The 60,948-nt window shown below is 32.0% G+C and overlaps 5 protein-coding genes and 2 non-coding genes across 7 annotated transcripts in view; 5 read left to right on the forward strand and 2 right to left on the reverse strand.

Moving 5' to 3' along the window:
* The window catches only part of LOC133308314 (protein HIGH CHLOROPHYLL FLUORESCENCE PHENOTYPE 173, chloroplastic), a 6,817-nt gene extending 6,610 nt beyond the window's left edge, over nucleotides 1-207 (reverse strand). The window contains exon 1 of the mRNA XM_061508924.1: nucleotides 83-207. Within this exon, the coding sequence (XP_061364908.1) occupies nucleotides 83-142 (60 nt within the window). The 5' untranslated portion in view covers nucleotides 143-207. The remainder of the gene's footprint in view (nucleotides 1-82) is intronic.
* A 23,290-nt stretch (nucleotides 208-23,497) lies between these two features.
* Nucleotides 23,498-24,898, reverse strand: LOC133308304 (protein GRAVITROPIC IN THE LIGHT 1). The gene has a single exon (XM_061508915.1). The coding sequence runs from the start codon at nucleotides 24,896-24,898 to the stop codon at nucleotides 23,498-23,500; it is 1,401 nt and encodes a 466-aa protein (XP_061364899.1).
* A 16,611-nt stretch (nucleotides 24,899-41,509) lies between these two features.
* LOC133308318 (glutathione transferase GST 23-like) lies at nucleotides 41,510-43,801 on the forward strand. Its single transcript, XM_061508929.1, has 3 exons — nucleotides 41,510-41,867; nucleotides 42,606-42,971; nucleotides 43,692-43,801. The coding sequence occupies exons 1-3, from the start codon at nucleotides 41,553-41,555 to the stop codon at nucleotides 43,695-43,697; spliced, it is 687 nt and encodes a 228-aa protein (XP_061364913.1). The 5' UTR covers nucleotides 41,510-41,552; the 3' UTR covers nucleotides 43,698-43,801.
* Nucleotides 42,050-42,121, forward strand: TRNAM-CAU (transfer RNA methionine (anticodon CAU)). Its single transcript has one exon. It is a non-coding gene; the product is annotated as a tRNA-Met (tRNA).
* Nucleotides 43,802-48,561: 4,760 nt separating the features above from the next.
* LOC133308305 (probable glutathione S-transferase) lies at nucleotides 48,562-55,776 on the forward strand. The gene is made up of 2 exons (XM_061508916.1): nucleotides 48,562-48,898; nucleotides 55,405-55,776. The coding sequence occupies exons 1-2, from the start codon at nucleotides 48,584-48,586 to the stop codon at nucleotides 55,774-55,776; spliced, it is 687 nt and encodes a 228-aa protein (XP_061364900.1). The 5' UTR covers nucleotides 48,562-48,583.
* TRNAM-CAU (transfer RNA methionine (anticodon CAU)) lies at nucleotides 55,242-55,313 on the forward strand. The gene has a single exon. It is a non-coding gene; the product is annotated as a tRNA-Met (tRNA).
* Nucleotides 55,777-58,879: 3,103 nt separating the features above from the next.
* Nucleotides 58,880-60,005, forward strand: LOC133308316 (glutathione transferase GST 23-like). Its single transcript, XM_061508927.1, has 2 exons — nucleotides 58,880-59,223; nucleotides 59,360-60,005. The coding sequence occupies exons 1-2, from the start codon at nucleotides 58,909-58,911 to the stop codon at nucleotides 59,729-59,731; spliced, it is 687 nt and encodes a 228-aa protein (XP_061364911.1). The 5' UTR covers nucleotides 58,880-58,908; the 3' UTR covers nucleotides 59,732-60,005.
* The last annotated feature ends 943 nt before the right edge of the window (nucleotides 60,006-60,948 follow it).

The following is a 60,948-nucleotide window of genomic DNA, read 5'->3' on the forward strand; positions in this document are numbered from 1 at the left end:
GTAGAAAAGTGATCAAAGTTTCAATAACAAGCTTCTATATTTTTATTTTTATTTTTATTTTGCAAAGACTTAAGAATGATACCTGAAAATTGAGAATAGAAGTGGAAGCAGGGGAAGAGAGAGTTGTGAAGCACAGTTCCATTTCGAAAGAAGCTGTAGACGTAAGCTCTCTAGTTATGGTTATGGTGATATTTGCGGTGTTAGGCTTCATATGAACCACAAACGCAACAACTGTTCATTTTAGGTGGCGTATCCTTTCTACTAATGTCAAAAGAATAAAAATAATTAATAAAATAATAAAAATTTAGTTTTTAATTCTTATTATTTTGTTATCCTTGTTTTACTTTCTTTTTTTTTTATTCATGACACATATATTCTTAAGTGCCTAGTTTATATAATTTTAAAAAAAAAATTATTCGCTAAATAATATTTCTATAACAGTATAATAAGTAAATTATAATTGAATAACTATGGTTTACCTGATAATAACCATTAATAAAATATAGATTTTATCTCTTATCAATTTATTATTTTATTAAAAATTTGTTTCAAATGTCAAAATAATAATAAAAATTATATTACTTCTTCTTTTTATTATTTTGTTGTCCTTGTTTTACCTTTTTTTCATGACATATTTTTGGTAAATATGACACATCTTTTTAAATGCCTAGTTAATATTATTTTATTTTATTTGCTAAACAGGATATTTATAAAAAAAATGTAATCACCGAAAAATAATTGAATAAGTATTGTTTACCTCAATATAACCATAAATGAAAGATAGTTATTATCCCATGAATTTGTTATGATAGTAAAAGGTAGTTCAGATCGCAACTGAGTTCTCAAGAGTTTGTCTGAGGCAGCAGAAAGGTAGCGAAGCTCAATGCAACAAGGGGCTAGTCTACAAGGTCATACTTTGAGGGCAAGGTGACCAGAAGAGGTTGAATGGGGACACATCCAGATTATACCAAAAAATAAAAATTATTTCAGATTTGAACAATTCTTGAGGTCTATTGCTTGGAAGGGAATTATCCTGACCGTTGGACTACAAATGGACGTTTGGTACACGTTTTTTTTTCGGATTTTCGGAAAACTGAATTTTTTTAAATTTTAAATTTTCGGATATTATTGTAAACTGCATATAAAATTATATTTTTAAAATTTGAGATTCTCAGATAAAAAAAATTTTCTCCTCTACCAAACGTCATCTTATATGCTACCAAAAATAATAAGGCAGCATATTTAAGAAAACTAGTGAGCTCGTACATCAACGACTTAGCTGAATACACATTTCTCCACTAGTCATCATCGTCATATGTTTTTATCTTATAATTGAGATTTTCTTAATCACTTTTCACCTCTTAACATTTAACAAAAAGTTAACAGTTCATTAACAATATTCTTGTTGTTTTCTCAACAAATTAACATATAGGCTTTTGATAGAACGGAACTTAATACTCCTTAATGGTTGGTACTGCTGGATAAAAGTTATGAATTTTATCTTGGAATTCATATTATAAACTTGCAACTCTTGCTACTGATGCCTCTCCAGGGGAAGCATTCATGGACCACCTCTATTTTTCCTGTACCGTTGTTGCTGTTATTCTTAAAAGCCATTTTGCAGATTTCATCTTGGAAGCACACTAAAAGACACTTCTTGAATGTGAGGGTAAAAACTAAAAAGGGTAGCTAGAAATTAAATCACACAGACACACACAAATAAGGAAAAAAGAAGTATCATTTAAAAGGACATAAGTTGTGTCTTTTTAGATTTTACACAAAGTATGACTTAGATTTTACACACCGGTCATATTTTGTGTAAATCTGAAAAGTTACTTTTTTTTTCTTTCTCCTCAATCACATCGCTGACATGTAAAGTGAAAAAAAAATCTTTTCAGAATTACACAGAGTATGACCGGTCATATTCTGTGTAAGTCACTAAAAGGACACAAGTTGTGTCGTTTTAAATGACACACATTAAACCCAAAGAATAATATACTTAAACGTTTCGGCTTATTTTAAAAATAATCTATATTAGTATGATATCATCTGAAAAAATAATTTAGGACATGTTTGGTGTTATGTATAAGACCTGATAGTATGAGCTTATATTATATGTTATGATATTTTTAGTTGTTTGGTGTGATCATCGTATAGTATACGCTTATACAGCAAAACTCTTTAATATATCAAAATAATATTAAGGGGTTGATGTATTAATATTGCTGATCAGTGCAACTCTCAAGAATTAATATTAATATATTAAAATAAAAATTAATTTTTTAATATAATTTTTAAAATATTGAAAATTTTTATTTTTATAAAAATTAATATATTTTTTGGACATACTGATTAATAAATTTTTATAAAAAATAATATCATATGACATATTTGGAAGAATTATATAAATTTTTTATTAAAAGGGTATTTTCATTAAAAACAATTATTTTTATCCTATCTAATAGTATATAGTGCACTATCAAACATTAGATAATATTATCTTATACAATAACATGTCAAACGCTAGATAATATTAAAATTTAATCAGGTCTTATACAATCAAGCCTTATATTATCAAATCTGTGGACTTCATTGGTATTCCTAAAACAGGGGTTATTGGGTAGTTTTTAAATCCATTTATGTTTTGCTCTCCTTCATGTCGTTTTATGTTTGTTAATTAAACGCTGCAGTTTTGCTTATTCATATATACAAAATGATATCCTTTATTTTGATACAACTCGCATTCTACCCGATTGATATATCTCTCTCTTCGTCTTTCTCTCTCGTTCAAAAGCGCTCTGAAACCCTATCATAGGGTTTGCTGATTTCATCAAGAAATCACCCCTTCGGTTTGGTTAATCTTGTGATTACCTATGTGCTTCTTCTTCTCCTTGTGTGCACCTCTGTTTTCTCGTTCTCTTTTGCAGGATTGATTGAAGATCAAGATCAGGAGCGACTGGGTTGTTCGCTCGAGACTTGGTGACTTTAATCCAAGATTGTAGAAGCTCACTGGTTCAGCTGGTGCATGGGTATCTGATACTTTGTGTGATATTACATGCCAGTGTGTGTTTTCTTTTCGTTCTTGTAATCTGATGCATGTTTAGATCTCTTAGGTGTTCTTTAGAGTGTTGCTTTTGATTCTGAGTTATAGATGCTTTATGTCTTTGCACATTGTATTGGGGTTCTGATTTAATGCAAGCTGATAAAGGGGATTTTAGCCCTTGCCATTTGTCCTTGATGTAGGAAACTTGCTAATAACAAGTTTCTGAACAAGTAAAAATCATTGTGCCTCCTGTAAATTTTCTTCTGTTAACTTGTATCTCCACGATTAAATTTACAACAAAATCTTATACCAATATTACTTATCTTATACTGTACACCAAACATGCTCTTAATTCAAAAATTTAAATTATTAAATGAGCCTATCTTAATAATTTTTATATTTTTCTAACATTCTTCGTTGACAAGACTCACCTACAATTTAATTTCAACACACACAAATCCCATCAAAACACACGTCTTTCTCTTGACTTGGCCCGATCTACAAAGCATTCTCTTTCTCTTTCTGCTTCCTCTCCATTCACTCATTTGCCCATTTTATATATATATAGTTACAAACTTACAATTACTTGCCCTCAGAAATTCATTCCCCCTATCTCATTAATTCCCCACTCACATGGCACGATCCTGCACTTTGATGATCCTATTCTTCGTTCTCTTTGCTTCGCTTTGTTCATGTTTAGAAGGCAGAAAGCTTCTACTGGGAGAAGAGAAGCCGTGGAAGAAGGTGAAGGCATCTTCAAGGGACAGTTTGTTTCTCAGTGCACTTCCTAAGGGCACTGTGCCATCTTCATCTCCAAGCAAAAAAGGGAATGACATGGTGGTTGATGAGAAGCTCATAAGCATGGATAGAGTTCTTCTGCTATCTGTCCCCAGCCCGGGTGCTGGGCATAGGGCTGTTCAAAAAAAATCTGGTTCACTTGCCCTACCCTTTATTCGACCTTGACCCGACCCATAAATACCCATATTTTTTGAACTGGTTTAAATACTGACCCACTTTTATTTAGGTCAGTTTTAGACCTGACTCGTTTTAATATTGACCCACTGACCCAAAACTTGACCCATACCCATTACGTGAAAAAGAAAATCACAATTACATTAAAAGAGAAGTTTTAAAGTAAAACAATTACGTCAAAATTTTTTAAGGAAAATATTTTCATAAAAATTTTACAGATTTCAAATTTCTGCAAAAGTTTCCAACGGAAATATTTTCGTCCTCAAAAAATTTTGACGGCAAAAAATTTCATCAAAATTCTTTACAGATTTCAAATTTTGGCGAAAGTTTTCGACGGAAACATTTTCGTCATCAAAAAATTTTGACGGCAAAAAATATCGACGGCAAAAAATCTCATCAAAATTCTTTACAGATTTCAAATTTCGGCGAAAGTTTTCGACGGAAATATTTTCGTCATCAAAAAATTTTGACGGCAAAAAATTTCATCAAAATTCTTTACATATTTCAAATTTTGGCGAAAGTTTTCGACGGAAACATTTTCGTCATCAAAAAAATTTAACGGCAAAAAATATCGACGGCAAAAAATTTCATCAAAATTCTTTACAGATTTCAAATTTCGGCGAAAGTTTTCGACAGAAATATTTTCGTCATCAAAAAAATTTGACGGCAAAAAATTTCATCAAAATTCTTTACAAATTTCAAATTTTGGCGAAAGTTTTCGACGGAAACATTTTCGTCATCAAAAAATTTTAACAGCAAAAAATATCGACGGCAAAAAATTTCATCAAAATTCTTTACAGATTTCAAATTTCGGCGAAAGTTTTCGACAGAAATATTTTCGTCATCAAAAAAATTTGACGGCAAAAAATTTCATCAAAATTCTTTACAGATTTCTAATTTTGGCGAAAGTTTTCGACGGAAACATTTTCGTCGGCAAAAAATTTTGACGGCAAAAAATTTCGACGGCAAAAATATTCATCAAAATTCTTTATAGATTTCAAATTTCGGCGAAAGTTTTCGACGAAAAAATTTCGTTAAATTTTTTGACAAAAAAAAAATTTCGGCGAAATTTTTAGCGAAACACATTTCCATCGAAAATTTTCAACGAAACATATTTCTATAAAAAAATTCCGTAAATTTTTTTGACAAAAAAAACATTTTGACGAAAAAAGTATTCTGTCAAAATTCTTTAGAGAATCTAAATTTCGTCGAAAGTTTCAAATGAAACATTTCCCTCGAAATAATTTTCGTTAGAACACATTCCCATCGAAATTTTGAACGAAAAACATTCTGTTAAATTTTTTGACAAAATTATTTTTTCGTTTAAAACATTTGATGGAAGAAATCATTTTCGTCAAAACTGTTGACGGAAACTAAATTTCAATAGAAAATTTTTTTTTTGTACAAATTTCGACGAAAAAATAATTTTGTGACGAAATTTTCGTCTTTTGCAACGTCAAAATTTCGACAAAATTTTGTGAGAAAACCAAGTCAAAAACGGGTCAGGTCAGATTTGACCCAGTTCAGAAACCAAGTCAGACCCACTTCAGAAACCAAGTCAGGTCAGATCCAAACTGGTCATGAACTAGTTCAATAAAATCCAATCCAAGTCAGACCTGACTTGGATCAAATTAAAGCGGGGCGGATCAAAATACCTGACCTATAAAAACCAAGTTGGATCGAGTCGGACAAAAATCTGACCCGACCTGACCCATGCACAGCCCTAGCTGGCCATTAATTATTAGCTTCTGTCTTTGTTCTTCTCTTTGTTGACATGAGACCACAATTCATTTATTTTTGGGTAAGTGAGAGAGTGTTAGACCACAATTTTTTATTGGTTCAGTTTTGCCATGTTATCATATTCTTTGTCTGGTAGAGTTTAGGATTGTAATTAATCAATCGTCGGGAATAGTTGAATTGTGTAAAAGTAGAATATATACATATGTCTATGCTTTCCTCTGTTCTTTGAGTATCTGCAATTCCTTTACGATTATACCGAAGGACAACAACACAATACCCCATTTCAAATTTATACTAACAAATATTTTTATCATAAAAAAATAAAAAATACCATTCCAAACAATTAAAGTATTTGTAAGCTTCTCTTCGACTCACTATTGTGACTTGATCATAGTGTCATTAGGCCACATCAACCGCAAGATTAGTAAATATAATTCCAAACTAATTATAATTAAGTTATTTTTTGGTACAATATTAAGAAGTAATTTCAATGACCTCAACACGTGACATTATATTCAAATATTTATAATTTTTTTTGTTTACAAACTTTTACAAATTACATTATGTTTGAGTAGAGTATTACCGGTCAGACATAATGTAGTTTGTAAAAAAAAAATGTCAATATAATTCTACTCTATCTATATATCCCAATTTACTTTGAGTTACCGGTTACGCTTAAATAGATAATATTTTCTGTTTGATTGGTAGCGGAAACATCTCCGAAGTTGAATGGGAGTTGATATATGATATCTTTACATGGATAGAACCCGAGTGAATTATTAAATATTTAATGATCACTGATTTTAAAATAAATGTTTGAAAATACGTATAAAATACTGTCAATGACCATAGGTTTTCAAAATATTTTATTTTAAGATAAAATGGTAAAAGTATGCATGATATAAAAGTTTTTAAACATTAATTAAACCAATAACAGCAAGAGGTAAAGTTCTTTTCTGAATTGCACTTATTCAGTGCAAACTATGCAAATTCCTAACCACTAGCTGACTATTAATGACCAGTTCACTAGTTAAATATTAGCTATGTGAATTCCAATTCAGTTCCACATGGGAGAAAATTTAAATAAAGTTTCTTAAGTATTTACAGCAGAGTTTCCTGATAAAAATATAATATGTATAATATATTTTGCACAACATAGGGCTTATCTAGTATTATGTTGCATGAGAGAATGAATCTTATCTCACAGACACATAGTGGTAGAGTTTACCACTTAAAAAAAAAAAGTTGCACGATTATCAAAGGATGTGTAGGAAAAAAAACTTATCTCACGTAACATAAGAATAGTTTTTCCCATAAAAAATAATACTCATTATCTTTTTATTGATTAACAACAAGCATAACATGTGTGTAACTTTATTTTGGTATTGTCCTTTACCATTACATGTCAAATAAGGTATGATTTATGGAAAATAAAATTGAACCAATCTCATTATATGTATCATATTTCTGGTCAATCTCATACTAGCTAGGGTACTTGGAAGAAAAACTTGTACCACCTGTAATCCTTTGAAATTCTTTCCGTGCGAAATTTTTAATATACTACCATAATACTTATATTTGCCTAATAAAAACATAACACCTGTATTTATATATTTTCTAAGGAGAGAAAAAAATTATCTATATATTTCCTAAAATACATGATCTGTAATTTTATTTTAAACGGGATTCATAACTACCATTTAGTGTGCCAAAAATGTTCTCATTTCCGGGATGCAAATAATCTGAGTAAAAGGTCCTTATATTAGATGCCAGATATACTCCCTTTCAGAAAGGATGGTAGTTGAGATCTTCAATTGCAAAGTATAAAGGTGGGGAAAAAAGGATTTATATGGTCCAAACATACAGGTTCTGGTCTGCCACTTGTGTTGCATTTTGGAGGAACAATAGCGCCAGAAAAGACTGAAAACGCGTCCAAGAACCAACACGCTTATCCCTAACCATTGTTTAGAATGGGATCACCGTCAGTGGCCCTTGTTTTTGTTTTACCATATGCACTTTTTTTAGAGTAATTAAATTAACATTTTTGCAACTTGGCCAATGATAATGTTATTCGCTCGCAATTTTATCTTTAATATTAATTATATCAAGACGATTCAAATTCCAATTTTTTCAAACATATTTTACGTTACTCCTTTTGTTATCTCTGACAAGAATTAAAATAAAATAAAGTTTGAATAGTTTAAGGGTTGAATTATACACATGATTTGACAAAGAATTAAAATTTGAGTATGATACATTTTTTTGAATACAATGATAGCACATAAGTTTGAACTATGATTTCACGTAAATTACTCCGACCCTTTATTACTAGATCAATCCTAATGACGTAATATAGTACATTTTTAAGAATCAAAATATCGCTCAAGTTGGCTTTATGTAACTACGACACCCAATTTAAAATTGAGTGAGCAATTAATATGTACCAGAGGGAAGAAAGAAAAAAACAAAATATAATGCAATAAATATAAATATATTGGGTAGCGTGGGGATATATTGGATATCCAATATTGGTATCCTATCCTGTTGAATCCTAACTCAGCTTCCCCCATAGGATAAGAAATCATGTATTGGATAAGATAAAATGAGATAATAGGATAAGTTAATCATATCTTATTGACCCACCAAACAAGAGATAAAAGTAGGATATGATAAATTATCATATCCTATCTTCTTTATCATGTGATCCAATCAGGCCTTAACGTTTCTCCAAGCAAATAATTTGAAAGGTGGGGAGTGAGGAAGTTTCATGCTTTCTACCAATTTGTCGTTCTCTTCCATGTCGTGGGTTTTCGAAGATGATCTAATTAAGATTTGTAGAATCAAAGATGGAATTGAATCCTTATCTAGTATTCTTCTTGTCTACCAGAATAAATATTTAAAACACTAAACACTTAGCACACGATTCTCGTAAATGCCCACTAAATTTTGATAAAATTGAAAAAAAAATTCCCCCAAATCTAACCAGAGATATATAACCCTAGTTGTTCACTTAATTTTGTAGGACTACAAAATTAATAGTAGGATTTTGATAGAAAACCTCATGACACTAGTATTTTAAAACTCGGATAGACCCGATCGGGTCGACCCGAGTCTTAGTGACCCGAAGAGGGCACCAGTTCGAGTGGTTATTTAGATCGGCCATGCACTTGACTCGATTTAGATTGTTAACCCGGCCGAGTCTTGATGACTTGATGATGGGTTAAACGAAACCCGATTGACTTTCTTTTTTGAAAATTGGCCCATTTTTTTTTAAGTTTGTTTCTTATTCAAACAAAAGAAAGGGAAAAAGTCTTAAGCAAGCTGGACCTGCATCATGAGTTGGAAACTGAAGAAAAATCTTATAAACAATTTGATTTTTCAACTTAAAAAAATAAAAATAAAAAAACAAAGCTCTTGGGACTATGTATAATAGCCAATTTTTTATCCCTCCCCATATGTGCATTTAGGGGTGTAAATGGGCTAGGCCAGCCTACAAGGGCCTATGGCCTTGTCTATATTAGGTCAAACTTGGCCTATTATAAATAGTCAAATAGGCTTAGGCTTTTAAAAAACCTATTTAGAAAGCAGGCCATAGGCTTTTTTGTACATATCGGGCTATAAGCCTACAAGTCGGCCTATATCATATTATTAATTTTAAATAAAATAAATAAATTATTATTTTAATAATTTAAAATAATAAAGTAATATTATTTTAGTTACTTTTTTAATTATTGAATGTTTAATAGGCTTAAACAGGTTAAAAGGCCTAGGCCAAGACTTTTATTTTTTAAATATAGATTAGGCCAGACTTGTACTTTGGGCCTACACAGGCTAATAGGCCAGGCCAACCCTAATATTTTTTACACCGGCTTGGCCTATTTAAGGCAAAATATAGCCTAGCCTAGCGTAGCCTATTTACACCCCTATGTGCATTCATTCTTTTCTTTCTATTAATATATCCTGTCATTGAAAAAAAACTTATATTTTATGAAAGCATTTATATAATCGATATTGTCATTGTTTCCTCGGTTATGTTTTTATACTTATAAAGAAATATCCATATTGTAGCAATTTTTTATTTGACATTTGTTTTGTATCGTCTCAAAGTGCATAAGATCTTGAAGATGATGATCTCATTGTGTCTCACTTTTTTACTAGCTTGTTATGGTTGTTGATTCTTGTAATGGTCAAATTTCAAAAAAAAAATTAAAATTAAAATTTTGTTATGCTCCTAGCGCCAAGGCAGCGCTCTTTGCGCCCAAAATTAAGGCGTTGAGCATTGAATAAGCACAATTAGCTTGGATATGTATATACATATAATAATTATTAAATAATAAAATATAAATGAATAATAAATATAAAAGCAATATAGCAAAAAAATAAAATAACATAGTAATAAATAAATATTAAAATATATATATATATATATATATATATATATATATATATATATATAGATAAGTATATATATGCAGAACAAAAAAAAATGAAAATAAATGGCAGAAACTAAAAACGCTACGTGGTGACGCCCCACATTTCCAGCACAACGAAAGTATAGGATTCTTTTAGCAAATTAATCATTAGATGAGATAGATATTATCTAGGAAAAGAAGAGATTACGTAATTTAAGTTTACGTAATCTGTACACGTAATACATTTCTCTCTATGTAAATACATCCCTGCATAAAACGTAAGGAAGAAAAATCAAAGACAGAGAATAAGAAAGAACAGAAGGAAATCTTAAGAGAGAGAAACAAGAGAAATCGGGAGGAGAAAAGGAAACATAATCAAAAGAAGGTAATATTGGGTGATGAAAAATGTGTTGGGAGTTGTTCCTCCTTCAATGCTTGGCTCAAGTCCCAAGAGGTTGGAACTCTCCATTTTTGGTGCAAGGCTCAAGGGTTATAACCTTTTAGTGGTTCAATGTCTCTCCATAAATGAGGTGCAAGGCTCAAGGGACACATCCTTTGAGTGGTTCAATGTCTAGAATCATCTCCCTCACCTATATAAGCTTGTAGGGTGTGAGGTTTAGAGATATGAGAAAAAGAATTTGAATACCTCTAGAGAGAAGTTTGAGTGAGACCTCTTTAGGGAGTTTGATATTACCAAAATTGTAGGTGACGTTTGATTGTACCTCTAGTGAAAGACTAGGGATGTTTGATTGTTGTAACCCATTATTCTTATAGTGAAAGTTTGATTCTGGACTAGTGTCCCGTGGGTTTTTACTTCTTCACATTGGAGAAGGTTTTTCCACGTTAAATAAATTGCTTGTGTTCTTCTCCATCTCTCTCCTCTTGCATTTTGTTGTTTCGCTTCCGCAATCGACTTGGGGGTCCGACTTGACCCAACAAAACGTTCTCTCATTTTTTTTTTAAAACGAAGATTTATTTACAAGCCTCTATCGTTCTGCCAAACTCTTCTCTTTATTTATTCTTTAGTTCAAGTTTATTTCGTTACAGTAGTTTGATTTTGTTCAGTGATTTCATTTCTTACAGTATCTTTAGTTTCTTTTAAATTTTATTTCTTTTCACATACTGATTATCTAGTGGAGTAATTAATTGGTACCAAATAATTACAAAGAGAATGTGTACATTTAACTGATGAAGACTGCTATAAACTAACCCACAGAGTTTGGGTTCAGACGATTATAGGGTAAGGGACACCTTATTGTGGTTTGAGCTCTTCCACAATAACTCTTTCATATGCAGAGAACCACAAAATTGAAAAATTATTTAGCTTCAGTTAAATATTGCACAATGCATTATTTATTATATTACTTTATTTTATGAAATTATCTGAAAGAATGGAATTTTCCGTTATTATGGCTGAAAATGGTTATAGTTAGAAAATCTCAATATTACTGAGAATTTTCTCACGTTTGTTTATTTTTATGCTAACCTTTCCAGAGAATCATAATGTCTAGCCTAAGCTTGTCAGGTGAGGGATGGAGTATCAATGTTTATGCTTACGATGATCGCATGGAATTCTATATTATAGTAGGAAATCAAGGAGATGCTACAATATTCTATGCTGAAAGTGTGGAGAGCTACACCTATAGATTAGATTAGGATAGGACTTTTGTATTGTATAATTATGTAATGCCAGAATATAAAATATAAGTTAAAGTGATGTAATATATAGTAGAATGTAGGACCATAATTTTCGTATGTACCTGACTTAATGTATTGTATAAAGTAACATTGATAGATGTTTATATAGTTCTTTTTAATTGTTCTTATCATTAATAGTAAATTTAAAGAAATCATGTAATATTCCTTGTAAGAGTTAATTTTAAAGGATGTTACAATTCCCGAGATCCACTTTTGACATTGATTCACAAATTTTTTATACCTTCCTGAAAGGGTTAGACTTAGGAGAGACGATGGAATGCGCCAATTATACATAATTTAGTTAATATTATTCTTTTACTTTTGTGCATTTAGTTAATAACTTAATATTTTTCTTTTATTTTTATGCATTACAGTTACCTTTATGAGGATTAGATTAAAAAAGTACAAATCATGCAAACTATTGAGACAAAAAATATACTGCTACCACTTTATGTTAGGTATAAAGATAACATTCTTCTTTCACTTAAAATATTATTATCATTCACTTTCTTCATATTATTATAAGTAATATATTTATAATTTTTAATATGGAACAATATATCTAATTAAATCCAGTTGAATTAATGATCCAGTGACTCAGTATTTCGATCGAGTCGATAACCGATTCGAGTTTTAAAATACTGTCATCAACAACGCAGATTTGTGCTTCATTGATACTAATTTGGCAGCAGAGCAGCTTAATTATTGATGATTAACAAATTGTCCAAAATTTAAAAAATCAATACATAGACAGCACAATCGGGAAATTAATGATACTCCTTATTTGTAAAATATGGAGAAACAATGTCAAGAATTACTGGAGAATGTTCTTCATGAAGAAGAACTTGTTTGGTACCAAAAATCAAGGCAAAAGTGGATTATTGATGGAGATAGAAAAACAAAATTCTATCATCTCTGTACTGTTGTGAGGAGAAATGCTAATAAAATTTTTCGATTGAAGAGTGAGGGGGATGCTTGGATTACAAATGCTGCTGAGCTTAAGGATCTAGCTGTTAATTTTTTTCAAAGGTCTGTTTACTGAAGAGATCACAGATAGAAGATGGGTCTCCTCAGCTAATTTGTGGCCTAATCTTTCTGAGAGTGATATGGAGGGTCTTGACAGGTATCCTGTTGAGATTGAAATTAAGCAGGCTCTTTTCAATATTGGTGCGTTCAAAGCACCAGGATCAGATGGTTATCCAGCTTTATTCTTTCAGAAAAACTGGCATTCTTTGAAAGATCAAATTTGCTCCATGGTCCTTCAGATGTGGAATAATCCTGATCTGTTGGCCTCAATTAACTCTACAATGCTAGTACTCATTCCTAAGGCTCAGCATCCGACTCACATCAGTCAATTTAGGCCGATCTCTTTATGCCCTGTGGTGTACAAAATTGTCAGTAAGCTGATGGTTACTAGACTTAAATTAATAATGGAAAAAGTGGTATCTCCTGCTCAGTCCAGTTTTGTCCCTCATCGGCACATTCAGGACAATATTATTGTTGTTCAAGAGCTGGTGCATTCCATGAAGAAAATGAGAGGCAGGAAATGCTTTATGGCAATCAAGGTGGATCTTGAGAAAGCCTATGACCGTATTAATTGGAATTTCATTAGAAAGGTCTTACTGGAAATTCAAATTCCTGATCATCTCACAGAGCTAATTATGACTGCTGTTACCTCCCATAGCACAAGTATCTTATGGAATGGGAAAGTTTCTGAAGAATTTCAGCGTAGCAGAGGGGTGAGACAGGGGGATCCTATATCCCCTTATTTATTTGTGTTAGCTATGGAGAAGCTCTGCCACATTATTCAAACTGTTGTAGATGGTAAGGTGTGGAAGCCAATCAAAGCAGGTAAAAATGGGCCTGATATCTCTCATTTATTATTTGCGGATGACTTGATGCTATTTCTGGAAGCTAGTGAGGATCAAATACATATACTTCTTCGTTGTTTGAATCTTTTTTGTGAAATCTCTGGTCAAAAAATTAGTCAACAGAAAACGAGTGTTTTTTTCTCTAAAAATACTCCTGACCACATTGTTGATAAGGTTGTTGAAGTGAGTGGGTTCAAAAAAGTATCTAACATTGGCAGGTATCTGGGGGCTTTGATTCAGCAAGGGAGGATCTCCAAAAATTCTTTTTCAGGAGCAATTGATAGGGCTAAAGAGAGATTGAATAGTTAGCAATCTAAAACTCTTTCTCAAGCAGGTAGAATTGTGCTTTCTCAATCTGTGCTATCTGTTTTGCCTTACTATCACATGCAATATTCCTTGATTCCGAGAAGTATTTGTAATGAGTTGGAAAAGCTACAAAGGTCATTCATTTGGGGAGACTCTGTTGATAGGAAACGTATGCACCTTATTAGCTGGGATGCTTTATCTAGACCGAAAATCCAAGGAGGGTTAGGGATTAGGAAGCTTAATGTAATGAATAAAGCTTTTATTGGAAAAATTGTGTGGAATTTCCTTAATACTCATGATAAGCTTTGGGTTAAAGTTTTGAAAGCTAAATACTGTAATGCTCATAATCCTCTTGATGCTTTCTGTTGGAGATCTGGCAATTCTCATTTATGGAAAGCTATGTGTGATGTGTGGCTGAAATTGAAACCGGGATTAATTTGGGAAGTAGGTGGTGGTCGATCCATTGATTTTTGGAATGACAAGTGGCTTGATCACAACTATAATCTAGAAGAAAAGGCTTTGTTGACTATCCCGCAAGATGTGATGGGGAGAAAGGTTAGGGAGTTTGTGACAAATGAGGGTCAGTGGAATTGGGAGCTTCTCTCTAATCTGCTCCCTGCTGATATAATCTTGGAGATTAGAAGTGTGCTTCCTCCTCAAGATGAAGATGGGGCTGATATCCTCAAGTGGCATGTTAAAGGATCTTATGGGATTTCAGTGAAGACTTTGTATAGTGCTCTCAACAATCAGAATGATGAGGATGACAATAATGGAATCTGGCCTGCTATTTGGAGTCTAAAAATCCCTAATAGAATTTGTGTTCTTCTTTGGAAGCTTGCTCATAATCGGCTGCCAACAAGAAGTATGCTAGCTCGGATTAACTTGGCTAACCCGAGCTGCCCTATTTGTCAGCAAGAAGAGGAAACGATTCTTCATATGGCTAGGGATTGCAACAGAGTTAAAGGAGTCTGGATGGATTTACTTGATCCTGTTTTTCTTAATCTATTTTTTGGTGCAGATTTATTTAACTGGCTGCATATGAATTTCAAAGCAAATATTCTGATGCAGAATGATAGTCTATGGTCCACTAAGTTTGTTGTCATGATCGATTGTGCTTGGAAATGGAGGAACGCTGTGACTCATGGTGAAGTCGTGAGCTGGTTTGCTTATAACAACCAGTATGTCCGTCAGCTGGTAACTGATATCTCATATGCTTGGAGGCAAAACCAGCAGGGCATGTTATTGAGAAGGCCGAGCTGCATTCAGGTTAGATGGAACCCCCCGGAAGTTGGTTGGATTAAAATTAATACAGACAGGGAAGCCAAGTCTAATGGTGGTGTAGCAGCCTGTGGTGGGATTTTAAGGGATGAGACTGGAAGGTGGATCCAAGGTTTCTCCAAGGTTTCAGATTTAATGCGAGTTGGGTCGGACTGGGTTGGCCTGTTTTGCCAACCCTACTTCGATGGCCGGAACTAACTTGAATTGGGTTTCGTTTATGTTTGGTTATTACAACAACAACAAAAAAACCCAATTACTTGTTTCCGTTCTACTCTAAAAAAAAAAAAAAAAAAAAACAGCTGTTAGTGAACGGAAACACGAGGTGGAAGCTGGTGCATGAGCAATCGGCGTCCGAGGAAGTTGTCAACGGTCATGAACAACGAAAATACAGGGTTGGAATCATGGTTTTCCGACGATAGCAAGCGGCGGGTTGTCGCCGCCGCCGACAGCCAAAAAAACCAAGACCGCCAACGCCTTCTTCTCATTCTTCATGGCCGTCGGCAAACTCCTCGGATACGCCGCCGACTCCTACAGCAGCCTTCACCGCGCGTTCCCATTCCAGAAGAAGGCCTGCGATGTCAAACTGCTCCAACCTCAAGCGTTGTTTCTTCCCCTTTAAAAACAACAAAATTGTTAAACTTTGTGGGCGTTTATCATTGGAGGAAAAAAAAAATTTAATCGGGAATTAATTTATGATTATCAGAATATGAGGAAATTAATTTTTCAGAGAATATTATAAAAATATTTATTTACTATGTAAAAATATTTTCGAAAATATTGAATCAATTTTATTGATGTTATGTTTCTTTGATTGAAAAAATTGCTATAAATGTGTTAAATTTTCTATTTTTCCAAGAATTCAAGAATACTATTCTTTGGGTGATATTTTTTTATGGTATTCTTAGTTAAATTTTGCTCATAAAATAAAATTTTTGGAAAATCATATTTTTGAAAAAAAATTCAAAAATCTCCTAATAAACATGAGCAACTTAGATTACCAGCTTTAATTTCCCATGATCTAAACAAAAAACCTTTACAAGACACTCCCTCTATGAAATCCCTTTTGATTGTGTGGGTCTAGTTCACGTTTAGTAGGAAAAATAATTTAATGCAAACAAAACTAAATTAAATGATTTTAATTATGTTAAAATATTTTCCAATTATAACCTGAGCTATATTTATAAAGTTAATTTTGAAAGAGAAGTATACCAAATTTAACCTGTGCTCTAATTATGTAATTAATTTTGATAGAGGAGTATTTTACTTTTGTGGTGAACAAAATTTATGTGTAGAACCTACATAATTACTTTTTATTGGGCCGACTAATTGAATTTTAAGTTTGATTTTCGAAAATAAGACACAATATTCTCTAAATAGGTCAATTCTTGATGTTAATATTTTTTAAAGCATATGAGAATAGCACATTTTCTCATACACTGTGATGGAAAACTCGATTTTTTATTTTATTTTTGCTACGATCTATGTTTGCATCACTTTAAAATATAAAACAAACAAAGCCTTATTTTTATAGTTCAAAACTAATTTTTTATGGGAAAGGTTATACTTACTACCTATTTTTTTTACTACTTGTTACTACTAAATCTTAACCGTTGATTTCCGTCAATCTAACGGTTATAATTTATGAGATCATACTTATTAATTAATTATTAATTTGTAATAAATTATAACCGTTAGATTCACGGAAATCAATGGTTAAGATTTAATAGTAACAAGTAGTAAGAAAAATAGGTAGTAAATATAACCTCTCCCATTTTTTATAGTTTAAAGAAGTAATTTTCATCATACAGGTAAAATCAATCATTTAAATTAATTATTGAAATATTATTAACACATGTCAATCTTATACTTTCTTTTTTAAAATTTTAAATTAGTTTAAAGCTAATTTTATTATGTCATCATACAAGTAAAATCAATCATGTGGTTCGAGCTTTTCCTGAGAATATGGCATGGGTTACTTAAGCGCCGTAACGCCTCGTACTCGAACATTGGCTCGAGGCATTTTCTCTACCCCTTCTTACCTTTTATATTAATTATTGATATATTATTAACACATGTCAATCTTATACTTTCTTTTTTAAAATTTATAATTTAAAGTTTTCTCTTTTAACTAATATATATATTTTTTAAAAATTTACTTGAATTAAGCACACATACATTTTTTATTGTTTTAAATATTTTAATTTTTTTTTTTTTTTACTAACTCATAGTGAGATATAATAAAACTATTTATTTATCTTCACTCAATGATTCAAGTTGTTATGAGAATTAATTACATGACATGGCTCTTGCAACAAACTAAACATACCACAAATAAAAATATAAAATGGTTATTGTTACTATTTCGTATTTTCTAAACTTTCAGAAAAAAGAGTTGCTCTAATTCCTATTAATTAAGGTGACGTTATAATTATTATGTTGGATCCAAAAGGTGAAGTTCCCAACTTTTTCTCTAAACGGATTTGTGTACCTGATCATGAAGTGTAGTAGAGCTTCAGCATCCTTGGAGTAGTTCTGGTGGTAGCAGTAATTCGCTCCTCCGTGTGCTCTGGTGAAAAAAAGTGTGTGCAGATGCAAGACATTCTTATGGTCAAGTCAATATTAGTCATAGCTACTATGCATAAGGCACTAGAGTGAAACCCTTATATGTGGTGGTTGTAAATTTCCCAAAAGGAATTAGAGTTTTCCCTTTAGTTACTGGGCCTTAGGCTTAATGGCCCAAATTGGATATATTATCCGGAACATTCTGCATCAATTGTTTCCTTTCTTTCTTAAGCAAGAATCTACACACTTAAGTTGACAAAACACGATTAAAAGTCCACAATTAACACTATGTTACAATTAATTCACACATTCTAACTTAAACACAAAACATTAAAAGTTCAAGGGAAAACATCAGCCATAAGTTAAGTTTAGAGGCTTCTTTGATTTTATTTGTATGAGATGATTGTAGTTGATATGATGCTCCCAGAAACAGAGACTGATAGAAGAACAAAGAAGGAGGGAGAAAAGGAAAGAAAAATTGAAGAGGGAAGAGAGTTTTGGCAAACTTTTCTCATAATTTTCATTACTGTTGGCTTTACAATATGTATATCCTTGGGCTTTGCTCATCCGACTAATAGACCAACAATCACATGGATTGTTTCTAGCATCTCTTGGGCCAGTACTATTGCTACAAATATCACTTGTTAATTTATATCTTCTGTTATATTTATAATATATATTTTTTTTATAATTTCTTCCAATTACTTTTATGATTATTATATCAAAATTAAATCAACGGTTACAAAATAATATTAAATGAGAGTTTTTGATTTGATTTTGATTCAACAATCATGAAAGTAATTGTAAAAAGTTGCAAGGGAAAAAAAGTTAATAAATATAATTTCTCTTATATATTATACCATTATTATACAATATACGACAGCAACATCAGTACATTATGGCTACTTACGTAGGTGCCAAACTTTCCTTTGTGTGCTGTATCATAAATCATCATTTTAGTGACAACACTGAGAATTTCTGCGATTCGATGTTATCCGTTTGTGGGGCAAGAACATGAAGGACGAGAAGCATCAAAGAAGCTAAAGATGCTTTTGCAAAAAAAAAAAAAGAAGAAGCTAAAAGATGGATAAGATGTCAGAACTTAATTCAGATGAAGCTTCTTTTCATTAACTATTGCAAAGGGCCGTATCCCTCAGAAACTATTGAAATCTAAGGGAGTTTATGATATATACGTATTTCAGGCCCTGGACTTGGCCATTGATAATCTTGTTTTGTTTACATAGCATTACCTTTCTTACAAATTCCAAACCCAAGTAGGTTTAGTAATTCTGATGTGGAAGTCTACCAATTCATTCTGTTCCTTAATTAGTACTAGTTTGGATCGATATTATGAACAAGGGAAATGATAGGAGAGAACGCCATATAACTTTCCTCTTTCTCTATGTATGGGTGTGTGGTTAAGCATGGATAGTGTATTCTATAAATTTTGTTCTTTTCTTTCAATGATATAAACAATGGACTATTATTTTTCAACTATTGAATTGCCAAAGGTGGATTAGCCCGCGTCAAGCTGATAAGCGATAATCGATTGGTCCAATTCAATGACCAATTTGTTGTCAAGATTCCAAAATATGAGTTATGAAAACTGGACACTCAAAAAGCCTTTGGCCTTTTAGCTCGGTTAGAGTGTGGTGCTAATAACGCCAAGGTCGCAGGTTCGAGACCTGCATGCACCATATTTTCCCTCTCTTTTTTTGTAATTGACATGAGATATTACCGCACTTCAAAATTATTATTGTTATTTTTATTTTATTTTTGGCAAAACAAACTTATCTTATTGCATAGCACAATTCTGATCTCTTTATTAACCTCGAACGAAAAGACAGAGATAGCAAGAGGGCACTGCAAATGCATAAATAAGAATTACACATAAGTGTATAAATATAAATGATCTTAGTTAGTGACATAATAATTGTGGGGATTACTTCTTTGTTTTTTTTAAAATAATCTTTAATCTTCCTAATGTATCCTCATATTAATCCTCTTGATTATTAAATAATATTTATTTATGTAATACTTTTTATTAAATATTAAGATGATTATAAAGAGATAATTTTAATAAGTTATGTTGGGAGTTGTTCCTTCTTCAATGCTTGGCAAAAAATTCCAAGAGATTGGAACTCTCTATTTTTGGTGCAAGGCTCAAGGGTCATAACATTTGAGTGATTCAATGTCTCTCCATAAATAAAGGTGCAAGGCTCAAGAGACACATTCTTTGAGTTGTTCAATGTCTAGAATCATCTTCCTCCCCTATATAAGCTTATAGTGTGTGAGGTTTAGAGATATAAGAAATAATTTGAATATCTCTAGATAGAAGTTTAAGTTAGACCTCTTTAGGAAAGTTTGATATTACCACCATTGTAAGTGAATTCTGATTGTTGTAACCCATTATTCTTATAGTGAAAGTTTGATTCTGGACTACTGTCTCGTGATTTTTTACTTTTTCATATTGGAAAAGATTTTTGCAATTTAAATAAATTGATCGTGTTCTTCTCCATCTCTCTCTTCTTGCATTTTACTGTTTCGCTTCCGCAATCAACTTGAGGGTCCAACTTGACCCAACAAGTTATAGCATAACTACTTTTTTTACCTTGTTATTTATTAAGTATTTATTGACCCTTGTTTATACTTGGTCTTGGCAACCTTGGAACATTTGTTGCAAGTATTAACAACCAATTAATATTTAACAAATCATCAATGATATAAGTAAATATAAATACCGTAAGAACTTCAAATAAGTGTTCTAGTTTTCAAACTAATTAAACAGGTTTCTAGAAAACATGATCCTATAAAGAGGCAACCTCATGGTCCGAAAAAGACGAAGAAAAAAAGCAACTCTTGAAATTAGTCTGATGTTATAACAGATACATATATATTAAGAGTCTCCTCTAGTGGATTTGGACCAGCCTATGTATGTAGCTAGACGGGCCATCTGTCGCTGGGTATGAGCCCGATGAAATATTGAGAACCGCATAGTTTCACATACTGTAGTTGTTTCCATCGTGGAAGATGAGATTGCAATATTTTGATATATTTATTCATTTATTCTCTTATCAGGTTTTGCTCACAGTTCTTTACCTTCTACTGTTTTCCCCCTTCATATTCTATTATCCTATATTAATAATAATAAGTAATTATCACAAAAAACAAAAAAAGCCCTAACATGTTGACTGGAATCCAATACTTACTCCTCCTCTTCACACTAACAAAACGACACTCAAAATATGACTTAATTAATATGCTTGAATGATTTGTTCAACATCTCGATCCCAAGAAACATAATGTTAAGCTTGTCTCATTTAAAAATTCCAACTCCCTCATTTATGTCTTCCCATGTGTTTGTTTTGGCATCCCACCAATTCTAGAATCTACTTGGCTTTGTTTATTAGCAAAACCAAAGCCAGCTAATACCATCAAGAAAATGAAAGCAGAGAGATTTTGTGTTTCCTCATCAAAGGTGTATTCAAAGAGGTTTCCTTTTGTCATCATGTTGTCAAATAGTTGAACTTTTCTTAAAGGTACGCAAAGGTATTAATTGATGAGCTCTTTAGTACTTATTAGTTGGATTTGCCTCCAAAGGGTTTAGAATTAGGAGTGCAGATCAAGCTACGAATAAACTAAAATATCTATTTGTGAAATATTATTACCCTATTGCTTGAGAACCCCTAGATACTCTATATATGTTATGTGCTCAGGTTCAACTTTTTCTTCAAAAACAATTTGAAGGTGTGGATTATTAATTTGTGTCACATATGGTATATTGTACTACAAAATAAAAATAAAAAATTGTTTACTCAATAAATTGCAGTGGAAAATTGTTGACTGTGTTAGTGGTAGGCTGGTAAGTGGTAGGTAGCAAATGAGTATGGAAACGGCACAGTCAGTACGTCCTGACATGTTGCCTTGCAATCCCGTGAACCATAGTTTAATATAACATTTCCAACATGGGTCACACAGAGGTTGAAAAAGGTTAGGAACTACGATCTACGATGACTGTTCTTTGTCCACAAAATGAACAACTCTATACAAGATCTAATTCTACATTATCTAGGCCAATTTGGCTTTCATTTAAAGGTTAACCAAATATATTAATGGATTAGGTAAACTAGCTAGGCAACATATTACATTGGTATCCTATATCAAATTAAGCAAGTTGCAGAGTGAGAACCGATTACTGTTCCAACGGCAAGTTATATTTGACAACATTGTACTGCAAGAAGAAACTAACTGACACTCAAAGCTTTCTCTCTTGTGGACCCTTGAAACCTGATTATCCCCTACCCCACCATTCTCCATTTCTCTACCATGATCAAATCAAGATCATATCGATGCCCGCTTGGCCAAGTTACATGTGGGTCCAAAATGCCTATGGCCTTGAGCTTTTTTTGCTCACACTATCAGTTATTGTGGCCATTCTTTGTGGCTCCCCACGCGCCTACCTATTGTAATTGATATTGAAGTACTTGATCTGATTGCCTCTTCCGTAGCAGCACTGGCCCATCAATGATGCACACACAAGGCAGGCTTAGCCTCAGTTTCTAACAAATGTAAGATTTTGAATTCAAAATTGATGATTAAATAACTTGAGCATGTAACACTGTCCTCTAGATGCATATGGAGGATAAAATGCTACCACTCACATCATCTTTACCAAACAATTATATAATAGAAACGAGACTTAGCTTTTTCTAGTAGTTACTATATGATATTTTTGTAATTTTAATTTATTTCAGAATTATAATAATTTTTATAATTATAATTTTTTAATATTTCAATCCCAAAACAATGTCATTTTAAAAATAAATACAGATAACTTATCAACATTAACTGCAGAAATATTTTTATCTAGAAATAATCACTTTTACGTATCAAAATTTCACTGAAAAATTTGTAATTAAAAACTTTTTTCATGTATTGCAGAACAATATCATAAATATAATTAAAGAAACTTTATTTAAGTTTTCTTTTTTCCACTTAAAATAACTACAAACTTTAATCTTTACTTTATACAACGTTGATAATGGAGCACATCTGCTACGCCAGAATTTGATCAAAAAGAACTCAAGGCTGCTTACTTAAGTGACTTATCACTGATTACACTATAGTGCCATTTATACAAGATAATTTACATTTGGTATTGCTGATAACTAAGGAAAACATAGAAGTTCAAAAGGTGTATATACTTAGGGATCGTTTGGTACACGGATTTTTCCGGATTTTCGAGAAACTGAAATTTTTAAAATTTTAAATTTTTAAATTTTTAAAAATCGAGATTTCCGAACAAATAAAAATTTCTGCTGTACCAAATGCCCCGCACTACAATTTCCATGCCCGAGCGTCAAACAGAGCACCTGAAGCATCCCTACTTTGACACCAAATGTACAATCAGAACTTCAAAAATGTCTAATTACATAACTATACTTTTTTCTTCATCTTTTATTTATTTTTCAACTTTTCTCAAAGGTAAATGAAATGAGTTGTGAAGTATATATTGAGTAGTTATTCTATTTAATAAATTTCTAAACATTTATTAACACTCAATATATACTTTACAATTCATTTAACGGTACCATAACCACGGAAACTAACATCTATTAGCAACTCGCCGGAGAACCCACCAAAGACAGGTAAACCTGACTCTGTAACACTGTCTTACCGATTTTGAAACCTGGAACCACCGTGAAAGCCACCTTAAGCTCGCCGGAATTGGAATCACTGGATTCCCCTGAAGTTGAAAGTGGTTCTTCTGTGACACATTCCATGTACACCTCAGAAAACCTAGTGTTCTTCTTAACCTGAAAAATGGTGACATCTTCCTCAAATGACAATGCTAAACAATGCAGTGCCCACACACGCTTGGCCATCTCTGCAAACGCTATGAAGAAAGCAGAATCCGGGTATCCCCCAGAATTCACTAGCTTCCTCTGGTTCAAGTTCCCAAACAAGGAGCACTCCATTTTGGCATGGACCACTTGAAGATACTTGGATTTTAGGAACCTGGAGAAGGATGAGTTTGGATTGTGGGATAAGTACTGTTTTGGGTTCAAAGATTTAAGCTTTTTGAATTTGTCAAAGTAGACATTTTTGTCATGGCGGCGTTTCTCAAGAGGGTCATCTTGAATACTGAAATTTGGGTAGTTGAACCCTTCAAACATTGTTATGCAGACGAAGGATTCAAATGCAAAGCAACGGTGACTTGGTTTGGTGAAAACTGCATTTGGGTGGATGAATTTGACAGCTGCTTCAAGATCCCAATGAGCAGACTCCATTTCTTTGATCATAAGCTTCACGAAACTCCTCATTGATCTCAACGTGTGGTGAAGAAAATGGACAAAATGGGTTGGATTTAACACTGAGAGTCTAAGGTTGTCGAACTGTGACAAAGACCCACTTGAGTTTAGCTTCTTTTCAAGTGATTTGTTGAAGGCAATGCAATCATCAAGGTGTTTCCTGAGTGATGAGATGTCATTGTCCTTGACATCAACCTCGGCTTCGAGCTTTTTGATGGTGATTTCGTAGGTCTTCATTAGGCCCTGCTGTTCTTGAATCTCTGCAAGCATCACGGTGACTTGGGGTGAAAGATCAAGCTCTTTCTTCAAGAACCTGCGCTTAAATTCTGAGACAGCTCTCAGTTCATCCACCACTGCTTGATCAGCCATTTGAATTGACTCATTGTTGTAAGGACGCTGAGCCATTTGAAGCTCTGCATATGCTGCTTTGATAGTAGTAACCCCAGCAAAGAGCCTTGCAATTAGAGCCTCCATAACTGCTCTGTTTCTAGCCTTGTTGTCTTCATGCTTGCCATTAGATTGATGGGTTTTCATCTGATGATCAGTGAAAGGATCTTCCTTGACTTTGAGGTGAGAGTTGAGCATGCAAATGCCATTGTTTGAACCAATTTTTGTTGCACTTCGGAGGCTAATCACCTTCTGGAATTTCTTGGCCAATTTCTTGCTCCTACTATTGATTGCTGATTTGGGTTTAACGGTTTCCATCTAAAGAGGAAATATTTGTTGTTTGAAGCATAAGAGTTAAACCAAGAAAGTCTAGCAAAGGGAGAAAGAGTTTGGACTTGTGAGAGCAAATGTTTTGCAGCGAAAGGAGATTTTGGGTGAAAAAGCAGACACAAATCTTTGACTACTCTATCAGCGTTTGAGCCAAGGATATAGGCAGCTACTTAGCTAGTGATATTAATATATAACATAAATTATTGAAATTAAGCTACTAATAATATAGTACTATTTTTAAAGCGCGGGAAAAGAAAAATAATGGGTAGTTTTGCTTTCTGATGATAAAATAGTTAAATACTCTAACTAGGCTTGTACTAGAAGAACTTTGACATATAAGCCATCGATTTCTCCTTCTTTTTTTTCCCGAGTACTTGTTTTTGGGAATAATATAACTGTAGTGCTACTTCGAGAGGTGATGGTGTGGGCCCTATTGCCTTACGTGATTGATGGCTATGAACTACTAGTGGACCCTACCGACTCTGCAAATCAGTTTGCCAGAACTGTGAATCTGTGATGCTTTTCTGTTGGGAGAACATTATGAAACACCAAAGAATACGAATCCAGGAAAAATTGGAAAATGTTGTTTATTTGTTCGTGAACCACAAGATGCTGGCACGTTAAATATCTTTTGATTTGGAAAAAGCAATTGATGATTAAGCGTTCTACAGTTGTTAATTATGGATATCAACAAGTGTGTGATTCGGTGAACGTTTCTACATTTAATTTTACGAATTAATTTATGCTTAGTTCGGTAAATCATTACGAACTAATAAGGGTTCATTTTTTCTGCCGTGTAAATAAGTTATTTGCAGTAAGTTCAATATAATGTTATTTTGGGATAGAAATTATGATATTTTTGTAATTTTAATTTATTTCACGATAACAGTTTTTATATTTATAATTTTTTAAGATTTCAATACCAAAATGACGTTGTTTTGAGAATAAATACAAATAACTTATCTGTATTAAATGCAGAAATATTTTTTCCATCTTCTCATCATTGATTTATGTGTAAAAATAATGTTGTAAAAGTAAGTAATTGTTGCTTTACTTCAAATTTACGTTCATGGCCAAGCTTGATTAAAAAAATAAAAATAAAAATAGTCAAATAAGATATGAAGTATAAAATCATGTTCAGAAGGTATCAAACTCCAAACTAATCAGACTACAGATGGTAGATCAGACTTGATTCTTCCTTTTTTCATGTTTTGCATATGGCAGCACAATAAAAGATTCAATTAATTATTGTAAGTTGTAACAGGTTTATTATAAGTATGAACGGCTACAATTGGGAAATGAACACCGAATCAGACAGTATAAGCTAAATAAACTCTACCATTGTCCAGGCTTTATATTAAAAATTAAAAAAAAAAAAAAATATATATATATATATATATATATATCTTTTTTTGTGGGTACACTGTGGTCAGAAAATTATTGTGGTTCTCGACTGTCATTTCAATGGTAATCGAACTTAGAAGGGATAAGCAGAGAAATGCTCTGCAGAGTCTGCACACAACTCTTTTTTCTTTTTTTAAGGTTTTCAATGTACACAACTTTTTGAAAGTCAAAAATAAACAACTAATGTAAAAGGTTATTAAGTTACATTTTTTTAGTACATATTAAGATACATTTTTAACATAAGTAAAAAATTAGAAATATTATATTATGCCTACTTTGCTTCCTATCTATTATACTTATTTTTCTTCAATATCATTAGCTTAAAATCTTAAGAGAATAAAAAATATGTGAAGATTAATTAAAATTTTAATCTAACGATATTGAAAATGAGTAAGTAGACTACGTATAAAAAAAAAAGTAGGCATAATATTTTATTAAAAAAATTACTATAATTTAAAAACTTAAATATTTATATTCATAAGTTTTGAATTTTTTGAAATAAAAATAGAAGTATAATGTTGTACAAAAGTATTTAAGTTATGTTATAGAGATAGAGATTGTGGAACTCACAATTTTTTATTTTTTTAGTTTTTGAAAACAAGTGTGAATCCTACAATTTCTATTTCAATAAGATAACCTAAATTTTTTTCTATAACATTATATTTATTTATTTTTCCTTTTCGAAAACACCATTGAGCAGTAAAGGTTGACGGCTGAACTCAACTTGTTCCTTCTTTTCACACTATAGAATTACTTATTTTTCGTGGCTTCTTGTCCTTGTTATTGTTACTTGTTTTCGGAAGTTTGCAACTGTTCAGTCATTGCCTTTGCTTGAAAATCTTAAGTATTGGCACTGTGATGATGTTCTTATCAAAGCGTGAAACTGATGAACTAATCAACTTAGGGAAAATCCAAAATCATAATTATTACAAAGAAATCTTGAGAGAATTGTTTTTTTCTTGGGTTTGGTCAAGCCACGCCTTAAAACACCTAAGGCATAATAAAAGGTATCAAATAAAAATAGAAAAATGATCCATTTATTTGTACAAATTTTTACAAATTACACAATCTTCTTCCGAGAGAAGATAGTATAACTAGTGTTCTTCGAGAGAAGATAGTGTAGTTTATAAGAGTTTGTAAACAAAAAGTATATAAATATAACCTGCCCCATAAAAATATGTCTAATATATTAAAAAGTCAAAAAGTTTTAGTTTTAGTATAATGCTTATTATTTTTTATTCTTTTATAAATACTCTAGGCATACTAGTTAGAAATATCATAATTTTTAATTATACCATTTTATAAACTTTTATATTAATAAAAACAAAAATAAGAAAAAAATCAATGCGTAAACATTTTTTATTCAGATTCTAGTATTATAATATATATATATATATATATATATATATATATATATATAAAATAAAAATCTAATGTTATAATTAAACATAAACTAAAATATAATATTTTATACGATACTATTAATTGGGTAAACTTTTTCTATCATAATTTTAGACAACTTATCTACAGTGCACGATTTTAACTAAGTCTTATTAGTAAGACTTAGTTATATTAATAAAGTTATTTCTTTTCTTTCTCCTCAGACAATGTCGGCAGACGTGACGGGAAGAGAAAATTTACTTTTACTGTTATAACTAATTCTTACTAGTAAGACTTAGTTAAAATTGTGAACTACGTGTAAAATTATCTAAAGTAAAAGTAGAAACTATTTTCCCTAATTATAATGCTCTCCATGTTTTAAGCAAAAGCTTAGCTTCAGTAAAATATTTGGCTAGCCCTAATCAAATCTTTGATACTAATGTTAGGTGGACTAAAGGGGGCAATGTTATTAAAACGCGAATGGTTGGGCCAGTCCGATCAGTTGGCCCGATTTCTGGGCCAATTCAAGTCATGGATTGGATATGTCATTGACCCGGTATCAATCCGGTACCAGTTTTTGAAAATTTATACACACTTACCACTAAGCTAGATTTAGTTGAAACGGTCAGGATTAAGTTGCAACCAGTGGAGATCAAACCCTTGTCATGGAGATATATATCAGAGTACTTACCACTAGGCTACATTGGGTTGTTGGTTAAATTGTTCCATTTAAAATATTTATTATATAATTAAGTATAAAATATAAATTTATATATATCTATCTGGGAATCAGTGACCCACTGACTCGGTACCCCGACTAAGTCGATGACCGATTCAAATTTAATAACATTGAAAGGGACGCTATGGCAGATTATCAATGTGCTAAGTTGACTCAATTATTACAAGTGTGCTATATACTACGTCTACGCCCAAAATCTTAAGACAGTGGGTTCATGCATCCTTTCATTTATACGATATTCACTTAATCTATTAACAACCAATATAAAACTCATCACAGTTGAATATATTAACAATATATAGTTCGTTTGATCATTAAGGGGTTCCTGAATGATATTCTTTGCCAGTTTGATATACTATTGAAACTATTTTCGATAGAGGGCGGTCAGTTCGGCACCCTGCCCCCCACGAAATTGTCTTTATATTTTTTATTTTTATTTTAAGTTTTGCAGACCCCTGGGGGAACCCGTAGACCGTGCCACATGCTGCAATCTCAACAATCTAAAGCACTTAAACCCACTCCCCCCATTCTCCCACTCCATGCTAATTGATATTATCACATTGTTATGTTTCATTACTAGTGACACCGAAATAGCAACAACATAGGGTGTCCATACTAATATAACGACATGTAACCACTTGCTTACTGTAACAAAAGGTAACATTATATGCATGCAATTTGTGCTCATCCATTTCATTCCTGATTCATGCTGACCTTGATCGATCATTGGGACGAAATAACACTGGAATGGGATACAAAATTGTACCTTCTGCAATTGGAATACAATATTCATCTCCAATCGAATATTGATCTATCAAAGAGAAGTTGGGCCTGACCATACATAGTTGAGCCTGATCCAAGTAATTAGAGGATGATTACTACGAGTTTGCTACATGGGATGGAGCTTGCGGGAAGATGGCACTAATGATGGAGAAGTCTGCTTGTTTGGGACATATGTGGAGGTGCCAGCACGTCACTCCAATGCTTAAATCATTATATTGAGTGATAAGTCTAAGTAAATTGGAAGAAGATGATCATACCAGAATTTTTAGCATCTCTTTTGTAGTAACTGTATGACATGCTTATATCACCTTGATATGGCGTCATGTATTTCGATGATTTGGGGTGGCTTTGTCAGCCCAACTCGTCAGTGGGATGCCTTTAACGAGCTAAGACACATAGGTTTATCTAGAGTCTCATACATGTTCATTAGCCATTGGTTATTAAGGAGCTTCATGAATCCTAAGTTGTTAATCCAGTTGTACATTCGCTGGATTACATGTATGCGTAGTATGCATGTTTCCTTTACTTATTAAGTCTTTGTCTTTGGGCTTTTGTGCAATTATTGGATTGGACCCTTCATCTCATTTAATATGAGTTCACATCGAGTACTATTATGCATATACGCATTGACAATGTACTGTAACGAGTAGATCGGATTCACATGTTTATAGAAGTTGACTTGTCGGAACCTGCTTGAGGCAATGACATAATAGCATGGATTGTGGAATAAAGTTTACCTTCCACATTGACACTTGGGTTTGCTCAAATCGATTGAAGCAACATGATTATTTGTTTGTGTAAAATAATTGAAGGCTTCTTCAACTTGAAACATGTGAATTATGGTCATAACTGCAAATGACGTGGGTAGATGTGTTGAGATATATAGTCTCACATTAGTTAGATGTGCAACTAATGTGGCCTTTATAAGGCCTTGGGCACTCCCACCCTTTGAGCTAGCTTTTAGGGTGGTGACCTCAAGGTTCTTAACATGGTATCAGAGCCTCACCGTCCCCCACTTTAAAGTGGAATTAAAAACAAAAAGCACAAGAGGTAAACCAAAAATTGGGCCTGTGCATAATCCACGCTTCTAGCCCAAAGGGCTCTTGCGTGAGGGGGCGTGTTGAGATATATAGTCTCACATTAGTTAGATGTGCAACTAATGTGACCTTTATAAGGCCTTGGGCACTCCCACCCTTTGAGCTAGCTTTTAGGGTGGTGACCTCAAAGTTCTTAACAAGATGCAGCCTCTTGATTATTTTGCATTGCATCAAGCAGCACCTTACGGTAAGTAACAATTGTCAGCTACTATTTCTTGATAAGCATTGTTTCCTCTCGTAACAAACTAAAATCGCACCACATTGTGCGATTTGATGAATTTCCTAAAGGATCTGCAGAACTTGATGCAAGAAAAAAAAAGTTAATGAATTCAAGCCAATAAAAAAATATAAAAACAATTACGTGAAAAGCAGAGCGCGGAGCTGAATATCCAAAAATATAATTTTAATTGCGTACCAAACAAACAAAATAATATGTATGATCAAACAGCCATAATATGTATATATTGACCATATTCCAAGAAATTGAATTGTGTTGTTCATGGAAACCAGCAAAATAAAAAAATAAAATAAAAAAAATCACTTTTTCTTCTCAGTTATTTGGGGAGAGGAGCTATCTCTTGTCTGTGTCTGAATGCAGGGGTGTTTGGTAGAGAAGAAATTTTTTTTATTAGGAAAATATAATGACTGGGAAAATAGTGAGAAAATGAGTTTGGTAGGAAAATAAGGAAAAAGTTATTTGGTAGGGCAAAAAATTACCAAAAAAATTGGTTTAAGTTTTCAAAGTCAATATTTGGTAGAAAGTAAAATATTGATGAGATAATTGATGTAAATTACAATTAGAAAGATACTCACCAGTGATGGTCAACAGCAAACAAGGGTCATTTTGGACAATATTTTTGAGTTCATTTTTTTCTTTCCCAGGCAACCACATATTACCACCTTCGATGTGGGTATCATGCATAGTGCACTCACTGCAATTTTTCACACAATTTCCATTGCCTGGGTACTCAGTTTTGCTGGCATAATTTTTTTAAATCTTTTACCAAACATTGTCGTATTGAAATTCTTATCCAATTTGCCTTGCTATTTCGGACGAAGACAGCTACCAAACACTCCGCAAATGAAGAATTGTACTTTTCCCCATGTTTTTTAAATCGGAAAAACTATTCTTATGCTACATGTGATAACTTTCTTTTCTACACACCCTTTGATAACTGTGCCACCTTTTTCTTTTCTTTTCTTTTTATTTTTTAGATGGTAGAACCCACAAATTTATCTATATGACATGAGATAACTTATCTCCTTTCACATGAGATTATTGAAACCCTTTCTAAATAATTGCAAAACAGTTGACAGAACAAGAAAAGAAACTATGCTACGTGCTTACAATTTTATGTGACAGGACTTTGGCTTTTCTTTGATCGCGATCGTTGAATTAATGGTTTATAATAAGGGTTTCGATTTTTTTATACGGTAAGAGAAAATTTTCTCATGTTGTAGACATATCTTATATGAGACTCACATCTATTAAAAAAAAAGCAAAAAAATATTACACAAAAATCGAAGGATCACTAGTAGAAAAAAAACAACTCTTCTTACGACATTCGAAAATATTTCCGCTCATAATAATACAAAGTGACGCGGGAATGGAAATATTATACTAGTAGAATCTTTTGTCTTATATCTATTGGAGTTACAATTTCAAATTGATATTTTTCTTCTTTGATTAGTTCTATTTCCTTAGTTGTAGTTCATGAATCCCACTGAAGCAAACGATGGGACCAAGATTGCACATTGGTGGGAAAACATCACAAAAGAGACGTGGCCGAAAGAACGATGGTGACTGAAACATAGCATCGAGTCTTAATTAAGCTTATAGCAGATGGGGGACAACATAGTCAACTTGGTACATTAATGGTTTACAATAATACCATTGCTTTGTCATCTTGAAAGAAATGAAGTAATATGATGTCAACATGTAAGTAACATATTTGTGTTTTAGAAAAAGTATGATCACTTTAACTTAAATGCAAGCACATTTTTGGTATATAGGCACGAACCATTTGTCATATGGGACGCTTTTGACTTGAAATTGCACTGTGATGACTCTCAATGCTGGAGCTAAATAATTTTGTGAAGGAAGGCGAACACTCTTTATATGACAAAATAAACATAAATAACATTTACAACTAAAGGTTGATATAAATTTGAGGGGTGGCGGCTCTCCCTAACCACTCCCATGCTCCACCATTGATGAATCCTAAATTCCAATGTAAAAGGCTATATAATTTACATATTAATTATGTCATAGCTGTACATAAGATTTTTATTACCTGATCATGTTAAGAGAATTTGTCTCTACTTAACTTGTTGGTTCAAAAAAGTTTAAAAGAGGGGAAAATTTGTCCTATTCAAAGGATTTCATTGAAAACTTACGAAAGTATTTATAATGACACGTCATACAGACTACCAGTAGGAACCAAACCAACAATAATTTTTAGTTTTTTTATTCCTTAATTGATAATAGTTTGTCATAAACTTATAAAGTGAGCACACCATGTCGAGATTGTTATTATCTTACAACGGTTATATTTATTTTCATTTTTGGAATAGTTTTTTTTTCTCTCTTAAAAATCCTCTAAACTTCTTCTAAAGTTAATTGTTATTATCTTCTCAGAAACGATATACATTTCTTGTTTAAAAAAATTAAATTAATACAACCATCTTGATAATTATACAACCAAATTGTGTAATTATTTATGTCGCATTTTCTTGAATTTGAAAAAATAAAAAAATAAAATTCACATAATTAATGAAACAGTTTAAAAGCTGCTACATACTGATTAATTGGTGCAATGTTACACTACATATTTTGTCAAGAATAATAAATAATTTGCTATGTGATAAATGAAAAAACGAACAAAATGAAAAATAACTAACTTTTAACAACTCTACAAGTGCAATTTACGTTAAGATTCATTTTTTCCCCCTAAAAAAATCACAAGATTTTTGGAGTATCAACGAAGTCTAACACCTAGGAAATTAAGTAGGCTATAGTTATGTTAATTTTCTTTTAAAGATTTTTTGTACAGTTAAAATTATGCATACTACTCATTTTACACACACACAATAATTACTTGTAATAATAAGGTGTTGTTAACGAGTATCTTAAAAGTAATGGTTAAGCATGTACTTTTATGTGTGTATTTTGATAAATATTATATAAAATTATCTAAAGTAATTTTAGAAACTTTAAACCCTTCATTTAATAGTTTTTCTATATATTACATGCTTATAATAATTATTTAAGTAAGAAAGTAATAAATGTTTTTTGAATTCTTAATATATGGAATTTTTTATTTAGTATTTAATAATTTTTCTTTCATCAATATTATAACCAAACTTATTAACAAATTATTAATTAATAATAATTAAAAAACATATATATAACATGAAATTGAGGATATCTACAATATTTTGTTCTCTCAAAGTCACATGTTTAGAAACAAATAATTTATACAAAATGATGGTAGAAAACTTAGCAGGTGGAGATGATAGCATGTGTTCGATCATTTCTAATATTATTTTTGGGTGGGGTTAAAATTTTTAATCCCTGAATTCACCTCAAATCGAACTGATAGTGAAGCGATAAACTGATTGATATAAATATTTCAAAAAAAGAAGAAGAAGAAAAAAAAAACAAACACTATATAAAACTGAGTTGGAATTAATGTTGTTGAATAGAAAGGTAGTTTTATGATTCACCAATTAAGGCATGGCTTTAGCTCTACGAAAAAACGAAGTAAGCCTCAAATTAATGATTTTCGTCTGTTTGTCTTTTACATCTCTCATTCATTGTAATTTATGATCTTTGTCACGTCCGACATTCAAATTATAAAATTGTATAAGTCTAACAGTGTCCAAAGTCAAAATTATGGCACCGTGTTAAGAATAGATAAAGAAGCTTCGTTAATACGGTCTGTCTGGCTACTATTAATTATTTTGTCTTTTGGGACCCATTTCCACATTTCCTCTAAAATTTCAGCATTTTATGGGCATAGGCGGGGGCAAAAATGGATAGAATTAGTTAGATATTTTTATCGCAGGAAAGTGATCTTTCGGTCAATATATATAAGGGTACCTTGATTAATTTATCTTTGCTATTTAGTTAAAAATATCTTATTTAAGTAATTAGTATAATTAAAATTAAAAATTTATAATTATACGTTTATTTATGTATCATTTATTCGTTTACCGCAAAATTAATCATTACATTAGTGATTAGAATAATGGATTATTATGTATTCAAAAAAAGAAAAAGAATAATGGATTATTATACCTTCTTGGGTGTATGAGGGGAAAAAAAAAATCATTTGTCTTAGATTCAAACTTATCTTTGATCTTTTCTGGCATGCAGCTTTAGCATTAGCATATTGTCGTTAATGATTAAATCTATGTCAAGCCTTCTACTGTTATCTACGTATAGGATTTATCTTTACGATTATGAGTGCTGGCTGTCCCGGCGCATGAGCAGTAAAGAAAACGAAAAGAAAAGTGTTTGTTATTTTAAATGACATAATTTATGTTATTTAACTCTCACAAAGAAGTGAGATCCATACTTTTATATTCTTTTATTTACTCTCTCTTTTTCTTTATTTATTTCTTTCTCTCACTTAAAATGACACAACTGTATATCCTTTATATAAACATTTTTCCCGAAGACAAATATCCAAAAGTAGACGTTACATCATCACATGATTTTCTTTTTTTCTTACGGTGACATGTATGCAATAATAATTAACATACAATTGTATTGTGGCTCCTTTAGGAGAACAATTTGAAAATAAAAGAGTATTATCATTTTCACTATGTACTTATAATTATGAAGCCACATTTCATTCCTACATGATGAAATATGTAGAGTACTCTATATAAAAAAGTATTGCTCAAATTAATCTTTTAAATCGTTTTTGGTCAACAAAATGTAAGGTCAAGAAGAATTTATTTATGAGCATGAGTATTGTTCAACTCTCAGTTTTTTTTTAGTAAGTTGCTCAACTCTCATTAAGTCATTTTGTTAAGAGCGTTTCTTTTTTCTTTTACAAAGTTCAGAGCAAAGGAATATACTCACTGGCGGATCCAGAAAATTAATGAAGAGTGGACACTCAATAACTTCAATTATATATAGATTTGTATCTGATCTTGAACGCAACTTGCGAGTAGCTGTCGGCTGGCTGAGTCTGGTTTAGATCTAGATCTGAACAGATTGCGACTCAACTGGACCGATGATGAAGGAAGAAGCAAATGTTCCAACTTCCAATAACGGAGATTGAGGTTTGAGAGGAGATTAATCAGTATGTAGATGCAAACAATAGGTCTGGAATAGAGCTCTCTGTTGTTAGGTTAGGATAATGAAGGTGAAGGAGAAAATAAAATAGAATGAGGGTAATTAAAAGGGTAGGATATCGTAACAACAACCTAGGGTTACTAACAATTAATTTTATCGTTAGATCAATTATGTTGATCCAACGGTTATATTTATTTCCATCTTTGTATGGTTATGATCTCCATATTTAATATTTTACATTAAATATGGGGATCATAACCATACAAAGATGAAAATAAATATAACCGTTGGATCCACATAATCGATCTAACGGTGAAATTGATTGGTAGTAACTCCTAATTGGTTGTTACTATATCTTATCCCAAAATTAAATTGAAAAAATTTAAATTTTAAGAGAAGTGTATTTTCATATTTTTACATAATATTTTAAGGGTGGACACTTGCCCCCGTTCTCAGACACCTTTACGTTACGTTATATTATATACTATCAAATTATTCAAGCGCCAAAGCTTATTATTGTTTCAGGCTGCACGTTAGTGATTTGATTTAATTCATTTCCCGAAAATTTCAAAGAAGCCGTGTACTCAAATTTTTTGGAAAAAATATACTACCATTCAAGGGGTGCTAAACGAACTAGAGATTTATATCCAGATTAGTGAAGGTCTAAACTTACATGTTTAAAATTGATTATTGAATTTGTATAAAAACTCATTTAATAAAAAAAATCTCAGACTCTAATTCAAAAGTTCAGTCTTAGAGCTTCTCAAGCTGACCTAGTATATTAATTTTTATTTTTATTTTATATTTTTATACTACTCATAATAGCCATCTCTCTCTCCTCAAGTCATGTCACCTAATTTTATTGGTTCACCAGACTTTTTAAATTATTTTATTCTATATTATGCTATTTGAATATACATTGAATTTGCTTACCAAAAAAAGAATATACATTGAATTTATGAATCTTTATGAAATTATTACTCTTGTTGAGTTGTCTTATTTTTTTTAATATAGGCTAAACCAAATTTTTAGTTTTTGTAAATACCAATAATTATATTTATAACAGGTACGCTAAATTGATATATTTAAACACACTTAATCTTTTAAGACCAAAATTCAATCTGACTCTGCATGTTAACACCCTTAATCCTTTTTACCAACTATTGTGGATCCCTAGTCTAACAAATGAAAATGATTTGTGATAAACCTTTAGTTTATCTTGTTTTATAGACTAAAATCAGATGAATTATCAAGCTAAACAGGTGAAAAACTAGAGTTTTGATATAAAATACATGAACTATGTGATTATGAATTAAATAACTTATATTTGCTTATTTTGAAGGTATTTGATGATAATTAGAAGCAAATATTAAGATTGGAGAGATGTAGATTAAGAATTGAAGATACGAATATCTTATTTGAAGAAAAATGAAGAAAGTCAAATTCTCGAAGAGGAGGCTTAAGCCTCCAATCTGGGGCTTAAGCCCCGAATATTCAAAAATAAGCAAAAACTCACTGCCTGAGGGGCGCTTAAGTCGCCGAATTCAGGCTTAAGCGCGGACCAATAATAAAATTCCTATTCGAAGTGGGCGTTTAAGCGCCCATCAGCACGCTTAAGCGCGCCACGTGAAATTTTCATGCATAATTTAGGAGGCTTAAGCGCCTCATAGCGCGCTTAAGCGCCCCAGAGACCTAACTTAGACTCACTTGAAATATCCACCTAGGGCACAGATTCCTTACCCACAAAAACATAATTTGGGGCAGAATTAGTAAACTTTTTCATATTCTTGAAGAATTCTTGGCTATTGGGAACAGAGGAAACACGGAGAAACACCCGGTCCATGTTCTTGAAGGTCGGAGATAGATCAAAATCAAGTCTGCACTGGAGTTATTGAAGAATTCCCATTCTAATATGGAAATTTGGGGGAACTTTCTTAATTCTTTTCTTTCTTGATTTCACCATGGCTGGTAAATCTTTAAGTAGTTAGGGTTAGATGAAATTTAATCAATCTGTTATGTCTTGAATAATTCTTTATGTTAATTTTTCTTTTTATCATGAATGAAATTCTCTTTTCACAATGCTTTTATATGAGCTTGAATCTTATATATTTATCTTAGGTAAATGCATGACAATAGGAATGTTGGTGCATGATATGTATCTGACAATTTCATCGTAATCCTTATGATTATAGGGATAGACATAGGGGTTTTGCGCAGTCATATGATTCTTGAACTTAATGCTTAATTTCTTGGTAAATAACCGGAGAACTAGGGTTCTTGCAAGATTATAAAGATTTATTTAGGGTGCAGAGAGATTGAATCCTAATTACATTAGAAAGAATCGATTGGATTGATATTAAGGACGATTAACACAAAGAAGGAACTCAGACGTAATATAGAGATTGAAAGAAATCGAAACCCTAGTTACGTTTAATTTCTATCAGTAATCAAATCTTTAATTTCTTGTTTTTATTCTTGTTATTAATTAATTTAAATATTTTATATTTCAAATCAAATCCTGCTACAAATTCAATTTCAATTGTCCAACTTAAGTAAAAATAGTGAACTAGTGATTGAATTATAATCCTCATGGGAACGATCTCTTACTCAATACATTATATTACTTGTACGACCGGTGCACTTGTTGTGATCGCCAACAATTTGCAATGATTACTTGATCGATGAAGAAGACTATCACCAATGCGTCCTGTCAAGAAATTGATGGTTGTTGATTCAAAAATATTAGATATATAATAAAAAATGGATTATATTTATCTCATTTAATATGAGATAATTCATATTCCTATACACACACATAATAAAGATGGATCCCAACTCTATTTTTTTCTTCAATTACCTGCGAATCCTTCTTATAATTATGTTTTACTAACATAAAATAACTCGTCTCTAACAACATAAAAAATAAAAAGATTTCCCATAAAAAATTGCCGTATTCATTAACTTCGCAAATGGCAAGCAAGTTGGGAAAATATCATTGATTTCAATTATTATTGTGTTTGGATCAAAACATTGTTGTGTGGGATCACTTTTGTATATTAGGGGGGAATATTATTTAATATTGATGTAAAAATGATAAGTTTTATATACTCAATATTAATTATTGATTTACTTTCAGCTAAAAATTTTAAATTATTAATAAAGTAAATGTTAGATACAAGTGAAATTAACGATTAAAATTAAAACTATAATTTATACTAATGTAAAATAATTTGTCTTATAAATATATATATATAAATATATATATATATATATATATATATGAGGCAGGATCCTTTGACACCGGTGTCAAAGGAAAAGTTTGACACCTCATCTGAGAGCCGTTAGATTAAAAAAAATCAATGGTGTCACATGCTTACAAATCAGAATCGTTGATTTTTTTTAATCTAACGACTCTCAGATGAGGTGTCAAACTTTTTTTTTGACACCGGTGTCAAAGGATCCTGTCTATATATATATATACATGAAAAAATATTTTTACAGTCACTTTAGATAAGGTCATCTACAGCTACTCCAAAAATTACGTCGTTTTGATTAATGAAGGATGTTTCTATAATTTTAAGTGAATTGATGAAGATATTTCAGTAAAATGTATATAATAAAAAATAAATAAAATTACAGATATATATATATATATATATATCATAATAATTATACGAGAATCAAAAGACGGTGATATGAAGAGTGCAAGTGTATCAACTAATTAAGTTAGACACTAGCGTAAAGATAACCAGTGCTCAACAACAGTTGTTATAGTAAAGAAGATGATGGTTTTCACCGTGCATATGACAAATAAAGAAAATAGTGATTATCTGCAAAGTAAATGGAAAAGAGAAAATCAAATTATTTATTTTATTTTCAAGTTGAAAAAGTAATAAATGTTTATAAAAACAATAAGAAATAATTGGAAGTTTTTAAAATTTAGATATCAGTAGGGGTGTTAAAAAAAATTAATTTTTAAAAAATAGTTCATGAATCGAGCTGATTTTTAAAAATCAATTCAAGAACCGAACTAATTTTTAAAAACCAGTTTAAAAATCAAATTTAACCGAATCATTTTCAAATCGAATCATATTGTTCAAAAGTAGCAAAGCCTCCAGTTTCTAGAGTGACGCGACTAATTTCTCTAGATAAAAATTAGATAGTCCATTTATTAAGTAATAAGTATTAACAAGTAATTGTAAATTAAACAAGTATACTTAAATTTAGAGAAAATTTTAAAATATAAATTTAACCATAAAATTTAAAAATTATAAGTATAATATGAATAACAAATTCAGTAAATTTAAAAATATAAATTTAATTATATTTAGATATGAACCGGTGTCGAAACTCTAACGGAAGAGTCGTAATTTTTTAGAAGAGTACAAAACGATTAGTATGAAATCAGATCAGTCGGACTCGTTAGGGTTGTGTATATTAGTTGGTATCTAAAAAGTATATAAATTTTAGAAAGTTAAAATTCTAAAAGACATACATAATTAATTAAAAAATAAAATAAAAATTAAAAATAACGTGTCATCTCTGAAATACAGTAGATTAAGAAATCAAGTTATCCTTATTAGATTAAGTTTTAATTTAATACAGAGTTTATTGTAGATAGATTTAGTAGATTTAGACAGTCTTTTCAACTTTAAAGATCCAAATTGTAATTCACCGGTTCTTCCTGGTTAACAAAATCCACACAGAAATCAAAAAGGAAAACACATGGTTGGAAATTGAGAGAAAGGTGACAAATGTCTATCTCAGTAAATGCCATTTGGTCAAAATTGTGGTACTCAGAAGAAATACTTGCAAGATATAATTTACATAGTATAATATTTCTCAATATATATATATATATAATATGATTTTTATATGAGGTCATATAAGGACAAGAGGAAAAAAATTTGAAACTCATATATTTTTATACATATCTAAGAAATAATCTTATCTTCTTCTAACATGAAAATATTAAAATTTTAGTTATATAGGTTAAATCAATTACAAATTACATATTATTATTTAAAAAATGAAATACTTGTAAACATTTATATTCATATAATTACTTAATATAAAATAGGGTTTGTATCTATCATGTCACATGACACAAAATAATTTCTTACACATACAACATTTTGCGGGACCCACATTGAAGCAAAAAAAAAAAAAAACTAAGGCACGCAAAACGAATCTTTATAACATTACACAATCACTTTCCCTACAACATAACTATTATAAAATCCTATAAAATAGTAATAAATGTGACATAAAGTCTAAATGATTAGATAAAGACATGTTGATGGATACTGAGACAAAGGCGCAAAGTAGAGATGTGCATGGGTTGAACTGAATTAATTTTTTTTAAAAATCGAATCGAATTGATTTAAATAGTTCGGTTCGGAAGTGGTTCGGTTCAAAATTGGTTCGGTTCGGAAGTGGTTCGACTCGGTGGAAAACAGTTCGATTCAGAACTGGTTCGGAAACAGTTCGGGTCGACCCACTTTTGAAAAGAGAAAAATTAAAATTTTAAAAAATAAAGTTATAAAATTAATTTGGTTCGGTTTGAAAACGGTTCGGATCTTAAACTGGTTCTAAAAATCGGTTCGGTTCATGAACTGATTTTTTAAAAATCGTTTCAGTTCGTAAACTGATTTTAAAAAATTGATTATTTTAAGAAAAATTCGGTTTGATTCATAGTTCGGTTCAATTTTTTGTTTATTTGGCACACCCTCGGCGCCAAGTGACCGTACCAATCAATCAGATGGCAGTATGGTCAAATTTGACGTCTCTAGAGTCTAGAAAATGACATTGATGTTTTTGATAAGTTACGATGAGAACAAACAAACACATTAATGTTTACAAAAAAAAAAACACATTAATAACAGAGACTCAGAGAAGAAACCAAGGAAATCAAGTTCTGAAGCAAAGATCATGGGAAGCCAAGATGTGAAGCTGGTGAGCTTTTGGGTGAGTCCATTTGCCATAAGGGTTGAGTGGGCCTTGAAACTCAAGGGTATTGAGTATGAGTATATAGAAGAAGATATCTTCAACAAGAGCAATCTTCTTATGGAGTTGAACCCGGTTCATAAGAAGGTTCCGGTTCTTGTTCATGATCAGAAACCGATAGCTGAATCATTCATCATCCTCGAATACATTGATGAAATATGGAAGCAATATCCATTGTTACCTCACCATCCTTATCAAAGAGCTATTGCTCGCTTTTGGGCTATTTCTGTTGAACAAAAGGTAATATATATACCTAATCCTCTTTACTTTTCTTATTCGTCTTCTTTTTCGAATTTTTAGAAATTTAAATGAAAATTTTAGTATTGTTCGTTCTATCATTTATTGCGTGAATATTATGCTTTAAAACATGCTAAACTAAACTATCGTTTATTAAATATGTATTATGAGAGATAATTACAACAATCAGAGTGGCGCAGCGGAAGCGTGGTGGGCCCATAACCCACAGGTCCCAGGATCGAAACCTGGCTCTGATAAAACAGAGATGCTTCCAATGTTATTTTTTTAATTTTTTTTTAATTCAAAACCTCACTTTCAATAACTTGTTTTTCGCCTGCTTTCAGTGCTTTGTACATATGTAATAGCTTGCGAAGGCTGCATGGGTTTTAAAACAAACTTGGTGATAGCAAATTTACTGAAAGATTATAGCAAATTCTCAATGGCTCTTTTGTTTCTGAATTTTAGAAGTTAAGATGACCATTGTATTGTTGTTTTATGTTACTCCATCATTTATTCTCTAAATATTATCTTAATTGTCCGTATCATGTTCGAAGTTTTGAAGTTAAACAGACAAGCTCTGAATAACAACAAAAGTTCACTAGCAGTAACCTCTCCAACTATTTTTGGGCTTCAAAATTGTTAAAAAATAGTTATTTTTGCCACTTTGTTTTTGGGATATACAAAAACCAAATTCTATTCACTAACTTATTTTTCAATGCCTGGCTTGTATATATGTGATAGCTTTTGGGTGCAGCATGGGTTGCAACGTGTACCAGTGGGGATGAACAGGAGAAGGCTCTGAATGTAGCCAGAGAAGCAATGGAGAAGATAGAAGGAGAGATTAAGGGTAAGAAATTCTTTGGAGGGGACAATATTGGGTACCTTGACATTGCACTTGGATGGATCTCTTACTGGCTTCCGGTTTGGGAGGAAGTTGGATCTATGCACATAATAGACCCTTTGAAATATTCAGCCACTACTACATGGATGACCAATTTTCTCAGCCACCCTGTGATCAAGGACAGCTTGCCCCCAAGAAACAAGATGCTTGTTTACTACAACAATCTCAGAAACAAATGGTCTTCTACCCATCATGATTTGCTCAAGGTTTAGATCAATTCTTTCATATATATGCTTTTTAATGTGCATGTGATACGGTCCATGATATTTGTAGATTGACATAGTTGGACAAGCATTGGGTCAAGTATATCGGAAAGTTTTAAAATGAAATTTCACTTTTAAAAGAGTACTTAGAGTATATTAAGGGCTGATGAGAATCAATCGTGGATATTATATTAAAGCACATGCATGTCTTTGACAAATTATTAATTTATTAGAAATTACTCTCTCTATTTTTCGAATCAATAATTAAGATATGTTATTTTTTTCGTTTAATTAAACTCTTTATTCTAGAAGAGTTAAATTGATCTTTTTTATAGAATAATATCTTTTGTTACATAAAGGCTGTATAAACCTTGGGAGTGGGCAAGAGGGAATAATTAAATATCTAGGTTTGTTGTTTGGGGTCTTTAGTCCATTACAAACCCCTTTTTTTGTTGTATCCGTATGTTTGTTTATTTCTGTAAATGGGTGTTGTGGGATTAAGTTGTTGTGCAAGCCTTACATTATATCTAACTCTATAGCTAGCTCTGAGTGACGTTGGTCAACTCGATGTCAAATTATCCTACTCGTATGTTACAATTGTTGATGGCAATAAGTCCATAATTCGATGTCTTTAAATTATCTCTCTAGTCGAGAATTAACATGATATCTATTTCTTCTGTCCAAGACTGAAGGTTTGATGAGTAAATGGTATATATTGTGCAGGACTGAGCACGATGGTGAGAGTTAAGAATATATTGTGATGAACAAGACTACGTATGAAGTAAGAGCTCATGATGGTGTGACATTAAGATGGGAGCTATATATATATATATATATATATATATATATATATATATATATATATATACTAGGGAAAGCATTTTAATTAATATTAAAGTTAGGGTTTGCACTTAATAAAGGAGTGGGTGAAAATAGAAATTTTCTTTCACTCCTGTTATTCCAACCAAAACAATATTCAATGCATAATAATATATTAATTATTTACTGCTAAATATGAGCGAAAATTTGTCTTCCTCGACTAAATCTGATACTGACTTTATATTATTTTTGGATTAGATGTAAGCACTTGACTGAGAAGATATATTGGGTCAATTTAACGATTATATTGGAACCTCCCAATTGCATAGATAGCATAATATTTTGTTTTGGGCTCTGGCCCAGATGATAACCGCTCCCACTTGCAAAAATCCTTTCCTAAGGTATCAGAAATAGAGGTGAAAAGATAAAGATGAAAAAGGGATTTAGGGTTCAGGGAGTATTTCAGAGAATACTTGTATTTATTGTATAATATCTGTACAAAGTGAATAATATAATATTTGTAAAATTATTAGTGTTGTTTATCGTATATTCTGTTTGGATAAATTTTTGTTGTCTTATTTGTTTTAACAAGCTAAATCAGGTTTATATTTTTTTATAAATAAGTCAGACTATTTTCTGATAATTATATTCATAACATGTAATAAATTAGGTTAAACTGACACATTTAAATATAAACTTAACTTTTTAAGACCAAAGTTCAATCTGACTCGGCCTGTTAACATCCTTAGGGGGCGTTTGGTAAAAGATAAATTTTTTTATCTGAGAAATAATTATTACCGGAATATAGCGGATAATATATCTTACTGGAATGTTACTAAAAAGCTGTTTGGTAGATCAATATTTTTCCGGAAAAATGAAGTTAATTTTACTGAATTTGTGTTTGGTTGGTTATGAAATATTAGTGAGAATGTGAGGTTATTTTACCAAATTAACCTCACCTTTACCTTTTTATTCAATATTAGTGTTCAAGTTGCTCAATTTGGTTACCTTTTCTGTCCACATATATAATTAAAACATGGATAAAGTGTGTGTCATTTAAAATGATGTAAAGTTGTGTCATTTTAAGAGAGAGAAAGGAATAGATAAAAGAAGAGATAGAATTGACAAAAAAAAATAAAGTTATGGGTCCCACCTTTTTTACGAAGAAGACCATTTAACAAAGGTGGGACCATTTTCCCATAATGCAATCTAGCGCAGCAAATTTATAGGAAGTCGCGTCCCAAATATGGTAGTAATATTTCTCCGTATCAGCTTTTCCATGCTTTTTGAGAAAAGTCGCGTAAAACTATCACCAACGCGTCCATGTCAAGAAATTGATGGTTGTTGATTCGTAAATATTAGATATACCATAAAAAATTGCCGTATTGATTAATTTCGCAAATGGCAAGCAAGTTGGGAAAATATCATTGATTTCAATTATTATTGTGTTTGGCTCAAAACATTGTTGTGTGGGGTCACTTTTGTATATTAGGGGGGAATATTATTTAATATTGATGTAAAAATGATAAGTTTTATACTCAATAGTAATTATTAATTTACTTTCAGCTAACAATTTTAATTTATTAATAAAGTAAATATTAGATACAAATGAAATTAAAGATTAAAATTAAGACTATAATTAATACTAATGTAAGAAAAGATAAAACACAATAATTATACGAGAATCAAAAGACGGTGATATAAAGAGTGCAAGTGTGTCAACTAATTGAGTTATTAGACACTAGCGTAAAGATAACCAGTGCTCAGCAACAGTCGTTATAGTAAAGAAGATGATGGTTTTTGTTATCAAAAAAAAAAAAAAAAAAAGAAGATGATGGTTTTCACTGTGTATATGATAAATAAAGAAAATAGTGATTATCTGAAAAGTAAATGGAAAAGGGAAAATAGAAGGAAAAATCAAATTATTTATTTTATTTTGAAGCTTAAAAAGTAATAAATGTTTATAAAAGTAATAAGAAATAATTGGAAGTTTTTAAATTTAGATATCACTAGGGGTGCGAAAAAAGAAATGAACAAAACTGAACTACACTTAAAATAATTAATTTTGAAAAAAAAATTATAAACTGAACTGATTTTTAGAAATCAATTTAAGGATCGAATTGAATCAAACTATTTTAGAACCGAACCAAATTGATTTCAAACTAAACTGAAGCGTTTTATTATTTTATTTCTTTAATTTTTTTATTTTATTTATTTTCTTTTTAAAATATATTTGACACAAACTGATTCCGAATCGAAATGAATCATTTTTAAACTGAATCAAACCATTTTATATTTTACCAAATTTTTTTTAAATCGAACGGAATTTTTTAAATTAATTCGATTTAACTTTTAAAAAAATTCAGTTAAATTTCACTGACACATCCGCCTAGATATCACCAATAATTCTAGCTGGGAAAAGAGAAAAGAGCACTCACATAAGAAACTCTTACGTAAATATTCTGTTTTATTTAATGTTTTATTTACTATTATTTTACATTTCCATAAATAACTCTAAATTAATATTTTATGTATGTGATATTTTATATTTAAAATTTTTTATTACAAAATTTATTTTTAAAATATTATCATTCTTTCCATTACAAATAATATAAATTACATTTATATTAGCTTTATAATTAATTCTTATATATAACAAGAAAAACCATAAAAAACGAAAATTTAATTTTCACGTTGTAGAAATTTTAATACTTTTGAAAAATTTATAACAGTAGTAATTTAGTATGTCATATTAGATAAATATATTGGGACGGGTCATTTTACATCATAAATTGGCTTCCCAATCTTAGTGGTTAATTTCATTTATATCTAATAAATTTAATTTAATAAATATATAAGTCATTAGATACAATCTGAATAATAATTAGGATTAGATGTAATACTCCTTATTTTTATATCAATATAAGTTAAGCCTGCCTACCTCAAATATATTATATATAAATAGATATTAAACGCTGTATAAAAAAATAGATAGTAAGCAAAGCAAAGCAAAGGTACATTCAGAAGAAAAAGAGTAAATGTATTAAATAAAAATAAAAAAGAAACAGAGGATTTCATAGAAAAGAATTGCCAAAACTCTAACGGAAGAGTCACAATTCTTAAGGAGAGTGTAAAAGTACTAGCGCAAAATCAAATTACTCGGATTTTTTAGAATTGTGGATATTAGTTGATATCTAAAAATATATACAAATTTTAGAAAGTTAAAATTCTAAAAGACACACATAATTAAAAAATAATAATAAATTATATTTTTTAAAAATAACGTGTGAGATCTGAAATACAGTAGATTAAGAAATCAAGTTATCCTTATTAGATTAAGTTTTAATTTAATACATAGACTCATAGAGTACATTGTAGATAGATTTAGTAGGTTTTTTTTACTACAAAAAGACAGATTTAGTAGGTTTAGACAGTCTTTTCAACTTTAAATTAAAGATCCAAATTTTAAGAATTTAGATTTTCTAATGTGAAAAAATGGCTATGTTATTATATTATTTGATTAGAATTATTTATTTAAGAGTTATATGTTATTGTCTTTCTTATCTCATTATCAATCAGTAATTATGATTAAATAATATGATTACAATATCCCTTTTTCATATGAGATGATCAATTTCTAAATTTTAATTCATTGGTCCTTCTTGGTTAAGAATTTTCACACAAAAATCAAAAAGAAAATTACATGGTTGGAAATTGAGAGAAAGGTGACAAATGTCTTTCTCAAGTAAATGCCATTTGGTCAAAATTATGGTCCATCGGAGAAATACTTGTAGGATATAATTTACTATCTTGTTAGTGAAAAAAAGGATTATATTGACAAATTTTTTTTACAAACTTACAAATTATACTGTATCTGAATGATCACAATTTACTCAAAAAAGTATTACCGATCGGACATAATATAAATTTATAAGAGTTTATCAAAAAAAATTGTTAATATAATTCGAAAATCAGGTTCTTTAAAAACTTGTTCTTTATATTGACAAATAAGTTCTTGAATTTAATTCTTGGTTTCTTAATATTAAAAACTAAAAACAAGTTCTTTAAAAAAAAATTATAATTAAATTAATTCACTCAACAAAATTATTTCAGGATAGATTCAATTTTAATTACTTAGATAAGTTATTGCTTCATAATCAATTTTTATGGTATTCATAATCTTACTTTTATCACTTTATTACATATACGATTACTGCACTTCACGAAATCACAATATTAATCGATCTACAGTTTGTTTTTGAAAAAAAATTGTGAAAATGAAAAAAAAAATTGTGTCGGTTTTCAAACGCCAGAAAAGTAAAAAGTAAAAGGGAGAATAACTTATCATATTTTAGGATAAATTCTCTCTCTTCTTACAGAGAGAAGAAAATAAAGAGATAAAGTAAAATGAAAAAAGCAAAAATAAAATATACGGACCATACTTTATACGTGTCTGTGAGAAAGTTGAACTTTTTTCTATAACTTGATACATATATAACCCAAAGTAAAATATACTTATTCCTCATAAAAATCAAAAAGCAAAACACGTGGTTGGAAAGTTACGAGGACCGTGCAAAACACGGCACCAATTGACCGTGTAATCAGATGACAATCGGTCAAATTTGCCGTCTCTTTTATTTAAAAAAAAAATTTTAGTACATAATTTGCCGTCTCTAGAGTCTAGAGTCTAGAAAATGACATTGATAGTTTTGTGAAGTTACGAGGAGAACCCACAAACACACTAATAACACAGACACATTGAAGAAACGAAGGAAATAAACTTCTGAAACAAAATCATGGGAAGCCAAGATGTGAAGCTGTTAAGCTTTTGGGTAAGTCCGTTTGGTAAAAGGGTTGAGTGGGCCTTGAAACTCAAGGGTGTTGAGTATGAGTATGTAGAAGAAGATATCTTCAACAAGAGCAATCTTCTTCTGGAGTTGAACCCGGTTCATAAGAAGGTTCCGGTTCTTGTTCATGATCAGAAACCGATAGCTGAATCATTCATCATCCTCGAATACATTGATGAAATATGGAAGCAATATCCATTGTTACCTCACCATCCTTATCAAAGAGCTATTGCTCGCTTTTGGGCTATTTCTGTTGAACAAAAGGTAATATACCTGTTATGAGTATTTCCTAAATTTGTAATATCATGTTGTTTATATATGATATAGTCATTGTTGATTTTATCCCATCATTGAATCTGTTCTGTACATATACTGGAACTTGTTTTAATATTTGTTTAAGCCATATGGGCCCAAAATATGAATATGGTATTATTATTTTGGGGCCCAAATCAGTTTTGCTTTATTAATCTTTTGGCAGTATTATGTTAGCAATAGTTAAAACGCTGCGTTTCTTTTTAATGGTGATATACATATCAAAGTGTAAACGACGTTAGCGTGTAAGAAAGAAAAGATCAGATTTTATGCATTATTCAGTTTGTGCTCTTCTCTCTCTCGGGTTCTTTGAAATCAAGAAAAGGGTTAGGGTTTGTCGAGTGTCTGTGAGGGAGATTTGAGGGAAAAAGAGTGAGAATCTCATCTTGGCTCTTTGAAGAGAAGTGATCCTTGTGTGAGGGTGCATCAATTGATCGGAGCATTGTTAGAAGATGTTGTCAACAGTAAACGAAGGTGAAGCTTGGAGGTGTTCCTAGCTGGTGAAGTCTGATCCGTGGAGTTGTAGAGCTGAAGAACGAATTCGTTGGTGTTTGCTCTCTGATTCGGTGATACCTTTCTTTTATTCTTTCTACTGTTGATATTTTTGCATGTACCTTCTGGTCTCGAAGGTTCTTTACTCTGTAATCTTGAGTAGTGCTGTTGTTTACATACTTCAGTGTATGCTGTGTGAGCTGTTGGTATATGTAAATTGTTGAACATATTTGTACCTATTACTATTCTGAATATTAGTGCATGCTAGAGGGCATTTGACCCTCTCTGGCCAACTTGGATGTAGGAAATTCTTATACAAAGAATTTCTGAACCAAGTATAAATTTCTTGTGTGTTGTTTCTTATGTTTTCTGTTTCTGTTAGTTCGATTAGTGGGCTGATTCTTGGTAGCTCTATACCAAGAATTGTAACAAGTGGTATCAAGAGCTTAGGTTCTTGGTTCTTTTTCCCTTCTGGTTTGTCTCTGTTTCTGTTCCGCGTTTTGTGTGTTTTTCCCTCTGGTCCTCGTGTTTTCTGTTGCTGGAAGCTGAAGAGGATGGGTATCACCAAGGTTGAGGTGGAGAAGTTTGATGGGAGGGGTGACTTTAACATGTGGAAGATCAAGATGATGGCTGTCTTGGTCCAACAGAAGTGTGAGGATGTTGTTGGTCCTGAAAAGGATCTTCCTAATTCTCTGACACCTAAGGAACTAAGAGACTTAATGGCTTTAGCTCATAGTCTAATTGTTGTAAATCTGTCTGATAGTGTCCTTAGGCGTGTATGTAAGATAACTAATCCTAGAGAGCTTTGGGAAAAGCTTAAGGCTCTCTATCAAACTAAATCTGCCCCAAACAAGATGTTTTTGAAGGAAAAATTTATTTCCTTCAAGATGGATCCTTCTAAGTGCTTGGAGGACAATCTTGATGAGTTTAACAAACTCACCTTAGATCTGGATAATGCTGGGGCAACTGCCTCAAATGAGGATCAAATTTTGATCCTCTTGAATTCTGTTACAGATTCTTACAGGGGTGTAAAAGATGCTATAAAATACAGCAAAGGGGGAATGGACTTAGATGAGATAACTGAAGCTTTGAGAGCAAGGGAGGTTGAAATAATCTCCCATAAAAAGTCCCATGCTGAGGGGCTGGTTGTGAAGGGTAAAGGGAACAAGAAAGGGAAATTTAAAAATAAATGGAAGGGAAACAATAATGTATCCCAACCTAACCAGAACACACAAGGTAATAAAAATAAGGAGCAGCCAAAAGGTAAACTTACCTGCTGGTTGTGTCATAAAGAGGGGCATATCAAGAAGAATTGCCCTGAAAATAATAAGGGAGCTGCAAAGGCAGCAACTAAAACTGAGTATGCAAATTTACTTAGTGGGTGTGAGGGTGCTGAAGTCCTTATGGTGTCTAATAAGGGCTTTGAGGCTGAATGGGTTATGGATTCAAGTTGCACTTTTCACATGACTCATAGGAAGGAGTGGCTTGCTGGTTTAAGGTTCCAAAAGGGTGGAAAGGTCCTTATGGGGAATGACCAGATCTGTCAAATAGAAGGGATTGGGGCTGTCAAGTTTCTAATGGCTAATGGCAGCCATAAAATCCTCAAAGAAGTGAGGTATGTCCCTGACTTGAGGAGAAATTTAATTTCTCTAGGTATGCTTGACTCAAGTGGGCTGTTATTCAAGAGTGAGCAAGGTTCACTCACTGTTCTTAAGGGTAGTGAGATTTTAATGGAAGGAAGGTTAATTAATGGCCTGTACATATTACAGGGCCATGCTGTTTCATCCGAAAGCTGTATAACAGCACCCAAGGATGATGAATCTGTTCTCTGGCATAAGAGAATGGGTCATATCAGCAACCAGGGTCTGTCTGAGTTATGTAAACAAGGTATTTTAAGTCCTAAGAAAGTAACTTGTGTTGATTTCTGTCAAAACTGCATTTTAGGGAAAACACACAAGTTACCCTTTCCTAGTTCTTCAAATTTTTCTAAATCAGTCCTTGATTACATACACTCTGATTTGTGGGGATCTCCTAATGTTCCCCCTTCTCTCTCTGGTTGCCATTACTTCCTTTCTAGTGTGGATTCATATTCTAGAAGAGTATGGACCATGTTCTTGAAGCAAAAGGATCAAGCCTTTGATAGCTTCAAGAATTGGAAGACCCTTGTAGAGAATGAAACTGATAAGAAAGTCAAGGTCCTAAGGACTGATAATGGGCTTGAGTTTTGCAATAATCAAATTTTTTGATTTTTGCAATGAGCATGGTATTAAGAGGCACAGAACTTGTGCTGAAACACCCCAACAAAATGGGGTGGCTGAAAGGATGAATAGAACCATCCTAAATAAGGTCAGATGTATGCTGGCTGAATCTGGTCTCCCTAAATCTTTTTGGGCTGAGGCTGTTTCCACAGCCTGTTACCTTATAAATAGGAGCCCATCCACAGTTATAGGTCTTAAAACCCCTATGGAGCTTTGGACTAGTAAGCCACCAAGTCTAGGACACTTAAAACCATTTGGTTGTCTTGCATACATGCATGTAAAACAAGATAAGTTGAGTCCTAGAGCTGTTAAATCTGTCTTTGTTGGTTATCCTTCAGGTGTTAAGGGATATAAGCTATGGCTCATAGCTGAAAGGAAGTGTGTGTCATAAGTAGAGATGTGATTTTCGAAGAAAACACATTCTATAAAGACATATCCAAACTGAGTGACAAAGAGCATCCTCCTAGGACTGTTGAGTTGGAGGTGGAGCTGCCCAACAACACTGGGCAGCAACCTGATGTGGCTGAAAATGAACAACAGCACACTGTTGCTGAAGTTCAAGATGATGGGAATGACATTCCCATTGAGGAGCATGATGTGGAACTGGATAGAGATAATCTAGAGGATTATTTGCTATCTAGAGACAGGACTAGGAGGAATATAAGACCTCCAAGTCGTTTTGCACATGCAGATGTCATAGCATTTTCACTCCAAGTTGGAGATGTGCTGGAGTTTAATGAACCCAGCTCATACCAAGAGGCTATGAGGCTGGATTCTAAAATTCATTGGCTAAAAGCCATGAAGGAAGAGATGGAGTCTCTTGAGAAAAATAAGACTTGGGTTTTGGTGGAGCATCCAAAGAACAAGAAGGTGATTGGATGCAAATGGATTTTTAAAAGGAAGCCAGAAATCCCAGGTGTTGAAGCTGCCAGGTTTAAGGCAAGGGTTGTTGCTAAGGGTTTTTCACAAGTTGAGGGGGTTGATTACAATGAAATATTCTCCCCTGTTGTGAAACATGTTTCAATTAGGCTCATACTTTCAGTTGTTGCAATTCATGATTTAGAATTGGAACAATTGGATGTCAAGACTGCCTTCTTGCATGGCAGCCTTGAAGAGCTCATATTCATGGAGCAACCCGAAGGATTTATAAAAAAGGGGGCTGAGAACAAAGTGTGCCTTTTGAAAAGGTCCCTTTATGGGTTAAAACAAGCCCCTAGGCAGTGGTATAAGAGGTTTGATGATTTTGTTTTGTCCAAAGGCTTTAATAGGAGTAGTTTTGATCATTGTGTGTACTTTAAACAACTGCATGATGACTGTTTTATCTACTTGTTGATTTATGTTGATGACATGTTAATTGTATCTAAGGACATAAATGAAATTAATAACCTGAAATCATTGTTGAAAAAGGAATTTGAGATGAAGTTCCTTGGTCCAGCCAAGAGGATACTTGGCATGGACATTACAAGGAAAAGAGATGAGAGGATATTGACTCTCTCTCAATCTGAGTATGTGAAAAAGGTCTTAAAGACCTTTGACATGTACCTGGCCAAACCTGTAAGTGTTCCCCTTGCTGGTCACTTCAGGTTAAAGGCTGTAGATGGTGAGTTAGCCTCAGATGAGGCTTCTTTTATGTGCAATATTCAATATTCTAATGATGTTGGATGCCTAATGTATGCCATGATAGGTTCTAGGCTTGATATTGCTTATGGTGTTAGTGTAGTAAGTAGATACATGAGTAAACCATCTAAGGAACATTGGAATGCTGTGAAATGGTTGCTTAGATACCTTAGTGGCTCTGTTGATTGCTGCATTCATTATACTGCTCAAAACTCAGTTAATTGTGATATTACTGGTTATTGTGATTCTGACTATGCTGCTGATCTTGATAAAAGAAGATCTCTAACTGGTTTTGTTTTTTGTGTGGGAGGAAATGTGGTGAGCTGGAAAGCAAGCTTGCAACACATTGTGGCACTCTCCACAACTGAAGCAGAGTATGTGGCTCTCACAGAAGCTGTCAAGGAGGCAATGTGGTTACATGGAATTGTCTCTGAGTTGGGTCTAGGTAAGGACCCTCCTAAGGTATTTTCTGATTCTCAATCTGCCATACACTTGTCCAAAAATGGTGCATACCATGAAAGGACCAAGCATATAGATGTTAGGTTGCATTTCATAAGGGAAATAATTAGTAATGGTCAGGTTAGTGTGAATAAAATACCAACTGAAATTAATCCTGCAGAAATTTTGACTAAGACGGTTCCTCTTAGTAAATTTAGGGAGGCTCTAAATTTGCTAAAAATAAAACCTCCCTAAATTGCATGCATAGCATAGGCCTTGGGTTAAACGCCAGAAAACTCTGGTGTGCACTTTATTCTGTTGTATGTTTAGTAAATAGGTGGAGATTTGTTATGAGTATTTCCTAAATTTGTAATATCATGTTGTTTATATATGATATAGTCATTGTTGATTTTATCCCATCATTGAATCTGTTTTGTACATATACTGGAACTTGTTATAATATTTGTTTAAGCCATATGGGCCCAGAATATGAATATGGTATTATTATTTTGGGGCCCAAATCAGTTATGCTTTATTAATCTTTTGGCAGTATTATGTTAGCAATAGTTAAAACGCTGCGTTTCTTTTTAATGGTGATATACATATCAAAGTGTAAACGACGTTAGCGTGTAAGAAAGAAAAGATCAGATTTTATGCATTATTCAGATTGTGCTCTTCTCTCTCTCGGGTTCTTTGAAATCAAGAAAAGGGTTAGGGTTTGTCGAGTGTCTGTGAGGGAGATTTGAGGGAAAAAGAGTGAGAATCTCATCTTGGCTCTTTGAAGAGAAGTGATCCTCGTGTGAGGGTGCATCAATTGATCGGAGCATTGTTAGAAGATGTTGTCAACAGTAAACGAAGGTGAAGCTTGGAAGTGTTCCTAGCTGGTGAAGTCTGATCCGTGGAGTTGTAGAGCTGAAGAACGAATTCGTTGGTGTTTGCTCTCTGATTCGGTGATACCTTTCTTTTATTCTTTCTACTGTTGATATTTTTGCATGTACCTTCTGGTCTCGAAGGTTCTTTACTCTGTAATCTTGAGTAGTGCTGTTGTTTACATAGTTCAGTGTATGCTGTGTGAGCTGTTGGTATATGTAAATTGTTGAACATATTTGTACCTATTACTATTCTGAATATTAGTGCATGCTAGAGGGCATTTGACCCTCTCTGGCCAACTTGGATGTAGGAAATTCTTATACAAAGAATTTCTGAACCAAGTATAAATTTCTTGTGTGTTGTTTCTTATGTTTTCTGTTAGTTCGATTAGTGGACTGATTCTTAGTAGCTCTATACCAAGAATTGTAACAATACCTAATCCTCTTTCCTTTTCTTATTCGTCTTATTTTTCGAGTTTTTAGAAATTTAAATGAAAATTTTAGTGTTGTTCGTTCTATGTTTTACTATCATTTATTGCGTGAATATTATGCTTTAAAGCACTCGCTAAACTAAACTGTTGCTTTTGATTAAATATATATTATGAGAGATAATTATCAACAATCAGAGTGGCGCAGCGGAAGCGTGGTGGGCCCATAACCCACAGGTCCCAGGATCGAAACCTGGCTCTGATAAAATAGAGAGGCTTCCACTGTTTTTTTTAATTCAAAACCTCACTTTGAATAACTTGTTTTTCGACTGCTTTGTACATATGTAATGTAATAGCTTGCGAAGGCTGCATGGGTTGCAATGTGTACCAGCGGGGATGAACGTGAAAAGTCACTGAAGGAAGCCGGCGAATCAATGGAGAAAATAGAAGAAGAGATTAAGGGTAAGAAATTCTTTGGAGGAGACAACATTGGGTACCTTGACATTGCAATTGGATCGATCTTTTTCTTGCTTCCTGTTTTTGAGGAAGTTGGCTCTGTGCGCATAATAGACCCTTTGAAATATTCAGCCACTACTACATGGATGACCAATTTTCTCAGTCACCCTGTGATCAAGGACAGCTTGCCCCCAAGAGACAAGATGCTTGTTTACTTCCACAATCTCAGAAACAAATGGTCTTCTACCCATCATGATTTGCTCAAGGTTTAGATCAATTCTTTCATATACATGTATTTTAAGGTGCATGTGATACGGTCCAAGATATTTGTAGATTGACATAGTTGGATAAGCATCGGGTCAAGTATATATCTCGGAAAGTTTTAAAATGAAATTTCACTTTTAAAAGAGTACTGAGAGTATTATATTAAAGCACATGCATATCCTTGACAAATTATTAATTTATTACAAATTACTCTCTTTATTTTTCTAATCAATAATTAAGATATGTTATTATTTTCGTTTAAACTCTTTATTCTAGAAGAGTTAAATTGATCTTTTTTATAGAATAATATCTTTTTGTTAAATAAAGGCTGTATAAACCTTGGGAGTGGGCAAGAGAGGGAATAATAAAATATCTAGGTTTGTTGTTTGGGGTCTTTAGTCCATTACAACTTTTTTTTGTATCCGTATGTTTGTTTATTGGGAAATATTTTTCTTATGTTATGTTGTAGGAAAGAAGTTATCTTACGTTATAGAAATAAAATTACAAGTGAAATCTACATGTGAGAGGAGAGAGAAAAAAGAGTGGTGAGACTCAATTCTTTTTTATATGTGCAGAAAAATTGTTTATCTTACGTAAAATGAGATAAACATAACCATTGATTATTTATGTAAACGCTGTTATGGGATTAAGTTGTTATGCAAGCCTTACATTATATCTAACTCTAGCTAGCTCTAAGTGACGTTGGTAAGTTCGATGTCATATTATCCTGCTCGTATGCTACAATTATTGATGGCAATAAGTCATAATTCGATGTCTTTAAATTATTTCTTTAATCGAGAATTAAGATGATATTTTTTCTGTCCAAGACTGAAGGTTTGACGAGTATATGGTATTGTGCAGGACTGAACACGATGGTTCGAGTTAAGAATATATTGTGATGAACAAGACTACGTATGATGTAAGAGCTCATGATGGTGTGACATTAAGAAGGGGGCTATATATATACTAGAGAAAGCATTTTAATATTAAAGTTAGGGTTTGCACTTAATAAAGGAGTGGGTGAAAATAGAAATTTTCTTTCACTCCTATTGTTCCAACCAAAACAATGTTCAATGCATAATAATATATTAATTATTTACTGTTAAATATGAGCGAAAATTTGTCTTCCCCGACTAAATCTGATTTATATTCTTTTTGGATTAGATGTAAGTACTTTGGCTAAGAATATATATTAGGTCAATTTAACCATTATATTGGATCCTCCCAATTGCATGATAGCATGCCGTACAGATATTTTGGGCTCTGGCCCAGATGATCTTAGCCCACTAACCGCTCCCACTTGCACAAATTCTTTCCTCAACTGCACTTTTTTTTTGGTAAATATTCCTCAACTGCCCTTTACTTGGAATCTGAATTACTCGTAAGAAAAATTAATTAAATTGTAGAGAAACAGATAAAAAGTATTAAATGATTTTTTTTTTTTGCTGAAGTAGAAAATTTTCTGTTGTAAAAGAAATTTTTTTTTCTAGCAAATGAATATTTTTTTCGTTTTATCTGTTATTTTAAAACGCGATATGATTACTTTTTTAACTTTATCATTGTTATTTTTACTCTTAACTCTACTAATGAAATGAAAGGTTGAGTATTTTAATTGAAATCAATTAAAATTAATTTAGTCAAAATTGTAAAGATTGTTTAACGGATGCTCTTAGGGAAATAGAGGAAAAAAAATTAAAAATACAATTTAAAAAAATAAATATTGTCCATTAAAAGATATATATAACATTGTCCATTACAAAATAACTAAATAATTAAAATAAAAAAGTGAAAATAAAAAAAAATAATTTTATTATTTTTATTACTTTATATTTTTTATTTGGACTTATCTTTTATCGACCCAACTAATTTGAGATAAAGATATTATTTTTTTATAGCTAAAGATATTGATTTTAGATGCTCTTCGAGAAATGATACAGAACAGAAAATAAAATTTAAAATAAAAGGGGTAAGGATTTAATATCTTGAAAATGGAAAATATTTAATATTTCTTTCAAGTTATTAAAATGAAGAAGGGTTTAAAGTTTTGAATATTACTTTAGGTAACTTTATTTAATGTTCACAAAATACACACACAAAAATTGTGAGGGGCCCATGTGAACCTTTGTAAAGAGAAGTAAGAGAAAGAAGAGAGAGGCTAAATTACAATTTAATCATATGTTCTTAGATCCTTATGCAAAAAACCACCCTTTACTTATAATTAAAATAATTCAAATATAATGTAATTTGTAATTCTGTAAAAAAAAAATTGTTAATATAATCTTACTTTATTTAGTAAATAGGTCCCCATTTAACCTTTTTCCATCCTTAATTGGAGGTTTATTTAAGTGCTTCCGCAGCACATTTTATTGGATGGAGAGGAAGAGAGAGAGAAATGAGACAAAAGAGGGGGAATTTTTTTTGGGAAAAGTGTCTATCATTTAAAATTACACAACTTACATCATTTTACTCTCACAAAGAGGTGGGACCCACACCTTTATTTATTTTTTTGTCAACTCTCTCTCCTCCTTTATCTATCTCTTTCTCTCTCTTAAAATGACACAATTTGACATCCTTTAAAATTATACACACTTTTCCCATTTTTTTTTCTAGGTTTCACTCCGTTAATGTGTGGAGACCTTCATAGGCATGTGCCACCTAAATTTTTTTCCCTTAGTTGCTGTCAACTACATTTATGTGATTGAATGATCTCAAAAGTAGTTTGATACTTTGATTTGATGTGGCTTATTATATTTATTGGCAATGTAACTTAATGGTGCTCGTTGATTTAACATTTTTCAAAAAAATAAATAAATTGTAATATATCCATATTTTGCAAGTGACTCATAACTATTTAATTAAAAATTAAGGATGTCATTAGTATGACTCATTCCTATAAAATAAAACATATAGAATCCCTATAAGATATTCTTTTTTATTTTATTTTTCACTTTATTAGTTGGATACTTTAACAACGGTGCCAATTCACTAACCAGTCCAATGGCATGTAGTCAAATTTGTCGTCTCTAGATTCTTGAAAATGACATTGATGTTTTGCATAAATGACGAGGAGAACAAATCAACACATTAATAACAGAGACTCAGAGAAGAAACCAAGGAAATCAAGTTCTGAAGCAAAGATCATGGGAAGCCAAGAGGTGAAGCTGGTGAGCTTTTGGGTGAGTCCATTTGCCATAAGGGTTGAGTGGGCCTTGAAACTCAAGGGTATTGAGTATGAGTATATAGAAGAAGATATCTTCAACAAGACTAGTCTCCTTCTTCAATTGAACCCGGTTTACAAGAAGGTTCCGGTTCTTGTCCATGCCCATAAACCGATCGCCGAGTCATTCGTCATCCTTGAATACATTGATGAAACATGGAAGCAATATCCACTCTTGCCTAACCATCCTTATGAAAGAGCTCTTGCTCGCTTTTGGGCTAATTTTGTTGAACAAAAGGTTATTTATTAAATCCAACTTTATTTTTCTAATTCTCTTTGTTTTTGGTTTTAAAACGAACTTGGTGATTGAAAATTTACTGAAAGATTTATAGCAATTTCTCAATGGCTCTTTTGTTTCTGTATATATGTGATAGCTTTTGGATGCAGCATGGGTTGCAATGTGTACCAGTGGGGATGAACAGGAGAAGGCTCTGCATGTAGCCAGAGAAGCAATGGAAAAGATAGAAGAAGAGATTAAGGGTAAGAAATTCTTTGGAGGGGACAATATTGGGTACCTTGACATTGCACTTGGATGGATCTCTTACTGGCTTCCTGTTTGGGAGGAAGTTGGATCTATGAACATAATAGACCCTTTGAAATGTTCAGCCACCACTGCATGGATGACCAATTTTCTTAGCCACCCTGTGATCAAGGACAGCTTGCCCCCAAGACACAAGATGCTTGTTTACTTCCACAGTCGCAGAAAGGAATTGTCTTCAGCTTTTCATGGCTGGTTCAAGGTTTAGATCTGTTCATCTGTGTTTATGTTTCTTGATGTGCATATCATAGTAATCCAACCTAGTTGGATAAGAAATGGGTCAAGTCTCTATACGAAAGTTGTCCTTTTTATAGAGTAATATCTGTTGTTAAATAAAGGGTTTATAAATCTTTTGTGTGGGTAGAATGGAAACATAAAGAAGTCTTGGTTTGTATTTTGGGTTCCTAATTCCATTGCAAGCCACTTCTGGTTGAATCACTATGTTTGCTTATGAGTTGTTATCAAGCCGTACTATATCGAGCTCCAGTTAATTATGTATGAAGTTGGTCAGCTTTATGTCAAATTATCTGCTTCATTATTATATTATCGTACGTAACAAACGGTGATGCCATTAAATCATGGGTTATATTTATCTCATTCAACATAAGATAAACCAAATTCCTACACACACATAACAAAAGTGGGTTCCACCTCTATTTTTTCTCTTTCCAATTATTTATGGGTCCCTCTTATAATTTTGTGTCACTAACATGAGATAACTTATCTCCATCAACATAAGAAAAATATTTCCCTTAAATCATACTTCAATGTCTTTAATTTAACATTTTAATTGATAATAAACACGATGTTCAATAGTTTACTAAAAAAAAACATGATGTTCAATAAATCATGAATTTAAATCTTCTCACGTGAAAGAGTGATTATATTATTTAATCACAATCATTTACTAATGATGAGATAAGAGAAAAAAAATGTATAATTTTTAAATAAATGACACTGCTTTTCTACATGAAAAGATTCAAATCCATAAATGATACTGTTCGCACTTTTCTATGGCTAGAGTTTAGTACTCAGTATGTTTATTGTCACATCCCATACCTAGGATGGATCATACCTCTTCATAAAACCCCCATGGATTTAGGCAAACAGACCGTTTGCCAATTCATTTAGCTAAAGCTGTTGGTTTTAACACCGTTCCACACAATGCTAAATTGCGTGGAGGATACACACTCCATTACCACATTTATCATATGCGCAGGCAAAGCTGTTAGTATATAAGCTTGAATTTAGAGACGTGGAAGGCTTGAATCGAATCGGATTTTTTGAAAAATCAAACTGAATTGGTTTAAATGGTTCGGTTCGGAAGTGATTTGGTTCGGTTCAAAACTGATTCGGTTCGGAAGTTGTTTGGTTCGGTTGGAAGCGATTAGATTCGATTCGGAACTGGTTCGGGTTGATCCTCTT

Source organism: Gastrolobium bilobum, unplaced genomic scaffold, assembly GCF_033153095.1.
Source record: "Gastrolobium bilobum isolate Gb01-03AN ecotype WA unplaced genomic scaffold, APGP_CSIRO_Gbil_v1 utg23824, whole genome shotgun sequence".
Taxonomy (NCBI): domain Eukaryota; kingdom Viridiplantae; phylum Streptophyta; class Magnoliopsida; order Fabales; family Fabaceae; genus Gastrolobium; species Gastrolobium bilobum.

What these genes read in the sequence shown, in the direction of transcription:
- LOC133308304 (XM_061508915.1), bottom strand. Translation starts at nt 24,898, where the DNA reads ATGGAAACCGTTAAACCCAAATCAGCAATCAATAGTAGGAGCAAGAAA.
- LOC133308318 (XM_061508929.1), top strand. Translation starts at nt 41,553, where the DNA reads ATGGGAAGCCAAGATGTGAAGCTGGTGAGCTTTTGGGTGAGTCCATTT. An exon ending in CTATTTCTGTTGAACAAAAG is followed by an intron (nt 41,868 to 42,605) that starts GTAATATATATA and finishes TATATGTGATAG; the next exon opens with CTTTTGGGTGCAGCATGGGT.
- LOC133308305 (XM_061508916.1), top strand. Translation starts at nt 48,584, where the DNA reads ATGGGAAGCCAAGATGTGAAGCTGTTAAGCTTTTGGGTAAGTCCGTTT. An exon ending in CTATTTCTGTTGAACAAAAG is followed by an intron (nt 48,899 to 55,404) that starts GTAATATACCTG and finishes GTAATGTAATAG; the next exon opens with CTTGCGAAGGCTGCATGGGT.
- LOC133308316 (XM_061508927.1), top strand. Translation starts at nt 58,909, where the DNA reads ATGGGAAGCCAAGAGGTGAAGCTGGTGAGCTTTTGGGTGAGTCCATTT. An exon ending in CTAATTTTGTTGAACAAAAG is followed by an intron (nt 59,224 to 59,359) that starts GTTATTTATTAA and finishes TATATGTGATAG; the next exon opens with CTTTTGGATGCAGCATGGGT.